Here is a 50,533-nt window from a genome sequence, read left to right as displayed (position 1 = left end):
GGTCTCATGAGTCACTGCTGTGACAGAATATAGTCAGAATTTAGTTTAAACAACATGACCACATGGATCCATTCTGTTTTGTATCAACAGTTCGGGCTATTGCTGGTGTTATAATGCTGTGGGGCATGTGTTTTGGCACACTCTGAGCCCTTTAGTACCAACTGAGCATCATTTAAATGCAATAGCCAACCTCAGTATTGCTGTTGACCATGTCCATCCTTCATGACCGCAGTATAATCATCTGCTAATGGTTTCTTCCAGAAAGATAGCAGGCCATGTCACAAAGCTCAGATAACCTCAAACTGATGACGAATCTGCAGCAGCTATGTGATGCTATCATGCTAATATGTGACCAGAATCTTTGAGGGATGTTCCCAGCACCTTGTTAAATCTCTGACATGAGGAATTAAAGCAGTTCTGACGGGAAAAGAATATCCAAGAGGGTCATAGTGAGGTTTAACTAATTAAAAGCCTGGTTGATGTTCTCTGGCAGCCAGTGTTATACAGTGCAAGCACACCTTTAAGTAGGAACGTTTTCCCCATGAATACTAAGACAAGCAAGGATGTAAATAAATAAAGAAGGCTTCGTGTCCCTTTGATGCTCAGACAAACTCAAAGGGTTCATAATTGATGGGAGCTAAATCATAAAACAATGGCAAAGTCAGTGATGTGGAAGATTTTGCTTTGACTTAAAAAAAAAAAGAAGATCAGAATGCAGATAACACTTGCTCTCAGATGTTCATACATAAGTGCATACATGTACACTACAGGTAAAATGTTTTAAAACACCATCGTGTTCTTTTTATCCTGAGGTAGTTCTGGCATAGCTTGGACTTATGTTTTGGGTCATTATCTTGCCTCTCACTGACCCTGGATCCAGGAAAACAGCCCCAGACCATCACACTTCCTCCTCCATGTCTGACAGTTGGTGCCACACACTGTGGAGCCATCCTTTCACCTATTTGATGGCGTACAAATCCTGCGTGATGAACCAAAGTTTTCAAATTTTGATTCATTGGTCCATAACACCTTCTTCCAGTCTTCAGTAGTCCAATGGCAGTGCTTAATGGCCCGGGCAAGCCTCTTTGTCTTATTCTGACATCTTAGCAATGGCTTTCTTGCTGCAACTCGTCCTGTCAAACCTGCAACTCGAAGTCTTCTCTTCACAGTTGAAACTGAGACTTGCTTACTGTGACCACTATTAAGCTGTGTTTGAAGCTGTTGGCAAGTGAGCCGCCTATTACGCAAGCTGCTAACTCTCAGAAACTTGTTCTCTGATTCAGTTGTGGCTTTGAATCTGCCAGACCTCTTCCTGTTAGAGTTTGCCCCAGTTTCTGAGTGCCTTTTGATGGTGAAGGGAACTGTACACCTTGACTTTCTTTGCAATTTCTCTGAAGGAAAGACCTACATTTTTAAGTGTTATGATGGTCAGTCTCTCTTCCATTGTTAATTGCCTTTTTCTTGCCATTTTTGTAGCAACACAACACTTTCTGCAGTACAATAATGTTCAACGGATGCTCACGAGGCTATGGTACTACAGTGTGTTCCACCACTGCTTTTATGCAGACAGAGGGGATCGTAAGCACTCCAGAAAAGTTGGAACACCAGCTTTTAAGGCTTGATCAACCTTCATTGCTGCAGAACCGCTGGCAGTTCTCCACTTACCTTTGTACCATTTCAAACTATTCACTGGACTTGTACGACTTGAACTGCAATATATAACTAGAAAAATTGGGGCGCTCTAAAACATTTGACTGTTAGTGCTTGTCACAAAGGTGGTTGAGACCGTTCTACAAAAAGAACTTTCTTTGCTCAGTTTAGACTAAATGACGCATCTGAATAAGCGACAATGACAACATGCCTGCTCCTTTTTTTAGAACAGGGTGGATTTGTTTCAGGATACAAGGAACAACATATCAGATTGTTTGAAAAACCATCACAGTGCATTCAGAGAGCATCAGATGGCGTCTGGGCTCTAGAGACTTCTGACGTCTCTTTTTCCCCTTATAGACAGGGCTCTGTTCCAACTGCTTATCTGATTCCTACCAGCGTACAGCGGAGGATGTAAAGGGTGTTAGGTTGGGAGTCCCACGGTGCTGAATAGATGACACCAGTAACTGAGGTCAGCTTCCTGTGCTGTGGCTGTCAAAATTATGTATGTCATGAACACGCAGATCACTTCTGATTCAGCCACCTCTGCCTCTGAATCATAAACCAGTTAAAACCAAGAAGCTGATCTACATGTTGGGAATTCAGCACCACTGACAACAAAAGGATGACCTATTACAATCTGATTGGACATTTCTGTGCTCCATTCTTTACAACACAATAGGGATGTGTTACTGTAGGGAATTATCTCCAAAGAGTCAAATCACATGACATAGCGCCAAGCTATGGCATCATTCAGTGGACTTTTCAGATGTGGAATTCGGCTCTGTCTTATCAGCGAGTCTCATCTGGTACTCTGCAGCTCAGAGGCAGGAGAGTCATTCTCTGGATAGCTCCCACAGTGAGAGCTGTCGGACAGTGCCTGCATTGTCAGGAAGGAAAAACCCAGAAGTGTGAGAGGCAGAAGTCTGGCACGAAACTGTGTTCTTGTTCACAAGCATCCTCCTGAGGATCAACGGAGCAGTATTAAAAACTAAGGCCAGTCTGTTGGAGAGATGATGAACTGACAGCAATTTAAAGTCGCTTTCTGGGACTTGTCATAAACGTGTTAAAGAATTCACCTCTAAAAGTATCTGGCAGTTTTATTTTACACAGTATTTTGGCCTTTGTAAACTGTCAGCCGTCGTTTTTTCAGACCTTCGTATACGCTAAACACAAACAGAGGAGGCTCAGGGGAAAGTGCGAAACAACCGCTGCAGACAAACAGCACCTGTCAAAGTAAAGCAGAGGAATGGCAGGGAGCGCCACTGCTCTCTGCTGCATCTATTCAATCATAGCAGGGGTCCTGCTCAAACATGCATTTCATGCTATCAGCCAGCAGGTGGCATGTTGTCATCAGTACTGTTCATGGGGGATCAACTTCTTAGAAAATAAGTAAAAACACATGACACCTATAACACTTTAACTTATTCTATGATTTTATGTTGCCTGCAACATTTACTGACTGTGGTACTCGCACCAAATCCCCCCAGTGCTACTTGAAGTGCTGGATTCCTAAACCCTATAATTAAATAAGGTATTATTGGCTAAATCTATTCAATAAAAAAGTATCAACGCTACTAATATAACGATAAACTGTTAAGGATGTTGGAGTGGTCAAGCTGAGCTACTGTTAGGCACCTTAGTTTATTCTTGGGGCTCTTTGGCGTAGTCCTCCCAAAAATTCAGAAGCACAACATAATTAAGTGTATATTTGTGTATAGAATAGTTTGTATTTAAGGAGGGAAACTGGATAGTTTTAACCTATTAGCCTCATTCACTCATTCACATATAAATAAAAATGAGTGGGAAACATAAAAGGAACATGTTGTTTACATTTAGCTTTACTCTCTGTTTAAAAGGCTTTTTCATGAAATACTAATAGTTAAATAAGATAAATAAGAGTACACAGAGTGATTCACGGCTCCAGTTACACTAAATAGGTTCAGTCAGTTTATCTATGAGATTGTCTACTGACAAATATCAGTATTTCAAAATTAACTTATTTGAACTTTATGTTGCATCCTTATCACTGTTTAGCTCACACATGCATGTTTGTATGTTCAGGTAAGAAACTTCTATACTGCCGGTATTTTAATGTGAGCATATGTATTTAATGTTTGATTTGCAGGCATTTTGCTGTTCCTTTCACTGACGTGACTGCTGAGAGAAACAAACCTGGTCACCAGAGGGCAGTGTCAGCTTTTCTCTTATATACCATACCAGCTCTCTACAGCATGACTGAAGTATTTGGAGTGAAGTGTGGAGACTGTTTTTCCACTCCAGGTATATTTGCATTTGTAAATGATTACACTGTTCGTGCTTTCTTTCTTTCGACATCCAACATCATCTTTCTGTGATTAGACCATTGTTGAACATACCTGAAAATCCATATATTTTTAAGTCAGTACCTCAGATCTTGTGCTTCATGTAGATCAGTCAAGCACTGTGAAACAATAGAACCATAGATGTGAAACAGTAAACTGGACAGCTCAGCAACACTAAAATGTCTGAAAGATCACAGAAGGCAAAGTTCATGGTGGCAGAAGAATTTGGTTGGTTTAGAAAAACAACCTTGCATCATCTAGCAAAGTCAAGAACACTGAGGTAGGCCGGTCATTGTCAAGATCTGCAGTCCAGAGTTAACTTCATGAATGGAAATGCAGAGGATTTACAACAAGGTACATATGGTTACACTCTAGAAAGAGAAGAATGAGATCAGGCTTTCCCAGAAAACTTAAAAACAACAGAAAACAACAACAACAAAAAAAGCCTGCTGAGTTCTGACAAAAAAAAATTGGACAGATGAAGCAAAGATTAGCTTGACTGGACATGGTGGAGACCGTGTTATGTCATAGGCATGTGTAGCTGCCACTGGAACTGGTGTTTATTGCTCGTGTGAGCAGCAGGATGAACTGTGAAGTGTAGAGAGTTGTGCTCTCTGCACAGATTCAACCAAATTTTGCAAAACTGAGCAGACAGCACACCACAGTGTAAAAGTGATTGGAGCAAATAAAGTAGCAGTACAATTCTGGAAAAGCATCTCAATGAAGGAAGCAAAGCATTTGGTGACGTCCATGGGTTCCAGATTTCAGACAATCACTTACTGCAAACAATTTTCATCAAAGTATTAAAAGCAATCTTTGTATTTAAAACCAAACTAAATTTAATAGAGAGAAAATGGCGGAATATGTGTAAAAACGACTGTAACGGCAAAACTATCAGTGCAAACTTTTTGTACAATTTAAAATTCAAGTCTGTACTGATTTAAAGTCTACTGTGGTGGTGTACAGAGACAAAACTAAAACAAATAGGTCTTTGTTTAATAAGTTATGGACCTAATTTGTAAAACCATGTCTATAAGAAGTATAGCACTTAAGTGAAAGTGTCTATTTTTGACAATATTTAAATATGTATGTATCAATTATTATTTTTAAGATTGGGGAAACCTGCAGTCAGCTGAGACTGAAGAAGTCACTTGGATGAGTGACGAAACGTTTCTCCCAGAAAACGCTACGTCCAGATGAACAGAATCAACTTTTGGAGATATCAATTATTATATATTGCCATTTGCCTTTTTTTTCAGTATATATTTGATTCATCTTGGAAAAATACCACAGATTATACTCAGTGTCCTTATTGCCCTAGAAATATTATATATAGACTGTAAAAACATATTACTATAATATTTCTTGGCATTAATTTAGATGCATTTTTTAAAATTTAACATTATTCATTGTCAAAGTTACACTATTATAGACTGTTTACAGATAATAAAAACTGAAACATACACGTGTATTCTGTAGGATTTTAGAGTGAGAGGGAGGTAAGCAAGTTCATATGGGAATGATTTGTTTTGATTTTCTTTTTAACCTGCATGCCAATAACTGAGTCTATCTGTTAATCACTACCAGATTGAGGAAGAGGTAGTAACATCAACAAAAACACCAAAAAGACCATCGATAAAAAGAAGAGATTCATTCTTGCTTGTTGCTGTAATTGCACATTAATTGCGCAAAATTTAGTTCACAATGTGCAGTTATTGTCTTAGCTTTTAGCTTATATGTAAGCATTGCCCAGAGGAAGAACATTTTTGTATTCCATATCAATTTCTCTTCTCCTCTCAGCAAGGACAGATTCTGATCACTGGCATTTCATCTCCACGCAACTGCTTGAGAGAGTGAGGAAAAAGACACTTCTCTCATCCTACCATTCTTAATGAAGTCATCCAATGACAAAAAGACAGAGTTAGGATCCCCTTGAGCCCCGATGGCTCTATCAATGGCTGCATACTATTGCAGAATGGGCATTAAAAAGAGAAAGTCTCACTAGAGGAAGCCTATTTAAACCCCGGAGGGCCTGGAGAGTGAGCTCTCTGCATTATTATTCCAGTGTGATGCAATTCAAGTGTCTTGGAAAGTGTCACCAAATGGCACTGCTGGGATTTTTCGAAACACGAGTTCACACCCCACGAGGATGGGTGCTAAGCTGGTGCTAATTGAGCGCGTGTAACACAGATGCTCTCCTCCGGGTTAGGGGGAAAGCAGAGTGTAATGACGCAGGCTCTTTCCCACATTTTCTCAAAATAATCTTCACTGGTTTGAAAGATGCTGTACACAATCTTTGCGCTTGGACGAGAAATAAGAGCTGATCGCACATGGATAAACAGATGAATCCAATTTTATTACCATCAAAGTCATCAACTCAGTCAAGGAGTACAGTACAGAGCTCACAAATGCAGGACAGGACCTACAGATGATCACTGGTCCTGGCAACATCACATCTACGAATACACCTGGAAGTGCTCGGCAAAATGAACAGACATGGGTTATTAAATACAAGGTTTATGAGTATGGATTGGAAAAAAGCATTGCTTCAAACTGTGCAACAGTATATGAACAGTATTTATTTGCCATCTAAACAAAGAGAACACACTACATGAAATAATCTATTCACATTAAAAAAAATCTGATATCTTTCTGACTAAGCATCTTCTTAAAGATGAAATATTCATCCTAAACAATGTAAGAAAGATGGTGATGCAATCTGAACGATGCTTCGACTAATCTACTTTAAACACATTCAAAGAGATACTTTTATGAGTAAACGACTGTAACAAAAAAAGGTCAAACTTGAGATTCTATAGTAAACCTTTTCTTTTTTTCTTCCCATTTAGTTTCAAATGGAGAAATATATATTTTTATTGTATAATTTGACAGGTGTGGACAGTAAATATTCTTGACAACAGAGTGGGGAAATCAGACAAGCTGGCTGTGCATAAGCCATGACATACTACACTTGATTTAAGTCATAGCACTGGCAGAGTGGCTACTGTCTTCATGTGGCCCGTGTTTCGGGCTCATGGGAACTTACAGTCCACCCATCGAGACACATATGAATTTGACAGCAGCCATATGTCAGTGTCTATGTAGGTCAGTGGCCCTCATGGGCCTGACAGCTGAGAAAGGACTACAGACTTCTTCTTACAGGTATGTGGACTGTATCGAAAGGACACCAGGAATCACAGTTTCTGCAGCCAGTCAAATATTGCTCTAACTCCACTAGAGTGATTACAGAGGTTTCCTTCTGTAGCTCATTATTAAAACTCAAGGGGATCAGTGATAAGAAAAGATGAGATTGTTATTACTGTTTATCAAGTATAAGCTGAAAAATCTATGAAATAAAAAGAGAGAGTAAGAGCCAAATAAATAAAAAGAAACATAGAAAAAAGCAAAATGATCATGTACATAAAGTTTTAAATAAATACATAATAGAAATAGTAAAAAAAAACACAGTGTAAATATGTGGTTGCACATCACAGTACAATACAGGTCAACAAAGAGTAAGTGATGGTGCCCTAATTACAGCAAAGTCACCACAGTGCATGAAGTATTTTTGAGTCGGTATCTGGACGCAAATGTTTTGAACAAGTCAAAGATGGCGGGATGTCACGAGGGCGTCTAAAAAAGAAAAGCTACAAAAAAATTTGGATGCATAGAACTGCTATGTAAAAATGGGAGGAAAAGAGTGGTGGGGTTGTTTCACATTAACAGCGGGGGCGCCAAAGGAACAGCAGCAGTTGATAGCGTAATATACAGTATGCTTTTGAAAAGAACATTAGCCTTCACATGGCTTGTGGCAAGAGACGACAATGCTGTGGCCTGTGATAAGACGAAGCTGGCTGTAGCACATCTTTATCCACCAAGTGGGTGTAAAATGAACAGCAAAAGTGAGAAAGCATGCTGTTTTGGCTACTTCTACAAAGGTCTCTATGTACAGAATCTTTACACTTACAGCTAAGAGGTTCTTTCCTGAGCAGGAACTTAGCAAAGAAACATAGTGTCTGTGTGTGCTTATGTGTGCAGCTGCCTCGTTCTAAACACAACACTGGCTTAAAAACTCCCAGTCGCTGATTAAAAGCCCATTAACTGGTAAGTGGAGAATACAACAGACGGTAAAGATAGCCATATGTGTCAAGTGAGAGAAGTGCCCGTGATCTTCTTCAGGTGCGAATGTTAAGAAGCAAAACTTTTCTACCGATTCTACAAACAAATACTGGAATTGCGAGGATAACTGCAGGGAGAAGTTTCTCAAGTCGGCTCATTAAAGAGGAATCAAAGCTGTTTTCAGCACAATTATGTCTTCCATTATTCTCTTATCACTATGAGAAGAAATGGAAAGAAAAGGTTAGCTGCAAGCCACAGCTTGACAGCAAATTGTTTCAGCCCTAAAACTAAAGATTTTGAAGTTAGTGTTTATATAATCTGATGCACACTGGGGGAGGTCAGGGGAAAAAAGCACCGTACATGGGTAAAAAAAAAAAAAAGCCAAGGCAACGTAGCAGTCAGGCTCAGGAAAGGTAGCACACAGCTTCCATGAGATGATACTAATGCTGCAAGTGAAAGAGAAGCAGAGTCAGTGTCACCATGCTAGCAGCTAATGTACAGTGTGCAGGAGTTGGTGGGGACTGCAGAAGTCAAACAGGGGGCGGGGGTGGGAGGTTGGTTTTTAACCCTGCTCATCACCAGCTTCAGCAGGTGTGTGAAGGGCAGCTGAAGCTTCACCGTTGCAACGCGATGCGGGCTCGTCCCCATGTGGAGCCGGGCTGGGCTGCTGTTGGTCTTCGGCTGAGGGCGCCACCCCGGCCGAGGCCTCTGGTGCCGGTTGACTTTTCTCCACTCCGGCGGGGAGCTCTGTGACCGGAGCGGTTGAACCCTCAGGTGCTGTGGCAGATGAAGGAGCAGGAGGGTCGGCAGCAGCCTGGGGAGCTGTGGAGTCTGCTGGGGCCCCGGCTGCAGGGTTCGCCGCCTTTGCGTCACTGTGCTCAGGTGCTCTCAGTCTCTTCATGATGGTGGTGACCCGAACAGCTTTCTGTGGGAGAATTAAGATCAAACTGAACTCAAATTGGTGCTATAAGTCTCCTAAAAAATGCAACTCAGTTACACAACGCTGTACCCTGCTGCTGTATATACTTGTTCAAAGACAGTAGAACTATTGTCGAACTTTTTGAAAAAGAAAAAAAAAGCTTCCGGAAAGAGAGAACAAAAGGGCTCACCTTCCATTTAGCTCTGGCAAAGTTCTTTTCTATTTGTGCGCACACGTTTTCCTTGATGTTCTTATCTGAGGCTGCACCACCAGAGATCCTGTTGCACAAAACAGGAGAAATACAACTTCACAACAGAGATTCACATTATCCATACCTTCGTGTGCCATGGGCGGCTACACACAGTATAACTCAATTTGCTGTTTGTTTTATCGATTGGCAAACTTTTCTAAGGACAAACTAACCTTTAAGGATCATTTTTATCTTGGCTATTTTTCTTCAGGAGTTTGGCATTGACAGTCTATTTGTGTTCATAGGTTAGACGTGTGAAATATAAATAAGCAGTGGTAACTGGGAAGCTAAAAAAATGCTGTATACAGGTTATAAAGTCAAGTTGATAACATGAGATTATATTTATAGAGAAATGTTACAGGTAACTCCAATTAAAGCACATTTAAACATGCAAATGGGATTCAGAAGAATGTTAATCAATGTATTTTCAGGGAACCAAGTTTTGAGACTGTTTGTGCCTGATCTTTGTCTCAGACGCAGCCAATAATAATAAGCTAACTGCTAATAATCCTACTATAATGATCGTAGTATATATATATATATATCTGTCTGTACCCTATCTGCTCCCTAATGGGTGGGCTACTCTGAATCAAACTTTGCACAAATATTGTTGCACCTATAGTGAACATCTATATGCTTAAAAATAATAAATATAATAATAATATTATAATAAATATTTTTGCTTGATGTGTCGCTGTCACCTGTGCAGAATTTGACTGTCAGAGAGTGCACTGAGAAAGTGCAAATAATGCTCAGGACAGTAACAATCCTGGAAATGTTAACCGCTGTTTCTTTGCATGATTCTACCAAAAAACAAAATGAACTTCTGAGAAGCCTTTCAGGTCAAATTAATATGGTCGGATCAGAGTCCTCGCATTTAAATGCACAATTTATCAAAGCTCCGTTGCCTACCATTCATGGTTTATAGCCTCCTGGGCTGTCAGTCTCTGGTCTTGATCCACCTCCATCAAACGAGCAACCAAACTCTTAGCTGTCAAAGAAAAATATCGTACAGAAGAAACTCAACAAAGAACAGGTATATTCCCCCGACAGACGAGAACATAAATATGACATATGTTTGAACACTCTAGCGGAAAGAAGAGGAGAAAACTCTCAAAATCTGAAATGTTTACCGAGCAAGCTGTCAGTGTGTCGCTTCACAATGTTATCTTTATCCTAAAAGTACCTGAATCAGAGATTTCATCCCAGTATGGAGAGTCAAACTCATAATCTCCTGCTAGGATCTTTCTGAACAAGTTCTTGTCATGGTTTTCATAATCATCATCATCAGTTTCATCGTAGAAAGGTGGGTTGCCTGACAGCCTGATGTAGGATAGAGTGAAAAAGGAGTGAATATGTGGATTCCAAAAAAAGCCTTCATCCCATATTTAAACAAGCTTTTGCTGTAACAGAGCATTATGGATCAATCAAATTTCCACATGTGACTGTGAATAAGCCTTCAAGTCTCATAAACATAACTTACAAAATATACGTGATGACGCCTGTTGCCCAGCAGTCCACAGGTCTGCCGTATCGCTGTCTGCCAACTACCTCTGGAGCTGCACCAGAAAAAAAGACAGTCACTAAATTTCTACACGTCTGTAAACCAGAACAAGCACTGCCTCGTTTGCATGTTGTGAAATTTAATATTCTCACCCAGATACTCTGGCGTCCCACAGGGCTCTTTGATTAGTCCGTTCTCCAGCTTGGCAAGATGGAAGTCACTGATGACTATTTTTGAGTTCTTCAGGCGGTTGTAGTAAACCAGGTTCTCCAACTGTGAAAAGTGACGTTTTGCAGCTGATGTAATATTCATATTTAAGGCATTAAAAAAAGCGAGTTTAAATTTCCAGTGGGTTTCAAAACAAAAATAAAGAGAAGACTTGAATGATGTAAATGTTTAATTATGTATTACAAAGTAGGATTTCAACAGTTTTCACAGCATTCGTCACTGACACACATTTAAAAGTCCAAAATCATACAACACCTACCGTTCTCTAATTGTCTCAAATTTGCATACTAATGAGTTGCAAGACAGTGGTTTTTAGCTACATGCTAATGCTATCCCTCTCACTGCTCATAATGATAACCAGTGTTGGGACTAACGCGTTATTAAGTAACGCGTTACAGTAACTACGTTATTATTGTGGTAACGAGCACGGTAACTAGTTATTATGCCAAAATCAGGAACGCGTTAGTCGTTACTGGGATTTAGATAGGGTCGTTACTCGTTACTTCGTGTGGTGGCATCGCGGAGCTTCCACAGATTCAATAACATTAGCAAGTGTTGGAGGCAGCAGGTGGAAGAGAAGGAAAAGAGACCCGAGGCGTCCAAGTGTGAACTGAACTACAGGTAAGAAGTTGTGACCTGCAGTCTATCTGGGTCAGATATAAACCAAGTTTAGGTGGAGTTTATTTTCGTTATTCCGACTTTTTCCGTACTGCGTACTAGCTAGCATGACGGAGTTTCTATACAGCTGGGTGGGTGCTATGAAGTTAATGATGTTGAACTTTATTTTGTTCATAAGTTATTAGAGTTGCCAACCGTCCCGTCTGGTATTCAGAGAAAATATTACGCGTTTCTTATTGAGGTGAAAAGGAACAGTTTGTCCCGTAATTCGGCTACATTGAAAAAGGCACAAAGCTGGAGTTATTCTGTGTCTTTGCTGCACAGCTGTCTCTTCTTCTCTCTTTCTCCCCCCTCCCTCTCCTGTTTCTACTTCAATCATGAAAACTGATCAATGATCAGCTGATCGGCTCTCTTGTTTGTTTATCGCCCACTTTGCGCCAGAAAGAGGAAACCAGCTACCTAAAAAGGATCCTTTTTAGGTAGCTGAGAGCTAGCAAAGTTTTGCCAGGGGCGCCAGGTGGGGCATTAACAGGGAGAGGTGGGCACAAAGAAATACTTTTCTTTCTTATTCTCATTTAAAATGTCTAGCTTTTAAAAAATAATTATCTGAATCTTACAACAAACGATTGATGCATATATACCATCAAAACAGTGAACATCACTGTCACAACAGCGTTTGTTTTCATTCAAAGGCTTTATGATTTTTCCTATAATGGCCGGTCTCTAGTCATCTAGTCAAAATGCCCGGGCCGATTTTTTGTCCCCGTCCAGCCCTGTATGCAGCTCATCTGCAGTCTGGTGTTACCTAAATCTTCCTATTCAGAAGGCAGAATTTCTGAGTTCTGAGTACAATCAAAGCACCACGACTGCAGTTTTTTGTGTTGGATGTAAAAGGCGCACATGACGCTGTGACGTAGGCTAGAATCATGGCAGCAGTCAATGACGGTCCAGGCGTGGGATTTCTCTCGTGGAAACATGCACATTATCTTTTCCTTTCTATTGGTAGGTGGCACAGTGCACTTGTGGCAAGTAAGCAAGCTAGAAGACTGGCAAAGTTATGGAAGCAACACATTAACAAGAGAATTCTGAGTAAAACCAAAGTTACTTTCCCTAGTAACTAGTTACTTTGAAAGTAACGAGTAACTTGAAGTAACTGAGTTACTTTTGATAGAAGTAACTAGTAATGTAACTAAGTTACTATTTTAAAGTAACTTACCCAACACTGATGATAACACTAGCTAATGTTTGCCATGGTTACTATATTGTAGTGTCTTAGTTTTATGAAGCCTATAATCATTATTTTTGGAGGTATTTGGTGAGAAATTAAGGTGCTGCTATCTTGCTATCATGGTGCAATGATGCTATCTTGTAGAAAAATGCTAACTTTATCAACAAGAGGCTACAAGGACTAAACATTATCTCATATGGTCTGAGATTTAAGATAAGTAAGACAACTCAAGTGGGAAGGAAGTGGTGTGTGCAACATCCCGCTGCAGGAGGCAGCTGTCAGAGGGTGGAACAATTGTCGACTATGCACAGTAGGCAGGTAGCCTGGCAGAAAGGGAAATTAATTCCAAGAAGCAGATGTTTTGGATTGCACACCTTTTCTCTAAGCTGAGGTTTGTTGTTGAGAAAACTGATAACGGTGCAGAAATGTCTTTCAATTTGGTTTTTCAGGGAAAAGTCATTTAGCCATTTAGTAAAACTGGACTGAAAGTTGCTGGAAACCTTTTTACATCGTACTCTTTATTTCAATGTGATGAAAACAGCTTTTAATTGATTAACTGAGAACATTTAGATGTATTTAAAAATGATATTCTTTGTATATTCTTGTCTCTTTTAATGAACTCCAGTACAGTCATGTTGTTTTGAATACTTCTGATTTGATGATGCGACTTGATATCCTGAAGCATATTACCTTGAGATTTCTGTGAACAATGTGGAGTGAGTGGAGGTAGGCAACCGCCTCCAACACTTGGCGTACCACATTGCTGGTGTCCCGCTCTGAATAGTAGCCTTGATCCAGGATCCAGTCAAACACCTCTCTGCCTGTTGCACTGTGGAAGTTGTTGGAAATTAGGAATGCAATTTCATTTCAGTAGTAAAAGCTTTAACGAACAGTTTAAATTTAAGATTTACTAAAAACCTTTCTGTCTTGGCCTATTCTTTTTCTTCCTTTGCTCTCTACTATTAACAGTTTAGAAAAAGAAAAAAAAAACATCTGTAATTTAAACTGAAATAAAGGCATCCTAATTTGATTATTATTTAACAAGATTGCATAAAAGATTTCCGTATAACCAAAAGCTTTTTAAATCACAAAAAAAGAATCCCATGTTCTGGAATTCCATTGGACACAGTACATAAGATTACAAAATCATGGAATAGCTAATTTCACAATGAATGCCAAGTGACTGGAAGTCCGAGCTGTTCTTGTATCTACAGGACCTTGGGCTCATTCACCCCAAGTATCAACAATATAAACAGATACATTTCAAGTTTAAGTTACGGTCAAGACAAGCAGAAAGCTTTTCCCTTGGCTCATCAGACATCGGAACTCACAGTTCAAGGAAGAGGAAGTACTCTTTTTTGGTCTCAAAGACATCCACCAGTTGGAGAATATTGGGATGCTTTACCCTGAAAAGATGTGTCAAAAAACATAAGAAGAGAATCAAGTCAAATATCAGATAAGATCTGAGTCATTCATTCTTTTAGAAGGCTAATGTAAATATCTTTTAATTTTAATGCACATAAACAACATGCATTCTGAAATCTGAGAGAGGGAACAATTAGAAAGGAAAAGACAAAAACTGCAAGACATATTTAAATTCCCATAGATACGCAGATTTGTGTAATCTGATGTATCCATATGGGCATATATCTCAAACATTTATATCATGAGCATTGACTATGCCTTCAACAACCACAGCAACATGCAAGAAACTCTGAAGGACATTCACAAGCCTACTGGTTATTTTCATGATCATTTTTCCACAGTGCTGACTGTGGAAGTCTGCTAAAAAGCTCTGTCTTTAATTGCTTCCCTATTCAATCACTCCAAGCACAAAGTTAATTTTGTGAATGGAAAATTGAGATTTGGGACATTTATGAATGATTTTCATCGTGCATCGCAGGTGTTGTGTTTCATAACCATAATTTACATGTCTGAATCAGAATCCAGACACGAGCTGTGAAGTACTGGAGAATTTTTAAAGAGCACATACTCATTATCTGTTATATAAATGTTCTTGTTCAAACCTGCCATGAAATAAATGGCAGAAAGTAGATGCAGTCCAGCATATTACAGACCAGCTATTACCTACTGTAACAACTTATGAAAGCAGATAAAAACTATTTTTTCTGTTGTTGGTTACGACTGGAATATTTAGTTTAGTTTTAAAATAATCAATGATGCCTAAAAACTGCACTTCCTGGAAGGGCTACCTGAGGTTGGTTCCAAAAGTGAGTCAATCCTCAAACACCCCCAAATGAACAATGTCCAGCTTCATAGTGACAGTTTATGTTTCACAGTATGATACAAAAATATTTCCAGAAGATACTAAGGTGTATGCTGTTGAGCATTTCTGGTAAGGAATTTTAAGGCTACAATTCAGTGGCAAAAAATAGTATCTAATATTTAAAAATGATATTGGGTCATGCAAATCTAAGTAGCTATACCCAATGTCTTGATGCAAACTCAATCATCCAAGTAAGAGAAAAAGAGAATTCTGTTCAACTGGATTTAGTTTTCTCCAGTGACTTCTTCAGTCTCAGCTGACTGCAGGTTTCCCCAACCTTATAAACAGTACCTGAAACTAGCACCACAGAATGAACAATGGCCTGTGAGGTCAGTTCTTTGATCATTAATACCTCTTTAATGTTTCCATACCAAACCAACTAGATGTGTACTAGATCTACTACTAGATCTGTTACTTTGCCCGTGTTAAACTATGGCTGCATCACATGTTAAACTGAGATTTAAACCTCAAATCCAGGATATTTACAGGGGCACCAAAACATGAAACTAAACAAGAAGAAGCTAAACTGACAGAACATACAACTGAACGTTATCTTGAGTAACAAGAAAACAAATGGAAGAAGGTAACTTGAAAGAGTAATCTTTTTTTTTCTATTTTCATTCTTTTCTTTTGTAATGTCAGCCCGAATTTGTCTCTTCAAAATGTAATTTGATGTTTTGCCAGCGATTATTCACAGGCTTTGACACTGTCGTCTTACTGCTCAACCCCCTTCATTGATGACTACAACATGAAATGTGGATGCAGTGCACATCCCTGTTATTAAAGTCTAATTTTGAATGGAATAATCGGCGTTTTCAAAGGCTCCTTGTAAAAAAAAAAGCACTTTTATGGTAATCTCACTCTACTGCTTTGCTTGCTGACAGCGACAAATTGTTTGATAAGGCTCAGGTTATGCTAATGTGGGCTTTACCAGAAAGTCAGATCATCAAAGAGAAGCTGAAGGAAAATCTCTGATAATAAAGGCTTTAATAAGTGACTGCATATGATCACTCAGCAGAATGAAGTTCACGTTTCTGCTTTCTTAAAGAGCACCGAGCTGTTTCTTCTTCTTCAAAAAAAGATGTTTTCTGTGAAATCATTTTCAGTAAAATTACATATAAAGCAAGAGTCACACAGCAAGATGAATCAGATGAAAAACTCACATCTTCAATATGGCAATCTCGTTTTTTGCAGCCTTACGGACTTTCCTCCCATCCTTTTTCAGGAATTTTTTACATGTGTACATCTTCATTGTAGTTCTGTCCTTGGCCCTGAATATCTCACAGAACTCTTCCCTGAAAAGATTTTCACAGCACTTCAGTTTTTCTTAAACAACAAAATGGAATTAAGCATAATTCAACTTCACAAGCAAAAACCTTCCGAGATACTTACGATTTAACGATCTGACCCAGGTCATATTTATCCGTCACGTCTGAAGGACTGTGGTAATCCTTCTTTTCCCCGATTGTTAAACAGCCAAATGGCATGGCCACTCCTGACCTGTGGTATAAAAAAAGACAGAGCGAAATAAATAAGAATAAAGATTAAAATCATTTCAATCTGTCAGGTCATTCCAACTACTGCTGATTTATTCCCTCCCTCTTACACTGGATGATGACTCAGCTGCAACATATCCCTCCCTCAGCCATAAAATAATTATTCCAGTAATGCTGAGAAAGCATTTCCAAAGTGTGAGCACTAAAGAGTCACCAGAGGCAGTATGAGTGCAACAGATTGTTTTAAACTTGCTAAACAGAGCTTTCATGATCCAGCATTAATAAGAATAAAGGCATAGGCATAACTGCTACACAGTCCTACCTTTATGTTACATCTCATAATTTTGAAAAGTCTGCACTGAATATACCAGCACTTTTCCGTGGGCAGAAACTTACAAAACACAGGGGTCAGGGAGCAGCAGGAGTAACGGTTAATTCAAACACAGAGCCCAGTAAGGTGAATCCCGCAACAACTGAAGCATTTCCAATCAAGAAAGGGAACCAGCAATTACCGGCAGAGCACCCAGAGAGGGTGTTGAGGGAATTCAAGTATTTTCTAAGCTCTAAATCAGCACTTTAATATCTAATTGAGTTACAGTATTTCTGTAACTCTCTTTAACAGTTTCAATTCCAAACTTGTTTGTTTGGTTTTGTTTTTTGTTTCTTTTTTTCTTTTTCTTTTTTTTTTTTTGGGGGGGGGGCTAACATAATTCTATGTTAGCGAGTTTTCACAGTTTTCTATTGCTATTTTTAGTAAAGGATTCTATGATTTAAAAAATCCTCCAGCACTCATTGTCAGCTAATGATACATATTTTGATGATATCTATTGAAGTAATAATATTTTATAATTCCTCCGCCAGGAAGGAACACAGAAAGATGCAAGGCAAGCATCAGAAAACTATGCACTTTTTAAATGTGGCCCACTTTCTTTATAAAAAGTGATGGAAGACTTTATTTTATTTTGTTTATTTGGATTTCTCTCTGCTTGCTTTATTACAAAAGTCACTACACATCACTGCTACACATTAAAGGTTATATTTGCGGCTGAGGTGTTATAATTATTGTAGAGTTCAAAGGAGAAATGATTTTTTTCTTTGTAATCTTCTCTCCGCACAGTAAAGTCAGGAGCAGTGAACCCAAGACCAAGACCATGACAAGCCGAGCTGTTTCTGAATTTTCATGGTTCGCTGCGGTTAGCATGTGTATTTTTGTTTATGGCCAAATGCAAAATTGTGTCTGAAGTCAAAAATTCCCAATCCATCTTCAAACACTTCACAGACTTCAATCAGCTTTTTACGTGTCTTTAATTATCTCAAACCTCAACTCTAACTCTTCTCAGTAATCTTCATAGCAAATCAGACACAAATCAAACAGATCAAACACAAAAGAGAAAGCTGTTACACACAATTAATAAATTCACTAGTTTAACAAGAAATGTATCTCTGCGTCGTATGAAACTGGTAATGAAAAAGAGATTAGTCACAAATATAGCAGTGTATCAAGCACATGACTCAGAGTTTTAGAATCTAAGGCCAGGCATCTAATAACCTCAGTCTAGTCCCTCCTATCACTCCAACTCATTCAAAAAGACATCAATAACCAGACAACAACAGCATTTATTCCACAAGGACCTAAACTCAAGCAAACTAAAAGCCATACATGATGCTCAGTGGCAACACACTAAAAAGTCTTCTAACTGTTGTACTTTTTAAATAAAGTTATGCAGCAGTAAATGCTTATCAATATTCCTATCAATCTGGGAACACATTCACTAGTTTTGGGGTGCCAGAGAATTTGGGCTAAAAAAGCTAAATCAAAACTAAATTAATTCCAAACAAACCCAACGGTTTCCAGACTTCATCAGACTAGTTTCCTCATTTGCTCTCCATGCATAATGCTTAACACAACCAGAGCTTGCTCAAAACGACTCAACACTACAATTGGGGCAAAAAGTGGACCACTTAAAAACCATCATATACACACAACCGTGTTGTTATTCATTCAGAAAAGCCTTTAATCTTACTGAGTTGTGACTTGGTGCTCCAATAAGGAAAAAACACCTGTTTATACCCTTGATTATGGACAAAGCATTTCACAGCTGGCTGGAGTGTGGGATACGGTCTTTCAACAATTTGTATAAAGATAAGAAGTTTGTTTCTTTTGAAGCGCTGTCTCAAAAAGTTTACGTTGATTTCAGTTTTTTAGATATTTTCAAATTAGATGTTTTGTCTCATCTAATTCTGAGTGTTTCCCTATGCACCCTTCCACTTCTCTGCTGGACCTGATAATTAAAAACAAAACGAACTCGAAAACGATTGGTAATTGGTAAAATGTATACAGTGTTTAATGACCACAAGCTGACTAGCTTAGAGGGCCTTAAGCATAGATGGGAAGGGGAACTAGGAGAAACAATACCAGAGACAACTTGGCTACAGGTTTCAATGAATATCTCCAACTCATCAGTGTCTCTTAGATGATCTGTTATACATTTTAAGGTTGTACATCATCTCCACTGGTCTAAGGATAAACTTTCAAGAATCAAGACGGATTTGGACCCCACATGCGGCCTGGGTAAGACAGCTCATCCCACTCTGCTGCACGTGTTTTACATGTTTTACACAAGTTACGTGGATGGAGCTCAACCTTTGAGACTAACTCCAAAATAACAGGACAAATGATCCACCCAACCCCTGTGATTTAAATGTTTGGTGTGATTCCCTCTGAAGCATCCCTGAATAAACTTGCTCTATCACCTCTCTGCTGGCCAGAAGACTTATTCTCACCAAGTGGAAGGACCCTCGGCCCCCAACATTTGGCCTGTGGATTAGAGACGTGATGTTCATCTAAGGAAGATTAAGTCCACCATCAGAGGGTGTGCTGGAAAATTTCATCCTTCCTGGCAACTGGTCATTAGTTATATTGACAAAATGTCATCCTGTGATATGGAATCATGATTCTGTTATGTTGAATGTATATAGCCCAGTGGCCCATTGTCTTACATGCCTATAGTTTTGTGTGTACTCTGAGTATATATATCACTATTTTATTTTTCACTTGAGATCTGTTATTGAGAGGTGGGAGCAATGTTGTACATTTATCGGTATATGCTTATGTGTTTAACTGTTGGAAAAATAATTTTAATCAACTACCTGGATCAAAAAAAAGTGGACCACAAATGGAAACTTCTTTTATCATTATTTTCCCCATTCCCCATAGACTCTATAGACTTATGTGACGGTATCTGCCTGAGTAATACCCTCTATATCACATGATAGTAAATCTTGTGAAAACATAAGAAGTGTTGTGTTTCGCTAATTTAGCACCTTTAATACCCGAGAAATGGAGACGCTTAAAGGACTGTGCTCATTGATTGGCAACACTGCCTCCAGTGGTTAAAAACAGTGTTAAAGAATAGCTCTCTGCATCAACTTAAGTCATGAGGATGCCTATGGTATGAGAATACTGAGATATTGAGAAATGTGATTTTATTGTGTTTTTAACAACCAATGTGGAGAAAAATACCCGTCCAAAACCCAAAAGAAATGGAATCAGCAAGACCGTGGATCAAATCCCCTGATATATTCAAGAAATCCTGAGAGAAAACAGTGGCTCTCTCTGTGTCTACTAGTGTTTTTAAAAAGGAATCATACTACTTATTAATCCAGTGCAGATACCTTGGGGCCAGCAACCACAACACTGCATGCTTGCTGACTGGACTCACATAAATATTCTCTTTGCAAAACTAGGAATGTAAAGCAGTAGTGGAAAACGCCTGAACAGCATTTTCTAGAGATGAACATACGGTATAAAATATATATTTCCTATCCATGAAGCAACCATTTGTATTGTCACTTTGTGACGCAGGGTAGTAGGGAAAATGAGAACCTTCTTACATAGTAAGAAGGAAATTTGTCTTCTGCAGCTTCTGATATCCAATCTAAATGAACAAGGCGCAGCTGAGAAAACTGTGAAGAGAAAACTTTGTGCTCACTTCACTTCCTTTTCTTAACTGAAGCACAACACTGACTTGTGCAGTCAGTGAGAGGAGCTGACCTTTTTTGGCTCCCTCTCTTTCTCTCACTCTCAGTACATTGTATATCAATGCTGTGGCTCAGTAAAATTGCGCTGCAAAGATGAAAGGAAAGTTCTGCAGGGATGGTGGTTTAAATGGAGGACATTCTGAGTAGGTTTAGCAGACAGAAAAAGGCCAAAACACAAAAAATACATTATGCTAATAAATATTTACGTTCAGCAAGTAGCCACACATGTGCATTTCTAGGAAAAATGCACATGGGAATCAGAGAGTGGGCACACAATTTTGAGAAATGAATTGCATGAAGTAATCCAGAAAATTAACCTTTGCGGTTTTTGAAAAACTTTATCTTGAACCTGCAAAGCCATAAGAAGCACAAGGGGAGAACATACGCAAAAAGTTCAACACCAGATAATGTAATTCTTCAAAGAACTCATGAAGCAATGTAATGGAAGCAGAACTTGTCAAGCACTTGAAGCAGAAATAGCAGGATGCTTGCTATATCACATAACAGAGGCTGCATAATGGATCCATTTCAATCGACCGGCATCAGCAACATTCAAGCATTATCGCCCCGTGTTCTGACTGTTATCTGCCTCTGGGGAGCACTACTCAATGGCTCTTAATGCTTTATGTGCCACTATGTGCTGTGACACTGCTGTGGGCCCACCTTGGGACACAGTGCTATATCACCAAGGAATTTATGCTAGTGCTGTGAGGATTTACAGGACAAAAGATGGATAGTGAAAAAAGATGGAGGCTTATTAAGTGCAATACCTCCTTCAGCCAGGCAAGGCCATCAGGAAATGAGTCGTTTTAGTTCTTTGTGCTTGATGAAACTCTTGCAGTGCCTGGAAAAGCCAGGGATTAGACTAAAGGCAGTGCTGAAAGTGCTTTTTGAAGCACGTAAGGGGGGATTATTTTAGCTGCTACTGGGATATAATGCAGGGTTACTCCACAGGGAAGTAGTTGGTATAGTTAGCTTACTTAAGTGAGCCATTTTTTCCTTGTTTTTAAGAAATGTTTCACTTCATGTTTAGTTGTTGACTCTCTGTGCGGCGTTCTTTCACACCCTTACCCCCCCCCCCCCCCCCCCCGCCTCAGTAGCTACTAAATGAGGATGCACAGTAAAGATCAGATCCCATACATTACGCTTGTGCTGACTGTAGGCCATTACATACTTCACTGAAGCAAACCCGAGCAGTGCTAAGCTGCAACAGTTATGCACAAACCACATTTTACACACATAACTGCTCATCTTATATAAGAATAACAGCATAACACATGATTGAAAACCGTGTCATATCTTTTTAATATCACACATTTCTCATTTGAAAACATTTTTCAGGATCAAGAAACATAAAAAGCTTTTATGTCGCACCTAAGACAAAAAAAAATGAGACTAATATACTAATAAGATACCTTTGGACAAACAGAGAGGTTTCACTCAAACAGCAGGAAAGTTCCCATTCTCCATTTAGCCTTCTTCTATAACCGAGAGATCACAGGCACGGTTTGAGGGTAACCCAGAGTTAGCCACCAAAACGTGGCAGAAGGAAACCAAAGGATAAACTGTTACATGCAGTTAGCTGTGTTTGACTGGTTAAATGTGACATAGTTGAACACTGGTGTGCCAGCGTATTATTAAAGAAGCCAAAGCGCAGCCAGTGTGGCATATCAGACCTTGAAGGAAACACACTGTAGCTTTATAATGTTTCACTGAAGCTCTGCAGTCACAGTCCGATCATTTACTATTAATGCTCTTCTGAAGATTTTAGGTAGCAAACATAACCAGGAGATCATATGAATAAGTGGTCAAAATTCATCTTTCACACAAATACCATCCATGCTGAGTCTCTCAAGCACACTACTTGAGTGTTTTGGGCAAACTACTGATTCTGTTTTGACAAGGCTAAGATAAAATATCATCTCTCTCTGTGTTCCTAAAGACTGGTTGGAGCCTGAGTCTAAAAAGACTTTGGAAATAAACATTCTTGACCTTCGTTTTCTTTCATCCTCCTGGGATTGCCCAAAAGACTGCGAGAGCACTTTGCTTTCAGCTAAAAAGAGACAATAAGGGCAGCACAGATGGGCACAGTGACAATTGTGTAAGTCTTAATAAAGCCTCCTTCTGAGCAGAAAGGTTCTATTGCACGCACACAGTGCAAGGAAACTATTCTTTCTGCAGTGAAAGCTAATAGAAAGCACATCTGTTGGATTGCAGCAAGTCAGGTCTGAAAGCCCTCAACTTTAGCTGTGCCAAAACAATGGAAAACTAATGGGCTTATAAATAACACTCTGGCTACAGTTAACTTTGAGTTTCAGTAAGAATTTATCGACTCCTTCATGTTTTCACGACTTTCAAACAATGACTTCAAGATTCTTTTCAAATCCTACCTTCACTGAGATTCACACAGACTGTCAGCGTCAGGCGATGGGATTGGTTACTATGGGGGACATAATACGCAGAACCTCTGTAGCTTTTGTTGTGTAATTGTTGTATTTGCATCTGTACTACAAAGACCATGGTGCTCTTCTATTCATTCCTGACTGACGGTAGAACAATATATAGCACTGAAACAGAGAGCACATTTTCCAGTCCTAAGCGATGTCTACAGACATTCAATTCAGCATTTAACAACCTGTCTTTGTAACTCACATCAATAACTGTATCAACATTTTTACTAACACAGGTGTTGTCTAATCTTATGCTCCTTGTTATGCCGACCTGTGGCATACACTGTATTCTGTTTCTGTTTCTGATGACATCATATACATGTCACGTGTTAAACACAATCTCAGAGGTCAGACGAGTGCTATATTAAAAAAATGACCAACAATTGCTTTGTAAATCTCACCTGTCACGTCTGCTTTCTAAGTGAAACGTTACTAATTCAAAAAAGAAACCTGACTTTACTTGCAGGTGTGAAGTTTTGAAGGTGCAATAATAATTTTTAGCAACACCAAGACTGTGAAGCAGCTACTTTTGAAGTTGGGTGTAGACACATAAAACAAAAGGTAGTGTCGGCTGTGAAGGGTGAGCAGGTGTATGAAAGCTACAGGAAGTAAATCATTAAAATGACATGAAGGCAGTCCAGCCGTGGTACTTTAACTCAAAACCTATGTGCAATTTTACCCTCGTAGCTATTATGAATTAAAGATACAGGCAAATATAGATACTGCGCTGAAATCATTTACTATTCATTAATGTAAAGCTGCCCAACTCTAAGTGAACTTTTATAAACAGTTTCAGCTAAGAGCCGAGACAATCCATTAGTGTGGAGAGTAACTGAGAGGCCAGCAGACGCGGTGGAACACTGATGGTATGCAATAAATCTACATCGGCAGTAAGTGACCCCAGCAGTGCCTCTGTTATAGAGGCCAGAATAATAGCTGCTACTATTCCCAGAAAAAAAGCCGACCAAGATGGAAACCAGTTCAAAGGTATTTTACAGTATACAGTTCAAGCCGCATTAATTGAGTGGCATATGAGTGCATTCATAAAAGAACTTCTCCAAAACTCACTTGGAAGAGCATCAGCAACATCATCGCTCTGCCTCATTACTGCACTGCACAAGACTTACATCTTCTTTTTTCATTTTGATTAAGGGAAATGAATTCTTAGAAATGTTGACCAAAAAAAAAAGTTTGCATGCTATGTCTCTGGGGCTTTTTACTGCACTAATTAAAATTGCAAGGCGGCGTATAAATCTTGCTGTTTCAACCTTTAGAGAGCTAGCTGAAGAACATGGACGAGAGAGCTCTATAACAAGAGGAGGGAGGCAGGGTAATAACAGCAGACAGGGAACACACGGAGGGACTGGAAGTTGCATTAATCCGCAGCATGTGTAGAGCAGGGTTAGAATAAAAAGATAGTGGCAAAGGTTTTAAAAAGCCGGCGAATTCACAATTGAATTAATTATTCATGGCTGGCAGTCTCATTTTCCACAGTGTGTCTCACTGGGCCTGTGATCCGTGTGTTTCTTGTATCGAGGAATCTCTGTGTCCTGGGGCACTTGCTAAACAGTGTGCTAGGAGCAGAAGCATGGCAGGTCTGGCAGTACAGTAATAATTACAAGCCTTCTCTACTCAGCCCTCTTTTAATCCTAGTTCAGTACACAATACTGCTCACGGTGTCTGCATCAGTCTCACACAGGGCCAGTCTCTCCACTACACCTCTCGTTTGTTTGCGTAGCATCACAGAGGAATGAAAAGTTTTTGAGGGTTTATTGAAGGCCCTGGATCCTAATCACTCCGTCGCCTTTAAAGTAGAGATGGACCGATCCGATATCACCTATCGTTATCGGTCGGATACTGACGTAAATTACTGGATCGGATATCGGAGAGAAATAAAAAATGAAATCCGATCCATTAAATATCAAAAAAGCACCTCACAAAACTTGCGACACGGCGTAACTCGGCTCATAACAGTAGCACGTCGGAGCAGTGTGCTCACGTGATAGAGCGGCTGTGTGTATTTGGAGCCTCAAACCAGCATTTCATCTCCGAGGAAGTTATCGCAGAGAGAAGTAAAGCAAGTGTGTAAGTTCATCTCTGAATGTTTGTAAAGCATTCCCAAGTTAAACTTAACAACCGATATATGTTGCGACTGCCTCTCTCTCTCTCTCTCCTGCTGCTACTTCAATCATGAAACTGATCAATGATCAGCTGATCAGCTTTTCTGTTGAGAGTCCGTCTCTCTTCTTTGTTTTTGGCCCACTTTACACCAGAAAGAGGAAACCAGCGGCTGAACAACAGCAGCACTTTTAACCTTGATAAGCTGTTGTTAATTAATATTACTTTCTACACCAGGATCCTTTTCTACGTAGCTGACGGCTGGTAACTGTGCAGGGGCGGATCTTTTAGCCAGGGGGGCTGATAGGGCATTAACAGGGAAAAGGGGGCACAAAGACATACTTTTCTTTCTCATTCTTATTTGAATTGTTTAACTTTTAATAAATAATTATCTGAATCTCACACCCAAAGTTTTAATCTGATGTAAAATGTATAGAAGTCCATTACTGTATATAGTAACTGTTATACCCTAAGCTATACTACTTTTTCCTTTGGGAAGATACCATCTGTACAGTCTGCAATTCTGTTGAAGAAAGATGTTGAATCTATTTAATTATTCTTGAAAAATAATTTATTTCTGTGCAATTTTTTTCACACTGCATCAAATTAAAGTTGATTACATCGATTAAGCATCATGAGGTGGGGGGTGGTTCCCTATTTATTTTTTGCTGGGAGTTTGCAACCCTATTAGTTAGGTTGCTTAATATTTCTGCTAAGTACTCTTTAAAATACCAGAATAGGGAGGATGGAGTAGGTTTAAGTTTATTAGATTGATCAGTATGAGTGGGTGCAGTGTATTTTTTACATACAGGTATAACAGAATAGCTTTAGTGTTGTTGTTTATTTAAACCTGAGTATGAAATTATACAAAATGCAGCAAGATATAAAAAAAAGAAACAGTTTTATTGATTAAAAAACACACTATATCGGATTCATATCAGTATCGGCAGATATCCAAATTTAAGATATCGGTATCGGACATAAAAAAGTGGTATCGTGCCATCTCTACTTTAAAGAATAGGTGACGATGTGCTTTCATTCATTCAAAACAAAAGCTGTGCATCTGACTCACACTGCTGCACTCTTCTCTGAATGAGAACACTTTGCAGCAGCTTCATCAGCACAAGAGTAAGTGCACTTTTGCACTTCACTTCCTTCCCACTTCCTTCTGTCATCCTGTGCCATCGCTCTCTCGCAGCCACGCTTCATGGCGAAACACTTTAAGCAAACAACAGCACGAGCTTAACTTCGCACCTTACGAGAGTCACATGACAAATCAGAGTACAGTTGCTTCTTATGGCAGCTTCTAGAGAGGAAGTGAGACAACAGGACTGTGTCACATACAGCAAAGAGTCACAGTTATATGGTCAATGTATTTCCAACCCTTCCAGGACCGGCAAACAACCCTTTTTACATCTGATGCCCACCATGTACAAAAGAAGCACATCCATCATTACACAGTATAGACCATTTTGTTGTTGTTGAATACAAAAGAAACTGTTATACTCATGATACATGTTCATTTACAAGTGTGATAAACTTTTGAAGTGTACTCAGTGAAAACTATAAAGGATTTTTAAATAGGCCAGCTTTGAATTAAAAGTAATTTAACCATATTTCCCTAAAAAGTGGGAACCTATTTAGAATGTACTTAGAATTAGAGATGGCACGATACCACTTTTGTATGTCCGATACCGATATCTTAAATTTGGATATCTGCCGATACTGATATGAATCCGATATAGTGTGTTTTTTAATCAATAAAACTGTTTTTTTTTAATATCTTGCTGCATTTTGTATAAGTTCATATTCAGATATAAATAAACAACAACACTAAAGCTATTCTGTTATACCTGTATGTAAAAAATACACTGCACCCAAAATATTTTAGTAGTATAGCTTACTAGGGTATATTAGACTTAACGGTTACTATATACATTAATGGACTTCTATATATTTTACATAAGATTAAAACTTTGGGTGTAAGATTCAAATAATCATTTATTAAAAGCCAGACATTTTAAATGAAAATAAGAAAGAAAAGTATGTCTTTGTGCCCCCTTTTCCCTGTTAATGCCCTATCGGCCCCCCTGGCTAAACTAAAGATCCGCCCCTGCACAGTTACCAGCCGTCAGCTACGTAGAAAAAGATCCTGGTGTAGAAAGTAATATTAAATAAATTCTAACAACAGCTTATCAAGGTTAAAAGTGCTGCTGTTGTTCAGCCGCTGGTTTCCTCTTTCTGGTGTAAAGTGGGCCAAAAACAAAGAAGAGAGACGGACTCTCGATAGAAAAGCCGATCAGCTGATCATTAATCAGTTTCATGATTGAAGTAGCAGCAGGAGAGGGAGGGAGAGAAGAGGCAGTCGCTCCATATATCGGTTGTTAAGCTTAACGTGGGAATGCTTTACAAACATTCAGAGATGAACTTACACAGTTGCTTTACTTCTCTCTGGGATAACTTCCTCGGAGATGAAATGCTGGTTTGGTAGAGGCTACAAATACGCACAGCAGCTCTATCACGTGATGCATACTGCTCCGACATGGTACGGTTATGAGCCGAGTTACGCCGTGACACAAGTTTTGTGAGGTGCTTTTTTGATATTTAATGGATCGGATTACATTTTTTATTTCTCTCCGATATCCAATCCAGTAATTTACATCAGTATCAGACCGATACCGATACATAATATCGGATCGGTCCAGCTCTACTTAGAATGCAATACCTATTTTACTATATTTACAGTCTGTACAGTGATGTGCATACTACAGTAAGGTTTGAGCCAGCCCTCATTTCTTTATTTTTTGTTAGGACAATGGGAAATAGGTGGAGCACTTCATTAAAATGTGCAAACATTCAAGGAAATGCAGCATATAGGCCAAAAACAGCTTGGACAGTTCTAAAAAGCTTGAAAGTCAATATTAGGCATGACCACTTTTATTCTTCAGCAGAGCCTGAACTCTCTAAGACAGTTTTCTTGTCAGTGCATTAAGTAGCTTTCAGGAATAGTTCGTCGAGCCTCTTGAAGAACACACAAAGCTCTTCTTTGGATGCTGACTTCAATAATGATCAGGTTCAGGTTCTGGGGAGGCCATCCATGATTAATAGTGTTTTATTGTATTTTTTTTTTTTTTTTTACATTGGCAGTGTGTTTGAGATCATTCAAGAATGTTAAATGAATTAGTTGCATATCAGATGCTTTCCACATGGTAAATCAAAAGATTCTGTGTTCATAATTCCATCAATTTCGATCTCCAACACCACCCGGGTGAAATGCCTCCCCAAACCATGACAGAGCCTCCAGCACGTTTTGTTGAAGGCTGTAGACACTCAATGTGGTAACTCTCTCCAGACCTCCTCCGTACATATTTATAACAAGTTGAACCAAAAACTTCAAATTTGGATGTGTTGCTGCCACAACTTTTCAGTCAAGTTCTTGTGTAATTTGGTATATCTCACATTTTCCCCCTTGTTCACCTCATTTGAATGGTTCTTTGCAGCCACCTTTTGCAGGCCATTTCAGTAGCCTTAATCTTGACCTATAAAAAATGGACTGGTAAAAAAGAGCCAAAGACAAACAAGCTTCAGAAACCCTGAAAAACTGTTGCTCAAGACCACTTTTTAAAAATTATAAGAAACTCTGACTCCTTTGGAACAAATTATAATGAAATGAGGGGGTGGCTCAAGACTTTTGTATATGTTATATATATATGCTATATATTCAACTAGAAAATGTAGAACTAGCACTCTTGCAGGTGCAGTTTCTCTAGTGAAACTAGCTCAATGAAACTGCAAAGTAGTGAGAGTTGTGTTGATGGCAGCTGTTCCAATAAGGCATACAGCTAAAAATGCTGATAAAAGCTGATAAAACTGATTATATCTCTATTATGCGTATGTAAATGACAAAGAGTTAGATATCATACATAAAAGATTTAACTACTATATCTACGTCCTACTGAGAGGATCAAACTATATTATTAGAAATGCAAATGGCCACTTTTGACGTCCAATATGAGTGTCCATGGGTACTTTAGTGCAGACACTGCAGTACATATATATGCACAATAGTCTTCAGGTAACATGGCTCATAAGCACATTCCCTATGGACAGAGTGCGTGAGAAACAATGTTAGCTTGTTTTTTATGAAACAGCTGCAGACAATCCAATCTGAAGGAGAATACTTTGTTTGTATATATATGAGTGCATACCTGAATACACGCCTGCCATTGTGCAATGCACAGTGAAACCATATAGTGCGATGCTCTATGAGAATTTGTGTCCTTTCGGATTTCCAATGGAGACAGCCACAATTTCTAATTTTAGCCCAAGAAATGTCTCTGCTGTCAACACTCCTGTATGTCACCTGTAATTCAATACACAAAAGTATTGTGATTGTAACAAATCACAACATATTGTATGTGTTCTCCGGCTGTACTCTTTGTAGATACACATCAAAGATTATATGAAGAATACAAGTTTGGGGAGAATTTAAGGTTGAAAGGCTAATGCAAGAGTCTTAGCAATACTATCACAAATAATTGGTGATGTCTAACATTGGTGCAGAAAACAGATGTGCCTGAGTATGCACACAAATCTGCACAAAGTAGATTCACAAGAAGATGCGACAGTCAGGGACAGTTTTGACTACCAATTCATTTCCAAAATAACTATAAAGATACTGGCTGTCGCCCATGCTAGCCCTCAGCCTTCTAGTAAATGCACTTATGATATACATATTAAAATCTTAGGCGCCATCTTTCTTGAGTTATCGTGTTCATAAGGTTTTCAGAAAACATGACTTTTGACATTGATCATCAAGATTTGGACTCGTCCAAGATTTTTAGTAGATGTTCCCATGGCATCATTTTGAAACTCGGTGTCCATGCCTGGTGATGTGACAGCAATACCCCATTAGACTTTTATGGCTGACGGGTCACAGTGGAAGGAATTAAGAACCCTAACGTGATTTGTCTCGGGGGGCAACAGCCTATTTTTGAAAGGGTTTCCAGTCCAGCCACTTGGTATCTGATGCAAAACCTCTTGCAAGATTTTCATTGAACCAAAACCTGCTAAAACATCAGTCGTCAGTAAAACTAAAGTCATTAATAGGAGAACGAATGTAAACCAAAACACTCCCAGTACCAAAGACGTTGCCTGCAGATGTCAGCATATTCATATATATTTAAACACACATTCATGTAAGCACTTTTTTCTACCTACCTAAGCACTTTCTAACATTCCCGACACTCACTAACACTCCGATGGATTCACTGAGGGCAACTTGTTTTGCCTTGACAAGGATACTTGTCTTGTCCAAACATACTTCACCATCCAGACTGGAGTAAACAAGGAACTGATCCACCGACCTTCTGACTGGCAGAAGCTGTACTCTACCTCCTGACTCCTGCACCCTTAAAGATATCATAAGCTATGATTGCTGTATGATTTCCATTAAAACAAAAGTTATACCACTTAAATTATTTATTAGAGGATAATCATCCATCAATCCATCCATCCATAATCATGCAAAAGTTAAATTACATGAGATTAATAATCATGACTGCCAATTCCAAACAAATTAACTTTAATAAAGCTGTAGTGCCTTTTGGAGACTCATTGGGAGATTTCTCCTCTCCTCAACTTCTCCTCTACAACACCCAAGTCTTTACTGAGCCAAGCTCATTAACTGCTTTGCTCCTGCAAGCTGCTTCATGGGACAGACACTTTAATTGCTACCCATAAAATCGACATTACATGAAAAATATCATCTAGAAGCAGTGATAAATAAAGTGGACTTGTTTTTAATGTCGAGCTAACACTAATTGAAAGTCCCTTTAGAGTGCTGACTGTGAAATTAACAGAGCAAAAGAGACACAAATTATGAACAGTAAATTTATGATAGGACATGAATAAAACTGACCGGACGAGACTGTAAATTGGTCACATTTAGAGCAAACAACTGTTAAAAAAGAAGAAGAAGAAGAAGAAAGAAAAGAAAGAAAACAGTGGAAAAAAAATAACTTTCTATGACAAACACAGCAAAAAATCAACCTCAGGCTGATATTCATGACATTTCTTTTTCTACATAATATTGTTTTGTTTGGCAACATAAAAGGTAGATTAAAGTCACAATGAAGCCACAATTAAATAGCATTTTATTAACACAGCCAGGTAGTCAGATATATGTTTCATAACGCTGCTCCTGCTACCTGGCTTCCTTCAAAAAAAGGAGAATGTTGATCAGTTATGAGAGACTTCTTAAAAACCTCTTAAAAATAGCAATTCCTTTTCTTGAAGTTGGATATGTAACAGATCAAATTAGCTGAATGAAAAACTGCTATTTCTTTGGCCCAGCACCCAACACACTGTATGCCCCGTCTTACTCTCATAGTCTCAAGATCCATCAAGTCATCACCAGGAGCGACAGCCGCCCCTGACTCTAATCTCATCCTTTTGCTAAATCTACTTTCACCTGTCTTCAGAAAGAAGAAATGCTAAAACCAAGAATGTCAGTACTTTATGAACTCTAGGAGTTCCAGCAGCTGATTTGTTTTTCCATCAAAACTGAAGCTTTTTATAAAAAAATAAAATAAAACTTCAGTTTTAGCCTGTATACAGTATAACAAGATGGTGCATACAGTCCATGGAAAGACAGTAAAGACATGCATATATAAGCACCCTGCCTGGGGCAGCACAGACAGAAGTGAAGATACATCTGCAGGAATTAAAAAATGCTTCTAAATGACTGGATAATTTTCTCTTAACCTGAGGCTTAATGAATCTGCCTGATAAATTGACAAGAGGGGGGAAATAAAGAGAAGTGTGGGGAGAAATATGAGCAGCTGAATCGGTGCAGCGCTGAGCAGCCCTGAGTTCATTCAAAGGCGAGACTTAAAGCTAATGCCTGTACAGTTCCACATTAAAGACATAGGAGTCCAACAAGAAAAATCTTTTTGTCCTACTTTACTAACAGCTCTTCAAGGCTAACCACCAGAAATCTATTTAATATCTGCTTAGACATTTCACTAAAGACTCAAACCGTCAATCTCATCATAGTACAAAAGGAAGAGTAAGGGGGATCACCAAACTCATTAAGGGTGATCTTTTAGGAACCAAGCCTTCCAGTTCAAGACAAATGTGCAAACGCAAATTAGCCTGGAGCTCTCCAGTTCAGTTTCAATTTCCAAGGGGTTTTCATCAACAGACAAAGACTAAAATACTCCTACATACAACTTTATTAATGCACTGTGCTACAATCCTGGACTGTACTGCTGGCATGTCTCTGTGACTGATATCATGGTCTTGATAAAAAGGGGGAAAAGCCCAATATTTCTTTTTGTCTTATTTTTTTTCAATCCAATTCTTTCCTGCACCACCCCGTGTCCTCTCACAATCTGCTGTTTCCTCTACTCAGTGTAAGGCGAGTAGTTTGGGTCTAATGCTCTCATTAGTTCCTGCTCTATCTCTGCATAGAATTGCATGCTGGCTTCATCTTTTATTCTCTGTTCTCATTCAGTTTGAACAGCCCTGTTCTCCCATCTGGGAGCAGAGGATTCTTTTCCTCCCATTATATCATCCTTTCACTGAACTGGATAAACTGTAAATAGGAAGTTTAGAGCCTCTGACGGGGGATGGGGAGTGCTGATGCTCCTCCTGCTACACCCAGAGCCTGATGGTTAAAACAAGGATGATCTGGAGGCTTTTGTGTGAAGTCCTGCACATGTGAAACTGAATGCTACATGACAGCGTGTTGCTCAAAGGCAACACATGTGATGAGGATATGGGAATCTGCGTGATTTAGAGTCATTATTATGAATTTGATGACAAAATATCATCAATCCACAGAGAGTGCAGACACTGACATTAAAATATGCTCCTTAAAAATACATAAAGATCACATACCATCGTGATAATATATAGATATATAGATATATGGCAACATGATATATAGAAGCATGCTAAAAATAATACTGTATACAGCTGCAAAACAGGGCTAGGCTGCGAAGTGTTTGAATGCATCTGAGCAGTATGGATTTGCATCTAACTGCCATAAATCAGCTCTGCTGAAATAGATTTAGGTATTCAGCTAAAAAAAAGTGAGTCAGCAAAAACAGGAATGCTGCAGTGGGAAGTTTAACGCTGTTGTGTAAAGGAAAGCAATCTCATAGGTGTGAAATCGACGTGGCTCACTCATTTTCAGCAGGAAACCATCATCAAATCAGCACACACTGCAGTATAACGGATGAAAACCAACCCAGCGATAATGATTCAGTCTCATAAACAGGCCTCCCTCATTCTTCTAGAATTAACCAGTTTTAGATTTTGTTAGCTCTCCCTCCAAGTCCAGCCTTAAAAGCCATCCACGTCTTCATTTAAATTCTCTTTAATTTGGAGAGAGCAAATAAAACTCAACAGCATAAAGAGACTTTGTGGTCAGGGCACCATGCCGCTGCTTGTTAGAAGTGTGCTACTAGGTTCTTGGAGGGAATAGAAACTGATGGGGATGAGTGTTACAGAACTGTTGTTTTCTGAGGCTTTGGTGTGAAATCAAAGAGAAGCTTCTAACGCTCGCTGCTTTGGAGAAAAGCCTAGAAATGGAACGGGGATATTATATCAGTTAATGATGACTATCTACAGCAAAACTCCTGCAGGGAGATGTTAAGTACAGTAAGGACAGTCAGAGCATATCATTACATGAACTCTAAATGTTTACCACCTGAAATGGAATACACACACAGTTAAGGTTTGAGGTTTTATTTCAGTCACGAACCATAAACCTTTTTCCCTTTATTGTCACACAGATGAACCTGCCAAATTTTTAAAAATCATCTGGTTACAAAAGAAATAACTGTTCCAGTTTTCCTTCATTATTTAGGCTCAGAGTCAGTCAGCAGAGCACACTAGCTTTCACTAGTTTGACATTGCTTTTATTTGAGACACAAAAACAAGAGGACAGGAAGACAGATTTTGGCAGGGTGCTGTTGCTTTGATGATTCAGCTCAAAATGAACTCTTTGCCAAATTGTCTGCTTGCTTTGTAACAATGTTTAGCTGGGTTGTGCATGTCATCCACATGGATGCCAGGACCCAAGCAGTATTTTGCATTGTGACAACAATACATGAATGCTGTCACGGTCCTGGGTCGGTGACCCAGTGTTTTGAGTTTCTTGTGTTTCTGAGTTTTTGTATTATGCTTTTAGTTCTTTGTTGCCCCAGTTTATTCTATAGTCTAGTGTCTTAATCTGGCCTTCTTGTATTCTGTTTAGTTCTCCGAGTATTAAGTAGCTGCCCTCTGTGTCTCTTTGTTGTTGTTCTCTGGGTTTCTTAGTTGCTCTGTCTCCCCTACTCTAGTTTGCGTCTGTGCTACTTCCTGTTTTACTTTGAAGGTCTGTGTCACATGTGAGTGTATCCTACTTTGCTCCCTTGTCTCGTCAGTTCTGATTTCTCCCAGCTGTGCTCCCCTTCTGTGTCTCATTCCCCTCGTTATTTCCCAGTGTATTTGAGCCCTGTGTTTCTCTGTGTCAGTGTCGTGATCTCCCTCATGCTGCGTGTGAGTCTCCCGGTGTACATTATAATTAGCTTTTCGCAGTTTAGTTTTGTATTGTTTGTGATCTGTTTTCCAGCAATAAATCTGTGCTTTTGAGTTCAAGTTCTGTCCCCGTGAGTTTGCGTCTGGGTCCAATTCCTGCCTGCCACACAGCCGAAACATGACAAATATATTCCCTTGCTGCATGTTCTAAGGGTACTGTTGTTGTCTGGCATCCACATCCAGAGAATCTATAGCAAACGACTGATTTAGGAATGATCATTGATGTTTTTGAAGACTTGTGAATCAAATACAAATACGTGTGCACCAAAAGGAAACAATATTGATCAGTATCAGTCACAGTATCAGTTCCACTGTTCATACATAATTCAGTTAGAAATGGTTCATGGCCTACACATTTTAAGCATTTATGGTTTACAGCTATAAAGATGATAGGGGGCTGGTGATTTCATGATGATATCTTGTAAGAAATTATATACCATCCAGTATAGCTACATGTAAACGTACCTATAAATGTATAAATTATGAGTGCAAGAATTTTAACAATGCATAAATTCCACAGTCAGTGCTATAAGGAATAATATGTGGTTAATTAGCCAAAGAAATGAGAAACGCTGTGTGGGAGTGTGTAGCTCAACTCACAGTTTAAAGGAGTGTAGGTTTCAACAGATGCTGATACATTTTTTTAGGGTAATTAAGGTAATGTTAACCCTCTACAGTCTGAACCATGAAATAATTGCTAGAGAATTCAAATTTTTTGAAAATGAGTGTTTAGTGAACCTTCTAATGAAATAATTACGATTCATATGTTATTGCTTGCAAGAAAACAAATGAGACCTTCACCTGGAGCACAACACGAATGGACGGACAACAGACGCGTGGCCATTTAATAATGATTAAAATCAATATACCTGGCAGCTACGATAGTTTTGTGCACAGACAGGCAAAACCGTTATAACAAAAATGAAATAAGATCATTATTGTCCAGATAGCAAAAACTGTTTCTTAAAATTTCCTTTTAAAAAATCTTTACACTGATTTACATCTGGAATCCAGGAATCATCCAGGCAGCTCAAGGCAGAGGCCTTATTAGTATGCATGTACAGTACTTTGTTATGACAGTCACACACTGTACACCCAACAAAACTATGCACAAAGGAAAGCATGACTTTTTCAAACAGGCTGGTCTATGTGTACTTTCTGGTGGACAGTAGATTTTTCAGAATGGAGCTTGTGAGGATAATTTATCTCTACTGAAGATAAAAAGCGGGAAAGTTGTTCTTGCTCAGCAGTTATAAAAAAAAAAATGGCACGAGGGCCTAAGTGGCAAATTTGTTAAAGAGAGTTAGTAAATTACCACAAATTCAATAATTAGATCCGACATTGCTGCAGTCATAAATATGCAGAATGTCTGCCGAGGTCTTTAAAACATTGCCACAGAGCAGATTAATTCAACCTTCATGTCCTATTTGAGAGAAATCGCCTTTATCCTTGTGTAAAGACTGTTTGTTAAAAAGCTTTTCTGCAGAGTCAGTAATCACTAGTGCAATGTAAACTAGGGATAATAACATTTTTGTCTTTGTCTGTAAAATATCAAAGATCCAGTTCGTAACACAGAAACCTACATACAGTGTAGTGTCTAAGTAAGTAGGTCGTTTTTGCAATGTATACCACGGCGTCATCATATTTACCAGCTATTCTCTCTGGGGGGGCAGCAGGATGAGGAATGCTTAATCTCCCTTGACAGAATGTTCATGAAAATTAGGATGGTGTCACTGCTGTATGCTTTTGGATGCTTAAAAAGAGAGGCAGGCTTGCACTGAACTTGTAGCTGCTTTACAAATGGCAGCTGAGTGGAGCAGCTACATTTCTCACTGTGCGCAGGTAAGCAGATGTTTGAGACACCGACTTTAAGAGAATTCAGTTGCAAACAGAATCACAGTGCTGTGGCTTACAAGTTCCACAAGAGCTTAAGAGCAGTCTCCATGGTTACATAGTACTCACATGGGTGAAATGGAACAAGAGCTCGATCTGTAAGAGATGACATATTCACGGTGGAGAAAGAACTTTGCCTTCTGGAGGGAACACACTCTAACACCTCAGACTGGGTGTTGAGACCCACCATATGGACCCAGTGAGGGATGATGAGCTGTGTCTCATATGGCCTTGATAGCCCCGGTGGAGTCGCGCCTGCCCACCAGCCCAGGCCCACCTGGTCCTTGGCAGAGCCAAAAGCAAAAGTCATTCTCTGCTGGCGATACTTCCTGTTGCACACAGACAAGCGCTGAGCCACCCAAGAAACGTCATTCAGTTTGTATTTCCGCCAATGCTTAAATTGTTCTAGGCATTCATGCATGTTTCACACCCACAGTGTGATCACATTTGTCCTTCTGAAAGGAGACGAGAGTGCGCTCCAACCACGTCAGATCCAGCACAGCACTCCAACTTAGCCTTACTTATTTTATTGTATGTACCAACGGATGACCCAAAAAAGGAAGTTCATTAGATCAAACATATCTGGAAAAACCTTGTTAATTTAAGCAGATTCCTCTTCCATTCTGTGTACACAAAAGTCTGCAGGTCTTGAAATGTGGAATTTCTGCACAGCATATTGATACAAAGCAACACAATGAGCAGTTAATTCACACCACGTTTTATTCATTTAACCTTTTATTCATTGTTGTTAAGTATTTGCTTCAATTTAACAATTCATAAAGTAAATGATCGCATTCCTTTTATTAGCAAAAACCCATTCTTAAAATTTTCATTCATGAAGTGAGGCAGAGACTGAGCGAATAGCTGCTAAGAAACCACTACTAAGGAAAAGCAGCAAGCAGAAGAGATTTGTTTGGGCCAAGAAACACAAGACATGAACATTAGACCAGTGGAAATCTGTGCTTTGGTCTGATGAATCTGAATTTGAGATGTTAGGTTCCATCCGCCGTGTTTTTGTGTGACACAGAAAAGGTGGACGGATGGCCTCTACATGCATGGATGTGTGATAGTGTGGTAGAAAGGCTGGCTAGCACAGCATCCTGCAGCAATATGCCATCCCATCTGGTTTTTGTTTAGTTGGATCATCATTTATTTTTTTAACAGGAAAATGACCCCAAAGACACCTGCAGGCTGTGTAAGGGCTATTTGACCAAGAAGGATAGTGATGGATCGTCACATGACTTGGCCTCCACAGTCACCTGACCTAAACCCAACCGAGATGGTGTGGGATGAGACGGATTGCAGAGTGAAGGCAAAAGGGCCAACAAGTGCTCAGCATTTCTGGGAACTCCTTCAAGGCTGTTGGAAAACCATTTCAGGTGACGACCTCATGTGTTTCTGTTAGAGGAGTTAACCTGTGGAATAGTTATGACAGTGATTTAAAAAGGTGTAGTTCATTTTCCTTGTTTAAAAATATGTTTAAAAATAGAGTATTAGAAAAATATATATATCAAGAATGAAAAGAGCAGAAAAAAAACAAAAACAAAAAACAAAAAAACCTCTTGATTCTTTTGCTTTGATGTAGTTACTTACTAAGGTGGAAAGTTTTCTGTTTTTTTGTTTTTTTCTTGTTTGTTTGTTTTGTTTTTGCTTTGTTTGCCTTCTCTCACCCCAACCGGTCGCAGCAGATGGCCGCCCCTCCCTGAGCCTGGTTCTGCCGGAGGTTTCTTCCTGTTAAAAGGGAGTTTTTCCTTCCCACTGTCGCCAAAGTGCTTGCTCATAGGGGGTCATATGATTGTTGGGCTTTTCTCTGTATCTATGAAGCGCCTTGAGGCGACATTTGTTGTGATTTGGCGCTATATAAATGAAATTGAATTGAATTTTATTATTTGCTTCGAGCCCTGTGTACAGGAGCTGCATGCTAAAAGATCTTTTGTTAAAAGGGTTGGCGTAATAAGCAAATGCAGCCAATACCTTTTGATTAGCCTTGTCTCATGCTTTCTTGCTTTGTGGTAAATCTTTGTTCTGTCTTCACTGAGATATTTGAATGCTAATCAATAAAAACATATCACTCAAAGCTCATCGAGAGAATGCCGAGAGTGTGCAAAGCAGTAATCAAAGCAAAGGGTGGTTATTTTAAAGAATCTAAAATATAAAACATGTTTAGAGTTATTTCACACTTTTTTGTTTACTACATAATTCCATATGTGTTCATTCATAGTTTTGATGCCTTCAGTGAGAATCAATGTAAATAGTCATACAAATAAAAATAAAGAAAAACCATTAAATGAGAATGTGTGTCCAAACCTTTGACTAGTAGTGTATATATATCGATAGGCTCATTATAGTAAGATAATAACTTAACTTGGTTAAAGCCTTGTTTACCCAACACTGTCACTAACAATGTCTTCATTGTATTTAATGTTAAATAAGAAGAGATTTTTGCCAAATACACTGAACACATATGCACACACAGACGGAGTAAATCTGTAACCTATGAGCTGATGATACAGTAACATAGTGCAACACACTTACTGGCTCAGAGGAGTCCTCTGTAAATGACTGGAAAAGCACTACTTCTACATGTGCTGGTTAAAAAAGCCTCCTGTCTATTGCATTTGAAATTGATGGCACAACGTTAATTATAAGCAGATATAAACACATAACGCCAACTATGGGAAAGCAGCAGCACACTAATGCTTTGTTACCTTGTATTGCAATTTTAATAACTTGCCTACTGAAGTAGAGCAGACTCGATAACGCTCATGTAATGTGACTAAAAGCTTCTGAAGAGTTGCAAAAAAGGCCCTTGAGGTTAAAACACTTCTTCATCCGGTGGCACTTTTTTGAACATGTACGGCAGATTTGAGTATTCTCGTTGCTGTTGCTATGTATCAGAGTCCTTTAAAAGGATGCATGCTTCTTGACATGTGGCTCTCTTTTAATAATGCTCTCATGACGACAATGTTCCTGGCAGAAACAACATGCAACTGTTGAGGCACAACAAAGCCAGTCTGAAGGGACTGATTCATTTAACTCTATGATGGTTGGTGGCAAGTGAATGTATACGAATGTGTGCTGGGAAAACAGGAGCGGGTACACTAAAAACCCATGGGGTCAGTCCTCCTATGCTCGCTTGTCCTTTTTTGGTATAAGTTAAGAAGAACAGGCTAACTGCAAAAAAAACCTTAGAAATGGTGCTTCTTTACCTCCCACGTGAATGAAGAAAGCCTACCTCTGAGGCCTTTCTCCAGTCAGTAGTAGCTGTCTGTACCTAAATATACTTTCCTCTCTTTTCTTGCTTGGTCCAGGCAGTGATACAGTTAATCTCCTCTCTGTGTGCTGCTGCGCTCTATAAGAAGAGAATGAAAGGGAGAGAAGCGTATATACACGCTGAGAAAACAAGCAGGGAGGAGTGGCGAGGGGCCAGGTGACTAAGAACATGTGACACGGGGGTCATTGCGGTGGGAGGCAGTGAGATGAATGACTGAGGTGTGAATCCGAATTGCTAATGGAGGCATCCACCCCCACCAACCCCTCTCTTCCTGAAGTCTGCGATTAGCTCATCTCCAGCCTAATGTCAGGCTACGGGGCTTCATCTTTTGAGCCAGGCGTTTGAATATTCCTGTTTTAATGTGAGAATCTGCAAAATTTCCAGATCTTCTCTGTGGTATTTGTTTATGCAACAGAGAAAACGAGATAAAGTGCATACATGGAAATTGTTCATTTCTGCTTTTCACGGGCTGTTTTGATGTACGACCATTTTGCTTTATGTAAAATCTGAAACGCTTCCTTTTCACACTTCAGCAGCTAATCTGACCATTCACTCTGCCTGTTGTTAGTTGCCTTGGTTACACAGTCAGTGTGGCATCATAGTACAGTACCGATCCTGCTCAATGCAGAGAAGCGCACTGAGCAGAAGGGTGTGTGTTGCACGCTGCATATTACTAAAATTGGAAGACTTTTTTTTTTTTCATCGTTTGGATGTCCAAGACATTTGTTTTATGTCACCAAACAGCGAGTAGAGATAAAATATTCATGTACATTACAGCGCAGATAAGTGCTTCTGTTGTTGCCTTTCGTGCAAGAAGAGCAGGAACAGTTGTTTTGAATGATTTTTTTTATTAGATCTGCTCATTCAAGTCTACCACCTGCTCCCTCGGCTCAGTTTCCCTCCTCCCTTATCTGTAGTCGAGTGGGATTCATTCAATGTGAGACTTCTACTTCTTATTAAAGAAGAAGGTTGTCAAATTAGCAAAGGATACAAATTTGCTCAGATATGGGGCAGACTGAGACAAAACTACTGTCTGAAATCTTGGAATATGGCTGAATCCATCAGGATGTTATAATACAACAACATGTATGAAGGATAGATGGGTCTTTTGCAGTGATGATCTTAGAACTATCACCTAAACGTGCAGTCCTGTTTGGCATATCGAAACTTATTGTTGAGTTCGGCTCATTGTTTACCTAAACACACTGTTTTGGGCCATTGTTAGCAGTCCTACTGTTCCACTGTTCACATCTAAATTTAGATTTACTTTAAACTTTTAAATGGAAAAACAAATATCGAATTGTAGCGGGAAATAAACATAAACACAAGACCACAAGATCAACCCAAACCAATCTAATACCAGAGAAAGAGAGCTGACTCCAGCTGGGATATGTGCTGCAAAGCCAGCAAGTTCGGGATATCCTGGGTTTTACTCAACCCAAAATTCACAATCCCATTAAGCGGTGTCATGAGGGTGTTGTCAACTCTGTTTGTGAACCCAGGTGTTCTGAATCTAACTGTGAGAGGTGAAAGAGGCAAGTGTAGCTGTGTATTTCTCTCAAGAACTCAAAGCTATATGCTGCATACAAAGCAACGAGAGAAAACTGGCAAACTGTTCCATCAATAGGGCACAAGGGGAGCATCTAACAATAATTACACTTGTGTATTCCAGTGATTAAATATGTTGCTTTGATATATTCTTGTAGTGCGTAAGTCAGTTTTAGCCTCATTCTTTGTGCTGGAATCCTGACAGTATTAAATGATCCTGGGAGCATAATATATAGTCATAATTCAAAACAGTATGAAGGCTTACTTGCAGGTCTTATAGTGTCAACAAATGCAAGGCTTTAAAGCTCTAATCGCTCTGTCTTTTAGGATTATATCACCATACAAAGACCTTTAGAGCAATGAAATGGCAGCTGCCGATGCTGAGAATTTCTTTCTTTTATATAAGATAAGTAGGCGCTCATCTGGGAAGGACACTTTTTTTTGTATTTTTTGTAAGAGCCCCTCTCACAATCTGTCCACCGTGCTTCACTGGATCTTCTATGCAAGGCGGTGCTTTTATATGCATTGATATAAATCACTGCATGATATAAATCATCTCGAAGATAACTTTTCTTGAGAAGGTTGTGTCGTCTTAAACACTCTGAGAATAAGGATAACAAGGTTAATAAGGATATCAGCCGTTAGATGACTTTCTGTTTTGCTTCTAAAAGTAAAAAGCTTGACTCCACCCACACAAGATAGGCAAACATGTACATTTAGCACCTAAAAAGAGTGCTAATTTCCTCAATAGATCAGAAGTAAGAGAGGTGATAGTGGGCTTTTTTAGTGGTTTTAGGTTTCTGTTCTGTAACCTCCTTTTATAGTCCTGAACTATCACTTGAGCATCACCCCAAGCTTTTGGCTTTGGCCCTCTGCTTCTGGGGTCCTGTTTTTCAGGCCCTCCTCTCCTGTGGTTCATTATACAGCTTTTTATGAAGTCGCGTAACAGCTTGGTGTCAACTGTTTGCTTTAGCGTTCTCTCTCAAGGTGACATCTGGTCAGTGTTGTGTTCACAACCAGTTTCCAGGGCCCCCAAAGTGGTCAACAACCCCTCAGATAACCCAGGTTTAATGCTCTGTTTTATTGAGGCAATAAAGATAATGGCAGCTACATACAACTAGCCAATGCCAAGCTATTTAAACAACAATTACAAATCAGAATCCTACTTCCATTTGGAAATTACTGATTTGAGAATATACAATGAGACAATAGTGATTAAGCCTGCAGTTCACGTATGATTGAAGTTGCCTCCTTTAGAAAAAACAAAATCCTTGCCCTCCTTTAACATTTCTGATTTAATTGCACACTGTCTTAAAAGCTGCCAGCTCTATCACCGAGCCTTTCCTCCCCATTCTCCTCTTTTCTGCCAGAAGCCAAAGCCGCAGTGTTGCTCTTCTGAAAACGGCAAACTGACAAATCTGAGCTTGTCATCTCGCTTGAAATCCAGTGCGAAGTCAGAAAACACACACAGACAATACAGCCTGCTCGAGCTGAAATACGCCTCCGTTTGAAGGTGTCTAAAAAATACTTTCTATCCCTCAGGCTGAAGTCCTGAATCAGGACTCTCATTAAGTCCTGATTCAGGGGGCAACTCAAGGCACATCTCTGCCCGCATGACCATGGTGACAAACGACCAGAGCGCCATTGATTGTAGTCACACAACAGCCCTGATGTATTCAGGTCCTGTCATACAACTTTAATGAAAACAGATTGCCCCTGTCCTTCAACTGTGCAACATGCAACAGGGACCAGAGCCACACGTAAGACAGTATTAAAAGAGACAGAAAAACCAATAACATTCCTCATGCGCAGAACACAACAAACATGAAAGTGCTTCATTTTTTTGTCCCAGATAATAATCTTGTTACATCGACAGTAGTTTTTTTATTTAACTGATTTCGGAAATTAAAAGGAAATATCGCTAGAAATTTCAACACATTTCATCAGCGTTTTGTTCTATAGGGCAGAAACATACTGCAAACATGCACTGATGTGCAAAAATGTCAATGTCTAAATTTTCTTTAGACCCTCAAATATTAATGGAAACAACACTTTGTTTCAAGATGCAACACCACAAATCCACATCGCTTTAATCCCCCTTTTTCTTCTCACTACTGTGAATGAGAAAATAACAGAGCAGGCAAAGTAGGGTGACAAACTGCCAATGACAGCAATAGGTAGCCTGTTACTTCTAATGCAGTGTGAAAAAGAGGAGATGTGCCAGATCAGGACCACACCAACGTCACTGCCTGATTTTTGCATAAGCAACTCACTTGCGGATGAATCTGTCGGACAACGGCAGAGCAAATCAATCCTGAGGTGAAATATTAATCTGCTTCAATTTAAAATTCCCCTTTAAAATTTCTATTTGTGGATGGCCTGGCAGGGTGGCTCTTTGAAGCTTCGTGGTGCTGTGGTAACCCTTTCTCTAAAGATGAGGTTTGAGGATAGAAACAACTCCTTCCTGCGTGATTTCCACATGGACACACACTCTCAATTTATAAGGCCCTTAATTGTTTCCTCTCCGTAAACAGAGCCGGCAGCGTGACATGTTACAACACAACCACGCTCCGTGTCTTTCCCTGGTACGACCCATAATGACTCATGTCAACAACTTGTCCCAAGTGCCTGCAGAGAAGAAACCAGCCTAATAAGAAAGCAGCGGTGAGAGACTGACAATCCACAGCTGATCTGCTCTGCAGAGCGTGCACTGGCATCTTTCTTTTTTTCTTTTCCCATCAGCTTCCGCCTCCCTCACAACACCAAATTACAAAACACGTTGCAGTAAATAAGCGGAGCTGCAATACTAAGGAGAGAAACAAACAAAGCATCTTAAAAAAGTAAAGGTGAGAGTAAACAATGATCCATGGGAGGCACTGCACAGTCAGTGGTGTGTGGAAGTTGAAACATGGACAAAAATAGTTTCCTGATACATATTGCATGTGCAACTACAGCCTGTAACTCAGTGCTGTGGAGGTATCATTATACTGAACAACTCTTGAGGCGTGCAGATGTCAGAGCCTATTTTACAGCCTCTGAAAACTTGATCTCTGATATTAGGCTAGGATCTCACAAGTAAAAAGACATTAGCTGAGGCAGATTTCACAAAATAGTTTAAGTTCCATTTATTTATTTATTTTTTTAAATAAACTCATCTAATGCATATCATTAGAGCTCTGTGGGTGTGGATTCATTGGATTTCACTGATTGTATATGAAAGATGGACGTAACTACTGTGACTTTTAAAGCCTTGGTCAGAGTAACTTGTAATCGTTGCATCTTAGTTTCTGAAGCCAGTCAAACCAGTCTGGACTCCAACATCATGTCATATGTAGCAAGACTTGAAGAGATCAGGGAAGAGGTCTTTTGTGAGGAGTCTCTCACTGATTAGTAAGAATGTACTGAGTTCACTTTTCACAGAATGTCCATCTTTCATACAGAGTCTATGTGAAAAAGAAAAAGAATATAATTAGATTCTAAATACTGGATTGATGCACAAAGAGGTTTTTTTTGCATCTGCGTTTTCAAACAGTCGCCCAACTTCAAACTGGATGGAAGGACAGAGAAAAAAAATACATGAAATATCCCGTGTGATTAAAAACAGAGGATGATGCTCAGTGCAGCTGACAGTCCACCTGACTGATTTTATATTTTATTGATTTTATACATCGGTGCACAATGCCAGACGCTGACTGTTGCATGCCACTCGTGAAAGTGATGATGGTCAATTCCACAGATGTATTTTCTTCTTCTGCTTTTATCAGCCTCCCAATGTCTAATAATAAATCAGTAATAACATTTATTATTATAACTGCTATGAGGTGTTTTAACAGTCAGAGGATGATCTGGAAGGCTGTTTGTATTGAAAATGCATTACTATAGGAGCTCTACCGTAGGAGCTTACAAGGATTCTGACAGTCAACCAGTAATGTATGCATACACTGTATGCTCAGTGTACTCATTTTAAATGCAACCTCCCTCTCTGTCACAAACGTGAGCGTCTTCTCTTTCATGTTGAGATTAGCAGCTTAATGTTAGATGCTGCATTGCGTGAGTGCTTAACAGCTGCCACAGGTATCACTGCAGGATTTTTTACTATAGTATCCCCCTTATTTTCCTCTCACTCACTTGTCACAGCGGGGTATTGATTCACTGTAAATGGAGTGCTACAAGCACGGATACAGCAGCCGCTGTGCACTTAGTCTCTGACTTGGTGGTATCACTTATTCCTGCTTGGCCGCTTGAGTCATGTGAGGCCAGCTTCGACTTCAATTTGATGGGCGGACAGGAGCCACAGCAAAATTAGGAAAGCCGTCAAATGAAGCATATTAATTTAAACAGGGCACCCTGAATCAGAGATAATAGCGGCAGCATTTGACGTACGTGGAAGTGGAAGTCAGCATGATTTATTTTGTTTACAGTATATGGTTTACTGTGAGCATCACATCATATTTGCATGGCACCACATTTATGAAACTAAGGGTCTGCAGGCTGTTTGGAAATGGTTTCTAATGAGCAACAATGCATCATGCAATTTAATTTTCTCTCTGCTGAAATGTAGCATTTAATATGTTTGGCATGCTTATTAAGTCTGGAAAAATATATTTTTTAAGTGAAATAAACAGTTTAAATGGTAAAAATGTGTATCTACGAGGCATACCTCACATCTGTGTTATGTAAAGTCAATACAACAGTCAGCCTCTGCAGTGGCTGAGTATCCACATGCCTTTTGATTCCGCTCTTCAAAAGGAGAGACCGCACTCACACGCTACAGTCCTCATGAAAACAGCCCGTCCCATCTCTTATTACTTTATCTCTAACCCTGCCACACTCGGTGGATGTTTCTTCTGACTTAAGTCATTAAACTCCCCTCGCCCACTATGTTTATTTTCTCACAACACTGAAAACAATGTAATGAAAAATACCACACTGGGAGCATCTGTATAAGCAGCACAGCCTCCTCCAAAATGAGCAAACTCCTCTGCTCCTCCTCATCACTGCATCACTGTTTCCACTTGTTAGAGCAGAAAAGAAATGCTATATATATATGATAATCTCACCGGTCCTCTGTGTGATATCTCCCTGCAGTACATACCAATTTATGTACCAATATTGTGGCTCACTCTGTGTTCAGATCTACACACAGTACAGGTGCTCAGCACAACTCAGCTTTTTATGTTGGTCTTGCACATTAGTGGCTCTCAGCGGTCCCACAAAAAATTTAATGAGCACAAATAAACTATCTCAGAGACAAAGGATACAGTGTAATATTACATAATTGAATGTGCTGCAGTACTTTGAGAAAAAGCACAGATCTGAATGAGCAAACCTCGTGAAAGTGATCCCACAGCTACTTCTACAGACCAGGGGAACCAGCTCTGCTCTTCTCCCAATTATTTCTATTAATTAGCAATGTTACTGTTGTCCTCGTAGATAAACCAACAATAACAGATTCGTACATTTGCATTTGCCTTTTTCAAAACAGTCACCGCACCTTCCACATCTATATTGTGCCAGAAGCTCACGCAGAGTCAAGAGCAGTTGCAATGCAAAGTTGGAGCAGCTCTCTCCCCAGAGATCTAATTGTGTACAAATTGCGAGGCTAGGTGGTAATCTGCTGCACTTTCCTGCTGCTACTGGGGCCACATGGGGTTAAGCGGAGGTCTGGACCTCTTCTGGGACTAAACAAATCATTACATACAGCTCACCAGTGCATCACCCTTCTTAAAGTACCTTAAGGACATGAGTTAATGATAAATGGCATGACTCTATCATGGAAATGCTGTAGTATTTATTTTCCTATGTAATTCTGAGTGTGACTCAATCATCTGGCAAGGGTACGGCTTCTATCCATTGCTAGCTGTTCATGAGAGATCCTGATTTCAGCATAAAAAATAAAAAAAATTAAAGATTTCCAACAAAACTAAACTTAACTGAATTAATACAAAGGTCATCAGTGCAATTTAGTGGTTTAAATTACCACTACCTAAAACATTTGCCCCTCATGACATATGTGAGGCATAATGAAAAACATGTCATTAAAACTTTTTGTTGATTAATTTGACCCGATTTGACCCGAACACGACAGGAAGGTTAAGTCATTTTTTTACATTCACATCTGGAAGTTTTCATCTGCTTCTGAGCAATGACAAAATGACTTAAGGTAAACCTCATTCAACAGCAGCTCTGACATGTCACCGTTTGCCAGCTTTTTTTTCCCCAGGGTGAAAGTTTGCTCTGCGGCGTGGCAATCGTCAGCACGGATCGTTTTATGATTTAATTTATCTGGGTGGTGTGAGAGCATCTCCTGCACGTTCAGCATCAGCACGTACTGTGCATGTGTTTGTTCATGGGAGCCAGTGAAGATAGAGTGCTGTAATAAACTCTGGGAATAGAAACTAGAGTGAAACTTGCTGTTAAGAATAAATAAATAATTAAACAAGGATTAGAGGTGTTAAGGATTCCGGTTCATTCTTCTATATTCTTATTATTGGCGGACTTCGTTACATATTCAAATCCAGCTTTTTTGTGGATGCGATCACTAATGAAAAAGTGGTAATGATGTCACATAACTTTATATATATATATATATATATATATATATATATATATATATGTAGTCAAAATCGTCAGGTTGCAATAGTCAGTTCATTCAGCACATTCTTCAGAACAAATCCAAATGTTTGGGTTTACTAAACAGATCGATAAAATAAAGCCTGTACGTGGTCGCTTTTTTTTTTCTCTTTCCCATTCCTAAATGTGGACGGCTATTCAGAAAAGAAAAAAAAACACCACAACTTACCTTGACTCCAAATTCCGCCACTAAACGTAGGATCCAGTGCCTGTCAAAGTCGAGTCTGTCCTCACTCCCCACTCCTATTACACTTTACGTCCCTGTGAAGTTCAGAGAAATAAAAAGTACTTCTACAGCCGATTCTAGCGCTCCTGCAGCCTGTGGTACTGTACCATCTGTTGTGCCCGTGTGCGTCGAGATCTGCACGGAGAGCAGGAGAGGAGATAGGAGGAGAAAGGAGGGGAGGAGGGGAGAAAAGGGAGCGAAGGGTCCGGAGCGCACGGCACAGCGAATAGGACACAGTGGGTACGGAGGAGGAGGGGGGGGGGGCGCAGAGACAGGAGTTAATCTCAGATATACTGATAAAACTAAGAAAAGCGGAAAGAAAAGAAGTAAATTAAAAGAAAAAAAAAGTGATTTTAGGGTTAACGGATTCAGCGAGTTGAGATGTAGCTTTCAGATAGGCTCACTCCGTAGTAACCTCGAGTGATTGATTGACACATAAAAGCGGCGTGAACGTATTATGCGTGTGTAAGTTTGCTACCAGCAACTGTGTTAACAAACTTAGCCGTCAGAACGGAAGGGAACGCCGGGTGTGGGTGATGTAATGACACGAATAGAAAAAAAAAAAGACTCTGGCCGATGTGCTGGCAGCAAATCAGAGCCATGAAGCTTCTGCTATGGCTCAGTGTGATGGACTGATTTACCTTGATCTACCGAGTACGGAAACAACACTGACAGATTTAATGATCTTTTTTAGTGCATCACTTAAATACAGATTCAATCAGTTTATTTTGTAAAAGCCTTCTTAATTAATGTTCCAGTGCCTCCTTTCAGACTCCACACCGTTTAGGTGAAGTAAACTCATTCGTACCATCGTTTGTTTGCTTGTTTCTTGTTCTCTGTTAAAATGTTTTCTCCTTTTTTTCTTCTTCCTTCTTTCTTTTTTGAAAGAGAGGTGTTGATCCTACTGTGAGGTTACAGGTTGACTTTTTTACAATCAACAAATGCACTTCATTGAGACCTGCATTTATAACCTTTAAAGCCCATACAGGTATATGAGCACATAAACGAGGAATTGTGAAAAACAAAAAGAATTCTTACACGAATTGTTTTTAAATCTGTAAATAATGATGATAAATAAATAAATGATAAGTATTGTACAATCAGGTGCACCTCCAGACATTTATCATAAGTGTGGCCATGTGGGGAGTGACTGAAAGTGCTGGGATGGCACACCAAAAATACAAATTGCAGTTTTATTGTACTGTTGTCAAATATAGATTACTTGAAAAATATGTCCAAAAAGAAAGGATATGCCTGGTTAATTTCCTGCTGTTAAAGATGATATCACTGAAAATAGGTACAAATGAGAACCAAATAAGATTTTGAAATCCATGATAATCTGTTTTAATAGATTCATTGACAGACTGACTGAATGGAAGTCCCAACCATCACTTTAATGATTCTCAGCAGAGCTGAGGAGAAGCAGCTGAAGTTATAGTAAAATAATGCCATCTCATCACAAAATGATCTTTTAAAACCTCTTAATTAGAGAATGAACTGTGATCATTAGTTCATTCTCATGATTATTCTGTATGTTCAACCGTTTAAAGTTATTGCATTTTAACATGTGGAGTTTTAATTAGATCTTTGTAATCCCTTTTTGTGGCTTTTTTGTGACACAACTGGCAAAGTTTTATGTTTTATTCAGTAGGTATTGCATCAAACCATTTTGAGTATAGTGCTTTTTGTGATTATATGACTATATCTTTAGTATAAAGGAGTTCCACTGACAACCGTACAAAGGTGATGGCAGAAATCTCTCTGGGTCACTGCCATGTCACAAGTACATTTCTTCGCTGGGATGGAGGAACCTATATGAAGCTAATTCAAGAATCTGACTGTTATTGGAGATGAAATGTTGCTCTAACATTCTAAAAATCCTGAAGCATCCTAATGTCCATAAACATTAGAAATGAAGTGTGGGGGGAACATATAGGCTAATGGAAAACCTGGTACTGGAAGCAACAAATGGATGGAGACTACATTCAATGCTCCATATGTGCTCACAAATAAAAGGCCAGAAATTATATTTAATAGAAACAAAGATTTTTAATAACTAATCTAAATGAATTACTCTAAAGACTCCCAACAAACTGTTTTACAAACTGTTTTACCACCTCATGCAAAAAGAAATAGATT

General features: G+C 39.3%; 1 protein-coding gene across 1 annotated transcript; it reads right to left on the bottom strand.

Moving 5' to 3' along the window:
* Positions 1-6,309: 6,309 nt before the first annotated feature.
* Positions 6,310-48,861, bottom strand: LOC146519079 (caM kinase-like vesicle-associated protein). The gene is made up of 11 exons (XM_085159267.1): positions 48,338-48,861; positions 16,520-16,627; positions 16,291-16,422; positions 14,172-14,246; positions 13,531-13,669; positions 10,919-11,039; positions 10,746-10,821; positions 10,449-10,585; positions 10,175-10,253; positions 9,203-9,290; positions 6,310-9,018 (listed from the first exon to the last, which is right to left on the bottom strand). The coding sequence occupies exons 2-11, from the start codon at positions 16,612-16,614 to the stop codon at positions 8,656-8,658; spliced, it is 1,305 nt and encodes a 434-aa protein (XP_085015393.1). The 5' UTR covers positions 16,615-16,627; positions 48,338-48,861; the 3' UTR covers positions 6,310-8,655.
* Positions 48,862-50,533: the final 1,672 nt, after the last annotated feature.

The sequence above is a fragment of the Neolamprologus multifasciatus genome, chromosome 5, assembly GCF_963576455.1.
Source record: "Neolamprologus multifasciatus chromosome 5, fNeoMul1.2, whole genome shotgun sequence".
In the NCBI taxonomy this organism is placed as follows: domain Eukaryota; kingdom Metazoa; phylum Chordata; class Actinopteri; order Cichliformes; family Cichlidae; genus Neolamprologus; species Neolamprologus multifasciatus.
Note: the sequence above shows the minus strand (reverse complement) of the source record. Positions and strands in the feature narration are given on the sequence as shown.

What these genes read in the sequence shown, in the direction of transcription:
- LOC146519079 (XM_085159267.1), bottom strand. Translation starts at nt 16,614, where the DNA reads ATGCCATTTGGCTGTTTAACAATCGGGGAAAAGAAGGATTACCACAGT. An exon ending in TTGTTCACAGAAATCTCAAG is followed by an intron (nt 11,040 to 13,530) that starts GTAATATGCTTC and finishes CACTTTTCACAG; the next exon opens with TTGGAGAACCTGGTTTACTA. An exon ending in GAGGCTATAAACCATGAATG is followed by an intron (nt 9,291 to 10,174) that starts GTAGGCAACGGA and finishes TTTGTGCAACAG; the next exon opens with GATCTCTGGTGGTGCAGCCT.